Genomic DNA, 63119 nt, shown 5'->3' with positions numbered 1-63119 from the left:
TGCTAATATGTTAGAAATTAATGTTCCCTGACTAGATATTGCCTCACTTGCCCTTTAGTACAACTACTTTATGTTTCCATTCTGGTTAGAAAGTAGATCTAACTTTCAGAAAATGACACCGAACAAGAGGATGTGAGAATGCAAAGCAGACAGACGAAGAGCGTTCCAGTCTTAACAAGCATAATAATACATCAGTCAAAAGCAATCATTTTACAATTAATGAAATTCCAATTTGCCTTCAGTGCATTTTACGTTGACATTTTCCACATGGAAACAGTGCTTTGATAAAGTTTAAAAAATGCAAAAACGCATCTAAGAGGCTAAAGACCAGCCCGGGTGTCAACGTGCCTGGCAGAGGACTATGGTACTTAATTTTTATCGCCATGTGCCCGGGGCAATGGAAGCCTGAATGTTAACATTGGCTCCATTTTCATTATCACCATATGATTATGGATTTTACTGCATTTAGCTGATAATACAACTAGGAGCTCACCTTAAAAGAAGTTGCTGGAAGGTTTCATTTCTGCCCAAATGAAATTTTCATTTGACAAACAAGTATAATTAGGCTGTACTTCTTGTTCAGTGTCAGTCTGTTTTCTGATTGAACTTAGACCAATTTGCTGCCACTAAATGAGTTTGAATAATTTCCATTCGGAATGTCTCGAGGACGTTAGCTTTGGGAGAGCTAAGTGGCAGCATGCTTTTTGTAGTTGCTGAATATTTGATGCCATCCCCTCTCTACCTATATGCGTTTTTGAGCTACTTCAAAGTTAACTAGCAGAAAAAACTACATACCTTGGAGTACAATGGGAACTTAAAAGTATTTTGGCCAGGTCTGGGAGGCAGAGAGAAAATTACTTTAATATGTGTGTAATGCACTTCCTTGGCTTCAATGCTCTTTGCTTTTTCACTTTATTTCTTTCATGCAACCAGTTTTATTGTATTGAATGAGTGGATTTGTTTCTGTTGAAACTGTACTCCTAAAAACTATTAAAACAGTATCAGTTTCAATTAAGAGGTAATACCTGCTAATTACAAATTAATAAATTGTGAACCCGTTCATCACAAGAACTGGCGCAAATTCTGAGCCTTTTATTTAGAAAGTAGTATTTGTAAATGATAATTCAACCATGCCAAATAAATAACCTAGAAAAACCGGCAACAATTTGAATGGTAGGCTAGCCTACATGAGGACTTCATAATACATCCATAACACATTCATAAGCAGCAGCTCATAATTGTAGCAAGTTGATAAGGGACATTACTGTGACATAACCAATACATTAGTTGTTGACATAAGAATTATGCACTGCTTGGGAATGTGTTATTAATGAGTTGTGAAGTCTTCATCATATTCAGTATGCAGGGACACCATTTCTAGAATCCAATCCTAAACTTAGGGTATTTTCACAAAAGTTTCTATCCCTTCTCTGCTTATTTCAAATTCTTATTTCAAATCTAAAATATTAATAAATCCCTAAATACCATGCTATGTCATGGTTCTCCTCCATCAGATATCAGTCCCCATTCTGCCCTATTGACCTAATCTGTTATTGATCTATGGTCAACCATTTTCAAGAACACATGTGATTAGGTCATAAAATCACATCCTTTCTACATTTATTCATTAGGTATCCATAATTAGCATCCCAATAATAAGTTGTAGTTTTGCTATAAGTTAATTAAAGCATTATAGCATGCTTTTGATGAAAGGGTTGAGACACATTATTGTGTAATCACAAAACTAAGCCTTTCACTAGAATCCAGAATGTGAAGAATTGCATCACAGTATGTTTCCGCCATTACCCATTGCTTCCCCCTCCATTTGACATCTGTTTGTTGTCAGTCCTGTAGGTAATCATTCAACAACACTCGAGCTCTCACCCGCATAGGGTGCTTATTTTAGTCTAATACAATAATGTAAATATATTAGGGAAGAAATAGTGTTACAGATTACCTCCTAACAATGGGGCACTAAGCTCTTGGCTCAGCTCCACATGATGAGGAACTGTTGAAAAACAGGTCACTGTGGATGGGAGAGAAAAGTGGGGTTATTTGTATGTTTTTTCTAAATGGATTTGCTGTTGACCTCAAATCATAGTTACAGCTATTTCAGTAAGAGTAATCCATTCATTCTCTCAGAATTTGAACACCAACGCAAGGGAAACCGAGACAGTGAACAGGGGAGAGAGAGAAGGAGGGATCACAAAAACAGCAGCAGGGTGTGGGCTGGATGAAAGGCACAGAGGATTTTACAATGTGATTACTAAGTAATGGGCTCAAAATTCTACTGACGCATACCGGTACTGTAGAATAACAGTAATTCAATTTAGTAAATGTACTCAGAAAAGGTCACTCAGACCCATTTTAAATAAACAACTTATAAGGCTTAGATTTCACATCACAATCGTATCAACAAAGTATTTTTCAGCAAAGTGCTAGTAGTTATTTATTGTAACTTTTTGGTGGGGGGGGGGGAGAGAGTTATTTAAGATACTGTAACCTACCTCTTTGAAGAGTTTCGTCCGTTTTAGAAAAATGGGCAGGGAGGGACTCCACTCTCCTGGCTTTAGGGGGAAGAAGAAGAGCTTTGACTGGGCTGAGCGGGAGCTGCCCTCCCGTAGGGGTGGGAGAGCCATAAGACCAGAGATGGCGGAATGGAGTGCTCGGGTTGGGATGTCGGGTTTGAGCATAGCCTGAAGGTAAGGAAGGGCAGTTCCCTTTGCTGCGCCATAGGCAAGCACTAGGGTCTTGAAGATAACTTCCAGTGGAGTGTGCGGAGGAGCGGGGTTACATGGGAGAACTTAGGAAGGTTGAACAACCAGGCCGGCTGCAGCATTCTGGATAAGTTGCAGGGGTTTGATGGCACAAGCGGGGAGCCCAGCCAACAGAGAGTTGCAGTAGTCTAGACGGGAGATGACAAGTGCCTGGATTAGGACCTGCGCCGCTTCCTGTGTGAGGAAAGGTCGTACTCTACGGCTGTTTTAGAGCATGAACCTGCAGGATCGAGTCACTGCTTTGATGTTTGCAGAGAACGACAGGGTGTTGTCCAAGATCACATCAAGGTTCTTTACACTCTGGGAGGGGGACACCGTGTGTAGTGCTTATAATGTCTGCCAGGCACGCAATGAGACACAAACACCATGTATCACATTTTATTCTAAGAAAATTCATGGCAGTATTTCTATGTATTGTAGGCTACTTTTGTCATGGGTGCATTCAAGGTTATCCTTATAAAATATGCCTAGGGTACAAACTGGTAAGAAATAAACACCAATTTATTTCAAAGTTGCCTTTTGTCTGTTCAATAAAGGTATAAGCGAGGAAGCGCTAAAAACCAATAGAGAATTTACAAACGCATCTGTTTGTGCCCTAGGACTTCAAGGCCATGAGGAAAAACAAACAACTCTACCCAGCAAGACATTCAGTTAGGCTATAACAGTTCTGTTAGTCTGAATTCAAAGCAAGAGATGTTGCAAAGTTCCAAACTGAAAAATATATACTAGGGCGTTTGCTGTATACTGGAAACGAGGACCATTGTTTATGACTTATGGAATGTCTGAAACGACAATGAATGAATGGCATATCACAATTTTTAGTACAGTCCACATTCAGAAAGTTTTACATCTAATTAATGCAAGTTATGCTTGGTAGGCTCCCTTGGTAGGGATCTCAAAAGATAAAATATCTGCTAAACCATTCAATAAACAAAAGCTAAGTAATAAATCCGAAATCAGATTTCGGGTATCTACAATCCATAGTGTATGCATCCCCATCCAAAACAGAGCTGCTTGGTGCTGGCAGCGACCACACTTCATACATCGCTCAACTTGTAATGGTTTCCAATGCTGTAGAAATCTCTGCTCCGGGTCATTATACGGCAAAATACAAGGTCCAATGCAAGGTCCAACCCAATGCAGAGTCCAACACCCTGGAGTTGATGTCCGCACCCACGTGGAATTAGCATAATGAATCACTGTTTAATTCATCAAAATCCGTCAGTTAAACCTAGATACTTCCAGGTGTTTGCATTGGCTGCGTCTCAATCCACTGCATCCGCCGGTGTCGGCCATTCGGCTGTGCGGTCGAATGCAGCAGAGGGACAATGCTGTTTGGGAGACCAGGACACATCCCGGAAACAGGTATTTTCACCAAAACGTATGTGAAGTCCAAAGTGCTAGAAACTATTTGGACCCCGTTCTAAAAAGCTGAGACTCTCACGAACACGAACGCGTCGTCCGTTCTGCTCTACGATGCCCACAATTTTCACAGGACTAGTTAGATATTGGTCCCCTCGTCGTGTGAACTTTTTTCGTTTGTTTTTTTAAGAAACTTCTGTACAGTCTGAATGGTTTGAGCAAGCTTCACAAAACTCCTTAGAAGGTAACCTGGTACCGGGCGGTAAACATATATGAAAATTAATAGGCTTTTCTGGAAGCAGGGTTACACATGTAACCTTTCTTTTTGTCCTTGATGCTTTCCTATATCGCTCAGATGCATTTCAGACACCTCAAACCATACTCCTCAATTCCACCATTAGTAAAATTAAGTCGGCACTAAATGATAAAAAAATAAAAATACCCTTTGAAGAGAGAGATCATAATAACCCCTTTTGTTGCTGAGGGACGTGGGAATGAAGCTTTATGATGGTCATACCAGAAACATACCACTACTAAAATGTCTATAGGTCAACCAGTTATATCTTATAGTTCAACCCCTCCTTGCACCTTTGACCGTATGCTAGTAAGTGATTGACAGGTGCCACATGCCAGGCACCTTGCTGCTTAGAGAGAGTGTTTGTTGATATCACTATGTATTCGTTCTATGAGCAACTTATCTGTAAAGGTACACATAAAGGCCCTCCTTCAGCAGTGTACACAGAACACTTCTATTGGAGGACGTAAAAAATGTCCCCCTGCAACATTAAACAGCACGGAGGGGGAAGAGGGGGAATGTGGGAGAGTGGGGATGGAGGACAGGGGGGGACTCAAACAAACACTGGAGAGTGGCAAGTTTGCATTGCCCATACCAACAAGCTCCTATCTCATTAACAAACCGCTGAAATAAAAGAGTGCTTTTTTGGCTCACAGCTATAAAAAAAATTATCATAGTGATGATGTTCCTCAGCCGTCAACAGAGCTGCGATAACGTTGTTTGATGATGACTTTCCCATGAATGTTAAGCAGCCACCGCCGCGGCAGAGGAAAAGAGCTTATCAGTGCCTAATGCCCATCTCTAATTCCTGCCCTTCTTGAACCAGCCATTTTCTAACAGCGTTAACTGTCAAATTTACATCCCGTCTTAATGCCACTAAAGAGTACAGGGGATGAAGAGTAAATGACAGCAGTGTAATGAGGAAGGAAAGGCATTCCTCTCCCTCTCTCACTCTTACTCTAAAGGCAGGAGATTTTCCACAATCTGGGGGGGGGGGTTCTCTGAGAAAACATTTGAAAATGATGATACTGCTTCTGAGGTTCTGTCTCCATTCAAATGACAACAATGGATCTAACTAACAGCTACTACATGAATCCCCAGTTGAGAAATAATTCATGTTATGCTGAACAAAGGATGTTGCTAACAATGCTGGGATCCCTGAAAGATAAAGATATACAGTACATGTATAACATTTATCATACACGTTTGCACATTACAACCTTATTCCCAAAACTACTAGTTGTAATGGGGAAACTTGGGATCCCTAAACTCTGACCAAACTGGCCATCTCTGAGTACAGAATGAATGTCTTCCTTTTGTGGGTGGACTCCAAAATAAAAACTTTAAAATAGCAAATGCACAGCAAATGGCCAATAGCAAATTAAAATGTGTAAATAGGAAATTCTTAGAGAAAGACATTTGAGCATGCTACTATTTTACCATACCATAGGGGTAATACAGTGAGAATTGGTACCCCACTGGCCACAAACTGGTTGAATCAACACTGTTTCCACGTCATAAAAAATTCAATGTCAGGATTTTGAATCAATGTGGAAACTGATTGATGACTTTTGCAAATCCAATGTAAAGGAATTTGGGGAATTTGTCTTTTTTTCACCCAACTTAAAACCTAAATCCAATGACATGGCTGAAATGTTTGTGGATTTCACATTCAATTCATGTAAGTTGACAACTCAATCAAATCTAAATCAAAACTAGAAGTTCAACTGACGTCTTTGGCGAGTGGGACAATACTTTTGGCCATCAATACACTGTAGCAGGTTTTGCCATTTCAAGATGGACACCTGAGTGTCTGCTAACCCCTACACCGTTACAGTGATTTCCTATTTGAATGAATGTTCAGAAACATTGTTGCCATAGGTGCTTTTTCTATCAATAACTCATCTTAATGACATCAACATTTTCAATGACCAAAATTAAAGAGATGATATCAGTCAGCCGAACATTTTTTATTTCCACTCTAAATTGACATTCCCTCAATTTAGCCAATTAAAATGACTGTATTGAGTAATTTTCTAACAGAATGTAATCTCTGACATACATTTAATGAAAATGGAACAAGTTGTTGTACTAATACTTTCATTGGGAAAATAAATTAGGTTTTAATGAATAAGGTGAAGCCTTTGATGTATTATTTTGTGTAAACTGTGCAGGGGTTATTTCATTACAACACTAATGCTATTTAGTAGAACATTGTAAATATGTTAACTGAAAACAAGGAAGTTATTAGTAATCTATTGCAGGAATACAATTTAAGTGCAGTGTGCTTCACATTGTGATTTGGTGACCTAGCTACAGTGTGTGTATGACAATCACTATCAAGACTGGTACCAACTTGTACTCTTTTCACACAAGCAAGCCTAGCCAAGCTGTGTCATAGTCAAATGGTTCGACTCAATTGTGTGAAAAGATTCTAGCCATACTAGCTATATTTTATTTTGTTATTATTACCATAGGGCCCAATTTATTCTGGGTATATGTCTGAAACACTGTCCAAACACAATAACGCAACTCTTTTTACACTGGTATGCTTTTATGAAGTCATACTTTTTTTTTTTTTGTGACTTGTTGCACTTACTGTATAATCCACTTTTGAAAGGAGTATTTTCACCTGCCAGAGGTTATACAGAAAAAGAGGTGACAAACATAACCATTTATGATGATTGGTACACAATGATGAACTCTTTGTGATACAGTATGTGGACCAGTGCTACAGTTGGGTGCTAATGAGTAATAGCTTAATTGTTGGCAGTATATTTAAGTATGACTAAACAATAGAGAGGGATACATTCTGTCATGGAGAAAAAAGATTGTGGATAATGTTTTCTGCTCACTAATGATGTGATTTATTATTTATTACAATTATTTCATCAATTAGCCTTCTCCGGGAATGTGCCGGCCTCTCTGAGAAGCAAGGCTCCACTCAGTGCTCCTCTTATGCAAATGATACAAGTTGAAAGTTTTCCCAATGCCTGCATGTAATTTAAGATGGCATTTAAGCTACTTACCCCAGATGCTATCGCGTAAATTAATTAATCAGGTAATATTTCCCATTATTCAAAAGCATTATTTTATGTCTGGCAAGGTAATGGAATGATTACAAGGCCACGCACAGAAATTAGCAGCAAAACGCAACGTTCTCTCTGCTGTAAATGATACATTAAGCAGCTGGACATTTTATGAATAGGACTGCTTTATGCATTAACACATCAGAGAGGAGTAAACTAACTGAAGATCAGATGCTTTGTTCATATCCAGCCCAGCATCGTGTTTCTCCTCCATGCGAGATGGGTTCTCCTCCCTTTTGTTCTTATACTTCCAAACTCAATCAATGAGGGCCAACATCAATCTTCATTTTCACAGGAAATAGAAAAATGTATACATATCTCCGCTGTTATAATCAACCATGTAAGTGAACCTATGAATATGTAGTCAATTTCATCAGAGGGGACTCACTCCGGTAGGGTAGGCAGCCGATGATTAAATCTCAGCTCATCTGATTTGGAGCATGTAAAGATTCAAACTGAGCTTAATTTCATGCTGATCTGGCAACATCCAGTGAAACTATCCAAAAGGCAAAGGCTATAATGATTTGGAAAGAAATGAGACAACAGATAAATGGTGAAATAAAGTTGAAGGGCCCCCCTTACGGTACCTCCGAGGAGAAATATTTCAATTTAAATGTATCATTTTATCAGGGTATGATATACTGCTCCAGCTGTACAGCTCGGAGATTAAACTAATTAAAGATGAAATGTGTTAAAGTTTTTGCAAATCGACAAACATGTGTTTTACTGTACATGGCTTGCATTTTCAAGCCAGTTGGGGATGGCAGGGGATGTAACGTACTGTAATCTGCAAGTGGCAGCAGTTTGAATCCAATGGGGTTTTAGTTTTTACGTGGTTTAACCTTGAAACCTAACCCTTATCCCTCTCTAGCATGCATAAACGTAACCTTAACCACTTGCTAGCATGCAGGCCTAACCTATCGCACTTGGATGTCATAAGTATAGGTACTGTATTTGGTACAGTGCATTCGGAAAGTATTCAGACCCCTTGACTTTTTCCACATTTTGTTACGTTACAGCCTTATTCTAAAATATATTAAATCGTTTTGTTCCCTCATCAATCTACACACAATACCCCATAATGACAAAGCAAAAACAGGTTTTTATCAATTTTAGCAAATGTGAATAAAATGGAAATATTACATTTACATAAGTATTCAGACCCTTTACTCAGCACTTTGTTGAAGCACCTTTGGCAGCGATTACAGCCTCGAGTTTTCTTGGGTATGACACTACAAGCTTGGCACACCTGTATTTGGGGAGTTTCTCACATTCTTCTCTGCAGATCATCTCAAGCTCTGTCAGGTTGGATGGGGAGCATCGCTGCACAGCTATTGTCAGGTCTCTCCAGAGATGTTCGATCGGGTTCAAGTCCGGGCTCTGGCTGGGCCACTCAAGGACATTCAGAGACTTGTCCCGAAGCCACTCCTGCGTTGTCTTGGCTGTGTGCTAGTCTCCCAGTCCCTGCCGCTGAAAAATATCCCCACATCATGATGCTGCCACCACCATGCTTCACCGTAGGGATGGTGCCAGGTTTCCTCCAAACGTGACGCTTGGCATTCAGGCCCAAGAGTTCAATCTTGGTTTCATCAGACCAGAGAATCTTGTTTCTCATGGTCTCAGAGTCCTTTAGGCGCCTTTTGGCAAACTCCAAGCGGGCTGTCATGTGCCTTTTACTAAGGAGTGGCTTCCGTCTGGCCACTCTACCATAAAGGCCTGATTGGTGGAGTGCTGCAGAGATGGTTGTCCTTCTGGAAGGTTCTCCCATCTCCACAGAGGAACTATGGAGCTCTGTCAGAGTGACCATCGGGTTCTTGGTCACTTCCCTGACTAAGGCCCTTCTCCCCCGATTGCTCAGTTTGGCCGGGCGGCCAGCTCTAGGAAGAGTCTTGGTGATTCCAAACTTCTTCCATTTAAGAATGATGGAGGTCACTGTGTTCTTGGGGACCTTCAATGCTGCAGAATTTTTTTGGTACCCTTCCCCAGATCTGTGCCTTGACACAATCCTGTCTCGGAGCTCTACGGACAATCCCTTCAACCTCATGGCTTGGTTTTTGCTCTGACATGCACTGTCAACTGTGGGACCTTATATAGACAGGTGTGTCCCTTTCCAAATCATGTCCAATCAATTAAATTTACCACAGGTGGACTCCAATTAAGTTGTAGAAACATCTCAAGGATGATCAATGGAAACAGGATGCACCTGAGCTCAATTTTGAGTCTCATAGCAAAGGGTCTGAATACTTATGTAAATAAGGTATCTGTTTTGTATTTTTAATAAATGCGCTTTGTCATTATGGGGTATTGTGTTTAGATTGAGGAATTTTTTTTATTTCATCCATTTTAGAAAAAGGCTGTAGCGTAACAAAATGTGGAAAAAGTCAAGGGGTCTGAATACTTTCCGAATGCACTGTAAATAAAGATACTGCATAAACATCACTATTCCTAGTTTCGTTTGAATTGAAACCAGCCCCTCAGACTAAGTATTTAGATTTGCTAAAAGATTGCTTTTCATTCCTCTGTAATTTACCCAGACTTTAGTCTCAGCAGGTAATATTCATGTGACAATTGTAACTTCACATGCATTTGAAGGAATGTCTAGACTATCTTATGATGTCTTTATTCAGAAAGGCTGTCAATTGATGACCAAATATCTTAGGCCTATCTTTACTTATGACTTCAGTTTCTCCCCCTTGCTTTCTGCAGAATTGATGGCGGCTTGCCTGTGTGTTGAGGAGAGCCCTGTATCTGCAGTTGGCTGTTGTTGAGATTTGCCTGTGGGCATTATGGATATGACACGAGTGCTGATGAATCTCATCTGTTTAATGTGTTTATGCTGGCTAAGCCCTCAAAGCTTATTGCTGTTCAATGGAGTGCTGCAAAGTTACCTCATCTCCCCCTAGTCCTCTCTCACTCCTCTCCCTCTCTTGGCAAGCCGAGTTCCCTGCTTAAACAGACATTAACTGCAACCTGTTGAGAGAAAACACAGATTGACTGGTTAAGTCTGAATGACTTTAGTACATCACAGAATAAACTTTGACTGACAGACACAGACAGACATATATTGCTATTCTTTACACCTTAAATACAGTTCATCACTGTGTCTTTCCCATCTGCATTATCCCATTTTACTTGCTTTTCACACTAAGTGCTTTATTCTTACCTTCGTTGCTCCCCTCATCTCCCTCCTATGCAAACCAAAGGCATTGCCTACGATAGCTAACACCCGGTATTACTTCAAATGTCATGCCTCCAAATCAATATTGTAAAACAGTTCAAACACAACTCAACATAACTCCTGTGATAAGTGCTTTTGGGTGACAGGTGAGTTGAAAGAAAGAAGTATTGGAGAATGGCATGATGGAATTATCCAGTGAGAACATGTTTTATGACCCCCTATGTGTTACTTAATCTCTCACAATTGCAAATTATTCACACTGCCATGTACTCTGCTGTGCTCAACGGACATATACATAAGTCAGCAGTAACCGGCCAGGGAGCTAGGTGCAAGAAACGTTTAGCTTCACTTATTTAACTGCTGTCTGTGTGTAACATTGACTAGACACTCATTTGGAAAGGTGGCTGTCGGAGCGGAATAGATCAGAGTCCTTAAAATTGGATTTACCCATTTAGTCATGTGTGTTTTATATATTTATTATTGTTGTCAGTGTGAAGGCTACAGTAGTAAGCCATCTTCTCCTGGGTTTATAACATTATACATTTGTACCTCTAAACCCTGAGAATAAAAAAACACTGCACCAGTAGTTCCCATATGCCAAGGTCAACCCTCACCATGTCAGTGTTTCTCCTGTCCTTCCGCCTCTGGCTCCAGGAAATGCACCACCAGTTTGTATGAAACAGGTGGAGGTCATTGAGATTGTTAGAGGACTCAACATTCATATAAGCCGTTTTAGCATGGACATTGCCATTGAGAGCTTCCACCGTTTTAAAGTTGTCAACTGGGTAGGGAATACTATTGGGAGCGATCAGCCACTGATCAGAGCATTGTCTTCTTCAAATTGGGTGCTGTGGTTTGTAAATAGCTTTAAGCTATATCACCGCCATCTAGTGGCCACAATAAATGAATGACACACAAGATTTGGTTCAGGACTCCAGCACTGCAGGTGGCAGTAAATCCCTAATATTAGCTTTACACTTTTGTCAAATACAAAAGAAGATGAAAATTGACTACTTTAAAATGGAGATAGCCTTAATCAATCAAATGTATTTATAAAGCCCTTTTTACATCCACAGTTGTCACAAAGTGCTTATACAGAAACCGAGCCTAAAACCCCAGAGAGCAAGCAATGCAGATATAGAAGCACGTGGCTAGAAAAAAACGTCTTAGAAAAGCAGGAACCTAGGAAGAAACCTAGATAGGAACCAGGCTCTGAGGGGTGGCCAGTCCTCTTCTGACTGTGCCAGGTGGAGATTATAAGAGTACATTGCCATTAAGGCTAGATCGTTCTTCAAGATTTTCCAACATTCATAGCAGGGTCTTCTAGTAAATCAGGGTCAAATAGCCATGAGTCGTCAGGCCAGGTAGCGGGAGCATACCTAAGACAGGAGAATTACACCAGATATGACACTGACCTTAGCCCCTCGGCACATAGACTATTGCAGCATAAATGCTGGAGACTGAGACAGGGGGTTCGGGAGAAACTGTGGCCCCGTCCAACATTACCCCCGGACTGGGCCAACCAGGCAGCATATAACCCCAACCACTTTGCCAAAGCTCAGCCCCCACACCACTAAAGGGATATCAACAGACCACTAACTTTCTACCCTGAGACAAGGCTGAGTATAGCCCATGAAGATTTCCCCTAACGCACGAGCCCGAGGACAGGAAGAATGGGAGAGCGCGTGCAAGCCAGTGACTCAGCCCCCGGAAATGGGTTGGACGCAGAGAATCGCAGTGGAGAGAGGGGAGCCGGCCAGGCAGAGACAGCAAGGGTGGTTCATCACTCCAGTGCCTTGCCGTTCACCTTCGCACCCCTGGACCAGACTACTGAAGAGATGAGTCTTCAGTAAAGACTTAAAGGTTAAGACCGAGTCTGCGTCTCTCACATGGATCGGCAGACCATTCCATAAAAATGTAGCTCTATAGGAGAAAGTTTGCTTAGAAATTCTAGGAACAATAAGGCCTGTGCCTTGACTGTAGAGTACGTGTAGGTATGTACAGCAGGACCAAATCGGCGAGATAGGTAGGCGCAAGTCCATAAAATGCTTTGTAGGTTAGCAGTAAAACCTTGAAATCCGCCCTAGCCTTAACAGGAAGCCAGAGGTTAGCACTGGAGTAATATGATCAAATATTTTGGTTCTAGTCAAGATTCTAGCAGCCGTATTTAGCACTAGCTGAAGTTTATTTAGTAGCCGGAGAGTAGAGCATTACAGTAGTCTAATCTTGAAGTGACAAAAGCATGAATTAGCTTTTTTTGGACCAAAAGAGCAACAGCTTTTTCAACAAAATAAAAATCAGGATAGGCTTTATTACTGCCACTTTTAGTGAGTTTGGTACATATCCGGAGGATAGGGAGCCGTTTATTATGTTCAACATAGGAGGGCCAAGCACAGGAAGTAGCTCTTTCAGTAGTTTAGTTGGAATAGGGTCCAGTAGACAGCTGGAAGGTTTAGAGGCCATGACCATTTTCGTGAATGTTTCGAGAGATACAGGATTTAAACACTTGGGTGTCTCCATTGATCAGAGGTCCTGGCAGTTTTGAGCAGACTCAAGACAACTGAGTTTTGGAGAAATACACATATTCAAGGAAGAGTCCGTAATTAGTTTTCTTCATGAATCCATCACTTGGAGAATGCTGCTTTTTAGTTAGGTTTGTGACAGTATCAAAAATAAATGTTGTATTTTCATTCTCCTCAATCAGGTTGGAAATGTAGGCTGATTGAGCAGCAGTGAGGGCTTTTCGATATTGCACGGTACTGTCTTTCCAAGCTAGTTGGAAGAGCGCCTTTTCAGTTCCAATTTTCTGGAAGCTTGCTTCAAGGCTCGGGTATTTTCTGTATACCGGGAAGCTAGTTTCTTGTGACAAATTTTTTTGCATCTAGGGTATTACGCAAGGTTAAGTTAAGATCCTCGGTTAGGTGGTTAACTGATTTTTTTGTACTCTGACATCCTTGGGTAGGTGGAGGGAGTCTGGAAGGGCATCTAGAAATCTTTGGGTTGTCTGAGAATTTATAACGTGGCTTTTGATAATCCTTGTTTGGAGTCTAAGTTAATTATTTGTTTGCGATTGCAAATGTAATAAGATGGTGGTCCGATAGTCCAGGATTATGAAGAAAACATTTAGATCCACAATATCCACAACATCTATTCCACAGGACAAAACTAGATCCAGGGTATGATTGTGGCAACGCGTAGGTCCCAAGACATGTTGGACAAAACCCACTGAGTTGATGATGGCTCCGTAAGCCTTTTGGAGTGGGTCTGTGGACTTCTACATGTGAATATTGAAGTCACCAAAAATGTGTATATTATCTGCCGTGACTACGAGGTCCGATAGAAGTTCAGAGAACTCAGTTAGGAACACTGTATACGGCCCATAAGACCTGTAAATAGTAGCTATAAAAAGTGATTGAGTAGATTTCATGACTAGAACCTCAAAAGACAAAAACGCAGTCATATTTATTTTCATTAATTTAAATTTGCTGTCATAAATGTTAGCAACACCTCAATAGCGCTGCCCATGCTGTCATAGACGCCATAATGTCACAGATCCAAAGATGAGACCTCTTTCCATCTCTTTGGTGGAGGTGCATTCTCAGATTCATACCTGCAACCATTCAGAGCATTCAAACTATTAATTTAAATGGACAAATAAGCTCACAGTTCCAACTTACATTAATTCTGTAATTCACTTAATATTACTCTACCCTTGCAATGCCATCCTCTGTAAGATGCTGAGGCTTTGGCTTTTAAACGCCCACACCAGTAGAAATCCACTTTTTCGAGCTGAAAGACAATGGCCAGTGCTTACCCATGATGTAACCCAATATTGGACTATAAATTGTGCCTTCCTGTATTATACTTATGCTAAAATGTTTATTCTATTCTACTGAGCCATTTACTTTGTTTGTATTCTTATATTTTCTTATTTCTTATTGTTGTGGCATTGTCAAAGGAAGCTGCAAGTAAGCATTTCGTTGGATGGTGTATACCATGTGTATCCCATACAACTAATAAAACTAGAAAGATGTTGCACAACGATTTATGTAAATATGTCATTGTTTTAGTCAAAGAATTATATATTTGGGCATGAAGTGGCAAATCTGAACTGCCCACTTTGTGCAAATCCATATGAATGCGGTGTCTTTTCCTATGAAATGACATACAAATTATTTTCAGCCTATGTTACGTTTCAGGGCTGGATTTTATTTGAATGTTACCACCCACCAGCATGGCCTTGTTTATTAATCAGAAACCGCTGCAAAGTTATTCCTCTTCGCGACTGAGATGAGCCAAACAACCTTGTGTCCAATTGGCTGCCTGAGCCATGGACCAAATGAAAATAGTGGGTGCAAGCATATGTTTTTGCACCTCCACCTTTTCCCCCCAGAAAAGTATCATAATCCATTGGATAATTCATCAATTTTCACTTTTTTTTAGCTAGTCTGTATTATATACCATTTTATAAATGGTATAATTGCGTGATATGATAGCATTTTGCAAACACGTTATCCATATTACTGGAGATTCATCTTATTCTTTCTAACTATTTCTATGGTGGATTCACGGCCGCAATTTATGGAAAATGCCAAAACTTCGGAAATAACAATATGGTGAAGTCAAAGATAGGCCAGTGGTTTCCATCTGTGGCAAAGTTTTCCCTAAATCAATGCTTATGTCAAATCCTGCTCAAGAACCAACCATAGAGCCAGCTGGCTAAACTTTTGAATACGGTGTAGTAAAAAAACACTGCAACAACAGAGAACATTAGCTAGCTAGATAAGGTAGTATGCTAGCTATACTGACTGCTGTCAGTGCCCTTTTTGTTGATTTTTATCAACTCCACATGGAAATTCTCACACCCAATTCGTGAATATAAATAGCCTTTGTCATTCTTCGGAGGTGGAACCTAAACGTGCATTTCCGTTCTAGGACAGGAAATTACGTAAAAATAGTTGCGGCAACTTCCTCTGGGGGGGGGGTCCTTTAAATGTTATATTCAATGGTTGCCTCAGGTTTGAATGTGGTAGCCTTATCTGTATGTGCTTTTAGCCAACTTGTTCGACTATATCCTTGTCAATGATAGTCAGAGGAGTTTGGTAAAGCACATACAGATCTGAGACCAGGCTACAGTAACAGAAAACCATAACAATTATATTTTCTGAGGATGACTTTAGATTGCGCTTAGTTTTTCTCAACAGATTTACAAAAACACGATCCATTTCCTTGTTTATATATTTTAACAAGGCCATGCGTGAAACCTAATAAGATTAATTCAACACTTTGAGATTTTACTTGACTCATAAAAACATAAATGTTCAAAAGCTATGTTTGGGATATGGATGGAATGTAACAAATTCCGTCAGAGTAAATATGGTTTAATAAATGAATTAGCTTCATAAATAATGGCTGTAATGACATTTTAGGGGACAATAAGCCTGAGCGTTGTCAGGAAATAGTTGAGTTTCATGCCTCAGCGGTTCCTCAAAATGAATAGGCTTGGGAAGATAGCTGGAGCCTGCAACCAGCCTATTTCCTAGAATTATCTACTTGTTGTCAATTTGCACAGTGGAATTACACATGCAAATTGAACTGCCTGCACAAACACCACTTGGAGATGATAAAAACAAATTAACAAAGGCTATAGAAGGAGGATTTATTTCACTGGCTAACCCAGGTCAAGCAATACATGTATTTGACGATTGTGTGTACCCAATTTTGGTGTAATTATATCAGCAAATTATTCTTTGTAATCGTATTATTTTTCCCCAACCTTCTCCTTACACACATAATTAGCTTCCTCTGTATCCTTGCAGAAAACAAATCTTTCTATCCTGTCGGGTAACACTGCATAATCTGATTTGGACTTCATATTTTCCCCTTCCTTGCGGTCTTTTTAGATACAACCCAAAGTGGCTGACTGCTATGGGTGGAGGGTCAATGGTTCGGTGATAAAGTATAACTGACTGGCTAACAGCACACACTTCTATATAGTTAAAATATATATAATCGCCTGTTAACGTCATCCCTCATCTTCGGCAGGAAATTAAGAATCCCTGGACCTCCACGTTTGCTATTAGATATCTCATTTACTTTGTACACACAGTGCTAATCTGCACTAATGAATTCTGCCACCCCAAGCCAGATCGAGATGACTTAAAATTATTACCACTTCCACAGATATGCCTTTCCTCATTTGAGGCTCAATTTGGTGAGCTCGCAAAAAACAGTCTGTCACACTAAGATACTAATAATTAGGAGTTTAAGATGATTAGTTTATCTCTCTGCACTTACAGTACTGCTGCCTCTTATCCACCATGGCCAAAACTTAATAAGAGGCTCCAAGTTTTAAACAGCCAACTCCAAATTACCAAGAAATTACAGAAATAATGGGCTGGAGCACATGCCAAGGAGAGAGAGAACTCAGAGAGACAATAATTCAACTGTGAAATAGAACACAAAGTCTGGAAATCAATAAAACATTATTCAAGCTTCTAATGCTACCATATTGTTAAATAAGTATTTACACTGACATTGTGGTTCACTCATTTACCTTCAAAGTTCACTCTGCTTTTTTCCATCAAGTTGTCACATAAGTAATTAAAAGGGAATAATTCTGAGTGATAGCAGCTAATGGTAGCATATTTCAGGGGATAAGATAGAGATTTCACATTTTTGGGAATTAGATTTTAATATACAAGTCTAGCATAAGCCCTGTCACCCAGGTTTAATATGCATATTACATTTCTCATTAAAGTAGAGAACATTTCCCACAAAGGGCGCAGGGAGGTCAAGAAGAGTACTGGGTTATTCACCTTTGTTTTGATTGAGGGTCAATAATTATGTTTGCTGTCTTCCAATCAGTGTAGTCCAGAGAGAATATGCACACATTTCTTATTGTCGGTCACATCCTACCATACAGAAATAAACAGGAATATACACTACATCGTAGGCAGTATATACCTGTATAGACATAATTCATGTAGATTATTGGTTTGGCAATCCAATGCAACTAAAAAAGACTGTGATTTACTGAATTAGCAATTTAAGGGTAGAGGTTCCTTTGCCAATGCCAAGGGCTATACAAGATTTGCATGCTAATCATTCTAATGATAATGTAATGCCCTCAGCTGTTTGAATAAATTGTGAACCATTGGTCACAAAATAGAATGCTTATCTTCCTGAGAACATGGCATAAATAACATTGACAGATATTTTCATCATTGACTTGCCAGTTGTAACAAACCACTTCTCTACAATTACTAACATTGTAAAACTTCCTTGGCTTTACTTTTGGCTGAATCTAAATGAGTTTTGCCTGAATTTCTAGATTGGGGAAGCAAAATAGATATTAGGTATAGTTCGAAATGTACTACTCAGAATTAACTCAAAATAATGTTTACGACCACATAAAACAATAACTGTAGTGACCCTGTGTTTATAAACGTGGATATCGACATTGTCACTTCAGCATGCTTTTGTGGCACAGTCGATTCCATACAGGGCTACGGGCCAGAAGGTTGAGGATTTGCTGACCACCACTGACGAGCTAACTCTCCCTGCCTGTTTCATTACACTACGATAGAGCTGGCTGCAGACAATGATCAGCTAGGTAGAAATTTTCAACATTTTTATGCTATATTTATTAATTTATAAAATATATGCAACACATTTTCCATCAACTGGTTTCTGTGCCAATGCACCACACAACCAATAAGCAAAGCATACAGACTTCGGGCGCTTCAATATCATGGTTTGCGTTTGCAACACCACAATCAAATAGACTAGGTCAATCTCGACAAACAGAAAATAGGCCTACCCAACTGGGCACAGATGTCAATTCAACGTCTGGTTTGAATTTACATTTGGATGAGTTGTCAACTAACATGAAATCAACAAAATAATTCACCATGTCATTGGATTTAGGTTAAAAGTTTGGTGAAAAAAAGACAAAATGCCCTTATGTTGATAACTTTTTGAAAATTCAATCAGTTTTCCACGTTGATTCAACATCATCACATATTTTTTGGGTTGAAATGACATGGAAACAACGTTGATTCAACCAGATTTTGCCCAGTGGGACATCCCTCCCTACCTTGTAGGCCTACCCAGTATCGAAGGCTTGGCTTGACAATCTCCAAATATCATTACACTTTTTGTTTTTTGTAATAGATGTCTCTTTCCATTCATCAAATCTTCACAGTTTGGATGCTGGAATTATATTTTGGATGAACGTGCTCAGGTAGCCTACAGGAGACTTTTTAAGTAACCTAATCAGATTAAAACATTGTGACCAGTCACGAGGAATAGCCGTGCATGAGGAATAGCCACTCGGATCGGAGAGAAGGCACACCACGTAATTTATACATGGAAATGTGGGTAATATTTGGTTGAGACGATGATCAATGAGATTTCAACCTTTACTCACCCACTCAAAAAGACAGACAAAAATGTGTTGAATTCCTAAAGTGTTCTCACTATGCTTTCTATAAAAACAAATAAAGAGAGTCAAACACTCTATGTATAAACTCCCAGTAATTTATTGGGTAAGAAACCATCAACATTTTCGGCATCAATGTGCCTTCTTCAGGGTGCTTTCAACCATCTAAAAGCACAACCAAATTACAATGGAAAAACAATGTCTGATTATTGGTTTAGTTGTCATCTAAATGTATTATCACTGCGCTTTCAATCATTTAAAAGCACAACAAAGTTCAAATGGGAATGCAATGTCAGATATTTAGTATTTATACAACAACTTAATGTGTTATCACGGTATTTCTGTCTGTATTAAAGCCCTTTTGTGGGGAACAACTCATGCTGATTGGCTAGCTCCCCAGTGGGAGGGCCTATGCCCTCCCAGGCCCACCCATGGCTGTGCCCATAGATTAGGGCCTAATTAATTTATTTAAATTGACTGATTTCCTTATAATCAAATCAAATCAAATTTTATTGGCCACATGCGCCGAATACAACAGGTGCAGACATTACAGTGAAATGCTTACTTACAGCCCTTAACCAACAGTGCATTTATTTTTAACAAAAAAGTAAAAATAGAACAACAACAAAAAAAGTGTTGAGAAAAAAAGAGCAGAAGTAAAATAAAATAACAGTAGGGAGGCTATATATACAGGGGGGTACCGGTGCAGAGTCAATGTGCGGGGGCACCGGCTAGTTGAGGTAGTTGAAGTAATATTTACATGTGGGCAGAGTTAAAGTGACTATGCATAAATAATTAACAGAGTAGCAGCAGCGTAAAAGGATGGGGTGGGGGGGCAGTGCAAATAGTCCGGGTAGCCATGATTAGCTGTTCAGGAGTCTTATGGCTTGGGGGTAGAAGCTGTTGAGAAGTCTTTTGGACCTAGACTTGGCACTCCGGTACCGCTTGCCGTGCGGTAGCAGAGAGAACAGTCTATGACTAGGGTGGCTGGAGTCTTTGACAATTTTGAGGGCTTTCCTCTGACACCGCCTGGTATAGAGGTCCTGGATGGCAGGAAGCTTGGCCCAATGATGTACTGGGCCGTACACACTACCCTCTGTAGTGCCTTGCGGTCGGAGGCAAAGCAGTTGCCATACCAGGCGGTGATGCAACCAGTCAGGATGCTCTCGATGGTGCAGCTGTAGAATTTTTTGAGGATCTGAGGACCCATGCCAAATCTTTTCAGTCTCCTGAGGGGGAATAGGCTTTGTCGTGACCTCTTCACGACTGTCTTGGTGTGTTTGGACCATGATAGTTCGTTGGTGATGTGGACACCAAGGAACTTGAAGCTCTCAACCTGTTCCACTACAGCCCCTTCGATGAGAATGGGGGTGTGCTCAGTCCTCTTTTTTTTCCTGTAGTCCACAATCATCTCCTTTGTCTTGGTCACGTTGAGGGAGAGGTTGTTGTCCTGGCACCACACGGCCAGGTCTCTGACCTCCTCCCTATAGGCTGTCTCATCGTTGTCGGTGATCAGGCCTACCACTGTTGTGTCGTCGGCAAACTTAATGATGGTGTTGGAGTCATGCCTGGCCATGCAGTCATAGGTGAACAGGGAGTACAGGAGGAGACTGAGCACGCACCCCTGAGGGGCCCCCGTGTTGAGGATCAGTGTGGCAGATGTGTTGTTACCTACCCTTACCACTTGGGGGCGGCCCGTCAGGAAGTCCAGGATCCAGTTGCAGAGGGAGGTGTTTAGTCCCAGGATCCTTAGCTTAGTGATGAGCTTTGAGGGCACTATGGTGTTGAATGCTGAGCTGTAGTCAATGAATAGCATTCTCACGTAGGTGTTCCTCTTGTCCAGGTGGGAAAGGGCAGTGTGGAGTGCAATAGAGATTGCATCATCTGTGGATCTGTTGGGGCGGTATGCAAATTGGAGTGGGTCTAGGGTTTCTGGGATAACGCTGTTGATGTGAGCCATGACCAGCCTTTCAAAGCACTTCATGGCTACAGACGTCAGTGCTACGGGTCGGTAGTCATTTAGGCAGGTTATCTTAGAGTCCTTGGGCACAGGGACTATGGTGGTCTGCTTGAAACATGTTGGTATTACAGACTCAGTCAGGGACATGTTGAAAATGTCAGTGAAGACACTTGCCAGTTGGTCAGCACATGCTCGGAGTACACGTCCTGGTAATCCATCTGGCCCTGCGGCCTTGTGAATGTTGACCTGCTTAAAAGTCTTACTCACATCGGCTACGGAGAGCGTGATCACGTAGTCATCCGGAACAGCTGGTGCTCTCATGCATGCTACAGTGTTGCTTGCCTCGAAGCGAGCATAGAAGTGGTTTAGCTCGTCTGGAAGTCTTGTGTCACTGGGCAGCTCGCGGCTGTGCTTCCCTTTGTAGTCTGTAATAGTTTTCAAGCCCTGCCACATCCGACGAGCGTCAGAGCCAGTGTAGTACGATTCAATCTTAGTCCTGTATTGACTCTTTGCCTGTTTGATGGTTCGTCGGAGGGCATAGCGGGATTTCTTATAAGCGTCCGGGTTAGAGTCCCGCTCCTTGAAAGCGGCAGCTCTACCCTTTAGCTCAGTGCGGATGTTTCCTGTAATCCATGGCTTCTGGTTGGGGTATGTACGTACGGTCACTGTGGGGACGACATCATCGATGCACTTATTGATGAAGCTAGTGACTGATGTGGTGTACTCCTCAATGCTCTCTGAAGAATCCCGGAACATGTTCCAGTCTGTGCTAGCAAAACAGTCCTGTAGCTTAGCATCTGTGTCATCTGACCACTTTTTTATTAACCGAGTCACTGGTGCTTCCTGCTTTAGTTTTTGCTTATAAGCAGGAATCAGGAGGATAGAGTTATGGTCAGATTTGCCAAATGGAGGGCGAGGGAGAGCTTTGTATGCATCTCTGTGTGTGGAGTAAAGGTGGTCTAGAGTTTTTTTTCCTCTGGTTGCACATTTAACATGCTGGTAGAAATTAGATTTAAGTTTCCCTGCATTAAAGTCCCCGGCCACTAGGAGTGCTGCATCTGGATGAGCGTTTTCCTGTTGATTTATGGCCTTATACAGCTCATTCAGTGCAATCTTAATGCCAGCATTGGTTTGTGGTGGTAAATAGACAGCTATGAAAAAAATAGATGAAGGCTTTTATTGACAATTACATTAAGTTTATGCAAAGAGTCAATATTTGCAGTGTTGACCCTTCTTTTTCAAGACCTCTGCAATCCGCCCTGGCATGATGTCAATTAACTTCTGGGCCACATCTTGACTGATGGCAGCCCATTCTTGCATAATCGTTTTACATTTTAGTCATTTAGCAGGAGCAATTAGGGTTAAGTGCCTTGCTCAAGGGCACATCGACATATTTTTCACCTAGTCTGCTTGGGGATTAGAACCAGCAACCTTTCGGTTACTGGCACTACGCTCTTAACCACTAAGCTACCTGCCGCCAATGCTTGGAGTTTGCAGAAAGTATTCACACCCCTTGACTTTTTCCACATTTTGTAGAGTTACAGCCTTATTCAACAATTGATTAAATAAAATATGTTCCTCATCAATCTACACACAATATCCCATAAAGACAAAGTGAAACAGGTTTCTATTAATTTTAGCAAATTTATATAAAGTACCAGTCAAAAGTTTGGACACCTACTCATTCAAGGGTTTTTCTTAATTTTCTTAATTTTCTACATTGTAGAATAATAGTGAAGACATCAAAACTATGAAATAACACATATGGAATGATGTAGTAACAAAAAAAGTGTTAAACAAATCAACATTTATTTTAGATTTTAGATTCTTCAAAGTAGCCACCCTTCGCCTTGATGACAGCTTTGCACACTCTTAGCATTCTCTCAACCAGCTTCATGAGGAATGCTTTTCCAACAGTCTTGAAGGAGTTCCCACATATGCTGAGTACTTTTCGGCTGTGGGTTGAGGTCGGGTGATTTTGGAGGCCAGGTCATCTGATGCAGCACTCCATCACTCTCCTTCTTGGTCAAATAGCCCTTACACAGCCTGGAGGTGTGTTTTGGGTCATTGTCCTGTTGAAAAACAAATGATAGTCCCACTAAGTGCAAACCAGATGGGATGATGTATCGCTGCATAATGCTGTGGTAGCCATGCTGGTTAAGTGTGCCTTGAATTCTAAAGAAATCACAAACAGTGTCACCAGCAAAGGACACCCACACCATCACACCTCCTCCTCCATGCTTCACGGTGGGAACCATACATGCGGAGATCATTCGTTCACCTAATCTGCGTCTCACAAAGACACGGCGGTTTGAACCAAAAATCTCACATTTGGACTCATCAGACCAAAGGACAGATTTCCACCGGTCTAATGTCCATTGCTCGTGTTTCTTTGCCCAGGCAAGTCTCTTCTTCTTATTGGTGTCCTTTAGCAGTGGTTTCTTTGCAACAATTCGACCATGAAGACCTGATTCACGCAGTCTCCTCTGAACAGTTGATGTTGAGATGTGTCTGTTACTTGAACTCTGTGAAGCATTTATTTGGGCTGCAATTTCTGAGGCTGGTAACTCTAATGAACTTATCCTCTGCAGCAGAGGTAACTCTGGGTCTTCCTTTCCTGTGGCGGTCCTCATGAGAGCCAGTTTCATCATAGCGCTTGATGGTTTTTGCGACTGCACTTGAAGAAACTTTCAAAGTTCTTGAAATGTTCTGTTTTGACTGACCTTAATGTTTTAAAGTAATGATGTACTGGCGTTTCTCTTTGCTTATTTGAGCTGTTCTTGCCATAATTATCAGAACTCAGGATAAGACCCAAATGCAGACAATTCGAATTACAGATGTTTATTAACAACACCGGGGTGCAGGCAAGAGGCAGGTCGAGGACAGGCAGGAGTTCGTAAACCAGGTCAGAGTCAGGTAGGTACAGGACGGCAGGCAGGCTCGAGGTCAGGTCAGGCAGAATGGTAAGGCAGGCGGGCTCAGGGTCAGGGCAGGCAGAAATGGTCGGTACCGGGAAGACTAGAAAACAGGGACTGGAAAACCAGGAGCACAGAAAAACTGCTGGTAGGCTTGCCGAGACAAGACGAACTGACAACAGACAAACAGAGAACACAGGTATAAATACACAGGGGATAAGGGTGAAGATGGGCGACACCTGGAGGGTGAGGGGTGGGGGGTGGGGGGGAGACAAGCACAAAGACCGGTGAAACAGATCAGGGTGTGACAATAATATGGACTTGGTCTTTTACCAAATAAGGCTATCTTCTGTATACCACCTCTACCTTGTCGCAACACAACTGATTGGCTCAAACGCATTAAGAAGGAAATAAATTCCACAAATTAACTTTTAACAAGGCACACCTGTTAATTAAATTGCATTCCAGGTGACTACCTCATGAAGTTGGTTGAGAGAATGCCAAGAGTGTGCAAAGCTGTCATCAAGTTATAGGGTGGCTACTTTGAAGAATCTCAAATATAAAATATATTTTGATTTGTTTAACACTTTTTTGGTTACTTAATGATTCCATGTGTTATTTCAAAGTTTTGATGTCTTCACTATTATTCTACAATGTAGAAAATAGTCAAAATAAAGAAAACCCTGGAATAAGTAGGTTTGTCAACTTTTGACTGGTACTGTATATATTTGTTATGAAACTCGAAATTGAGCTCATGTGCGTCCTGTTTCCATTGATCATCCTTGAGATGTTTCTACAACTTGATTAGAGTCCACCTGTGGTAAATTCAATTGATTGGACATGATTTGGAAAGTCACACACCTGTATATGTAAGGTCCCACAGATGACAGTGCATGTCAGAGCAAAAACCAAGCCATGAGGTCGAAGGAATTGTCCGTAGAGCTCCGAGACAAATAAAATGTGATTTGATTTTGACTTCCATTCATGGGCAACATTAGCTAGTTAACATTAGCCTTCTACATCTAGCTACATATTGAACATCCATCCTCTCAGGCCAGGGGCACAACAATGTATGAATTAATGGTTGGATCAGAATCACTGTTATAATCATTGGCCAGTTATGGAGAATTAAGTAAAACCACAAGTTTTGAAGGAGTGATGCCAAATCCAAGCTGGCTTCCCTTGATACTTTTTTTTGGTGCGCCAGGACCATTCACAGTTGAGCTCGCTCAGTTTAGCTCAAAGCTGATTGGCACATGTATTTATACAGTTATTTGTTTAAAAATTATAAATGTGAAAAAATATCTAAAACTGTTTTTGCTTTGTTATTATGGGGTATTGTGTGGATTGATGAGAAAAATGAATTTAATCAATTTTAGAATAAGGCTGTAACGTAACAAAACGTGGAAAAAGTAAAGGGGTCTGAATACTTTCCGAATGCACTGTAGGGAAGGCGCATTCATGCAGATGAGGACATTTTGGCTAGAATGGAAGAAATGATATCGTAAAAACCTGCAAATGTAAACCCTCCATGTGCCCAATAAAAAAACAACACAACCCTCCCCAACGCAATTTTTTGGTGTGACAATTCTCCCCTTTATTGGGCAAGCTATCGCTCTACAAATTTGTTAATTCTGACAGGGACAAGTGTTCAACATCTCAGTAATAATATGAGATGTGCAGTGCAACTGTAGCCTAATAAAGACGACCTGGAACGCAACCATGGGGTATGGTAATAGCGATAGAAGCACAGTTGTCATTGGTAGAGGTGATATTGTTTTACCCAATCGGAGCGGTTGTTTCGCTAGAGTCATAGTGTCCAGCAGGAAGTGAAAAATGTTTACAATCTTTGATTTAGTAAAAAAAAAAAAAGTATAACAATTTGTTTTGGATTATGACTAACACGTTATAACCCGAGCATACATTGTTGTTGATTTGCCCTTCTCAACATGTATAGTGGACTTTTACCGAAATGTCTGACCGATGCAGAAACACGACCAAAGTGTTGCAAATCACTTTCGCAAATCACTTTCGCGTGGTCTTAAGCAAAATTGTGTTACACTTGTAGACACAAGTTATTATTGTATCCAGCCCTTCATAGAAAATGACCCGTGTTTGGACTCCTTACCCGGGATTTCCGAAGAGAATTGGCAAGTATGTGAAGTGTTATGCTTGCTAGCCAGGTTGCTACCTAACGTTAGGTAGCTAACGTTAGTTTTAATATTTCCTATGAACTATATGGAAGGCTGGTGCATTGCAGTCCCCTACTTTTGTACAGGCGGTCCATGAATAATGAAACCTGCATGAAGAAAAATAGTTTCTAACAAAGTAGCTGCATAGCCTGCATATTTTTTTTTTTTTTACAATTCCCAGCATCAGCACCACCTTTCAAAAGCAAGTCAAATGTGGATAGGCTACTCATCTTTGAAAAGCTACATTGTATGTTTTAAAGTTAATAAAGACACACACGTTATATACACATCACACAAACAATTTATTAACTGTTCAAAGGGAGGTTTTCATGATTTGGGTTAATGCTTTTATTGCATACATTGTTTTTGCTAAATGTGAATGGTTGCACTTCATGTTCTTTAGTAACTTAAAGAGCTACAGAAGAAAAAAGATGAGATCAACACAATGAAGCTCCTCAAAAAAAGACAGCAGCGAAGACGACATAGGAAAGGTCAATTGCACTTCTTTTTTAACCCATACCCACAATAGCCGGCAGGTAGCTTAGTGGTTAAGAGCGTAGTGCCAGTAACCGAAAGGTCGCTGGTTCTAATCCCCGAGCCGACTAGGTGAAAAATCTGTCGATGTGCCCTTGAACAAGGCACTTAACCCTAATTGCTCCTGTAAGTCGCTCTGGATAAGAGCGTCTGCTAAATGACTAAAATGTAAATGTAATAGCCACTGAAGATAAAGATCGAGGACATCTTTGCCCTGGTCAGATGTAAACCTACTTGACCTATTTATTACATAAATAATGGAACATGGAAAATCGAGAGCAGAAGGGTCATCCTGTGTCCAAATTCTAAAAGTCTCATGACCCTTACTTTTTTGTTAGTGCCGGTTCACTGACTTTCATTTGGCCTTGTTCAATTCTGAATGGTATTATAATTGAGTTAATAGTCTTCTGGCTATAAAAGTTGAACTTGAATGGATCCGAGGGAAACAGAATTCAATTATATGCAATTCCATCAAAAGTTGCTGAAAAAAATAGTCAACCAGTCTACCCCTTTTCATTGTTTTGAAGGGATATAACCACAGTGTAGTTTATATTTCTGAGGTCATGAGTCATGACACAATACGATGAAGGGTGATTTTGGAGTAAATTGGGTGATTTTGGAGTTTACTTGACAGTTCACAGAGAACCAAGATTAATTATTTGTGTTTCACGTCACTAAACATGAAAAATCAGCGACTAAGAACATGGAATCAAACAATGAAAGGTGATGTAGGCCTATCTGTTTTTGAAAATGTAATTGTATTACGTAGCTCTACTATAGAGTCTTCAATGCTGAGTCCTGATACTTCACCCACTACAGCTCGCACACTTTCTTGCATGGATTTTAGAATTGTGGAAACTCGCTCTAGCCAATGCTTAGGCTACACCAATCCTATGCTTTTAGTGCAGACTTCAGGAAAAGGGTGGAGAACTGGGACATTACTTTGTTGTTGGTGTAGGCCTACCTAATAGCCTATTCTACTAGGGCTTTCTAAAAATTGGATGGGTACTTAGCACCCATGTATATCCTAAACATATGCTGTAGTGTTGTACTGAACCGATAATGTTTTCTTCCTCAGCATAGAACGTCAAGCGGAGCATGAAAAGCATTGGGATGGGCTTACGCAGTACTTTGGCATCAATGATAGATTTCAACCCCCTGCCTGTAGCAAGCCTGCTTCCAAGGTAACAAAGATGTCTGCCACATTACTCGCCTGCCTGTCTGTGTTTAATGCCGTCAAGTTATGGTAAACGCATTGAACGAGTTCTGTCTTTCCATATCCATGCCTGTGTAACTTCTCATTGTTTTATCAAATATGACAGGTGGATTAAGAGGTTTCTAGACTCAAATCTGACATTGAGTAAAATATAAAAGATAGTGTTACATTTAATGATGAGATTACCTTAATCTTGACATTGGGATGATTCTCCACTGTCCTTTTTGGTTGAGATTAATGTAAGATGTAGATTTGCTTTAGAGAGAATTGTATGTACTGAATGTCTGTACAAAGACCTGACAGCTCCTGCACACCTTGTTACTGTTTGTGGAAAGCTCCGTATACAACAATAACATAGGCTACTCAAAGTGTGAGATGCTAATTGTCAGACCCATGAATCTAGCCTACATGGGCATGGATCTAGCCTACATAGCACTAGCTTAGGCTATATTTTTGGAAACAGGTGTATGGAAAATGGAATCACAGACAGTCTCCTGCTTTTGTTTTTGTGTCTCTCAGCCCTGCATCTGTGTGCAGGAAAGTGCTGGCGAATAGCCGTAGTGTTTGCGTGTGTGTGTATCATAAGAATACCCCTAATAAGCAACTCTTGGAAAAATTCATTTAGAATTCATTTAGAAATAAAGTTATGTACTTGATAAGTCTGGTGTAATAGAACAAAAAAGAGACATACATATCTTTATATGTAAATTGTTCTGTAAGCAAAGTGGTTGCAAATATAATAATTGTGTATAAGATGGGGAATTTGGCCTAATTCAATTGGAAGTTCACGTAATGCTTATTTGGAGTGTTATTTGAATTCAGTTTATCTCAAAGTACCATAAAATTGAGTTTTTGCTGCGTTTTTGCCTCATTTTCAAAAGAGGAGGCCTACATTGAATGGATAAGATATAATTAACAAGAAGCTGAATTAAACAGAACTTGTCAAGTCAACATAACGAGAAGGCCTTGCTCCTCCATTTTCAAACGTTCTCATTAGTGATCAATGTCATTTACACATTCATATTACATTAACAAATGTTAAGTCAATTACACACTAGGCATTTAGAATCCATTTACAAAATATTTTCTTTGGAACATGCACATTCAGTCTTTAATTCAGTCCACGTTGCCAGCAAAATGGCTACTGCAAAGTTGTGCTGGTAGTAGTAGAGGTAGTTTGTATATATGTAGTTATTACTATCTTGCATTTCAGTATTAGGCTCCGCTTGCTGTCTTTGTCCAAATTAATGGGTGTGCATCCATGGGTGTGCATCCATAAACAACTTGAGTCTTTATATATATGTTTATATATGCCATTTAGCAGACGCTTTTATCCAAAGCGACTTACAGTCATGTTTGCATACATTTTATATACGGGTGGGCCTGGGAATCGAACCCACAATCCTGGCATTGCGAACGCCATGCTCTACCAACTGAACCACACAGGGCCATGAGTTCTTATGAAGATGCTTCAGAGAGGTCTCCCCTAATATAGAAGTATAACATATTGCCTGTCGTGTTCTGTGAAAGATTTTTGGAGAAATGCTCTTTACTGTACTACTTCGGATAGCCTCCTTTTTTGGAGAACCACCCTGCCATCAGTAACCAGGGGCATCTTTGCCCCCTCCCCTGCTCCAGCCTGTAATGGAAATGTGTAATTAAAGAGTCACATTTATGTTTGGTAATCTCCTGTATTTTTTTTAATTTTTTTTACAAAAATAGATTTCCCCTCTAATATCCAATCAAAAAGGTTTTCACTTGTGAAGGAAAATCTACATATTTGTATTAATAGCAATCAGGCCCAGGGGAAGTTACTCTTAGATTTCCCCCCTTTCTATTTCTAAAATCACTACATTTTCCCCTTCTCTCCAGTCCAGCCTAGAAAAGAGCATGGTAAGCGCCATCGCTGAAGGGGACTTTGGGAAGGCGGAGAAGATGAGCGACAGACTCGCCACTCGAGAGGTACGTTGCACTGATAAGAGATCTTTGGGGCGCTCCCACTGTGACAAATCAAACTAATGGATCCGCGGCCATTTCATCCTGCAAAGACATAGGGAACAAAAACACACACTTGATTGAGAAGTCCTGCAGCCCTTTTCCATTGAGTTAATGGAAATCCCTCCCCCTTAGTTTTGAAGTGTGGCAGTGTCTAAAGGACTTTTGGCTCTGCTTTTTAATGAAGGGGTACATTGCCTTCAAGCCAACTTTTAAAACATTCTCAAGGTGCGAGTTTCATACCTTTGAAGTGCACACGTCCCTAAATGCACTGCCTACAGTTTTGAAACCACTCGTCTCAGCTGGCATCGGGGATCAAGCGGTTTGAAGCTAATTTAGCAGAAAATGTAGCCCACGCACCCATAATTGCGGTTAAAAAGACACAGCTACTACTTTTCATAGTTGGGGATTACAGTATGTTCAATTGTCACAACTTGAAGTGAGAGATGTGATGCTCTTATAGAAGCAGTGATATTAATCCATCAGTACAGCAAACACACTATTCAGTCTGTCAGCCATGTACCAAAACCTTAATTCAGATAAACATTTCAACTTCAACAAAGGTTAGGCAATGCACGCAAAATCGTGATACTCTTCGTACTCCATCAAACATTAAAATCTAGTTCTCTATTAAAAATGTTGAAGAGGGACACGCACGGTAAGTGATTTGATTTTACATGCCAGCAGACTGATGTTGAAGGCTGATTCTTGTACCCAGCATAAAATAAAACAGACGATAAAACACAATAATGCAAATAGCCAAAGAAAAGGTTAGAGAAATTAAATGACTTGCTTTGTGGCTGACAAAGTGGCACCTGTAGTTCCAGAAAGCCTCTTAGAGCACTAGTGGATTTGGGGAGACTTAGCTGAGGTTCTTTGCCTCTCTGTCACCTCCCTTGTAGCTTGCCAGGAACATGAAGGATGGGCTTGACAGCGGTCTGGCAGCCATAGCTTACTCTGTATCTGTGTTTACCTCATGCTCAGAACAGTGAATTTACTGAAGTTCTCAAGAAATTCTAACGTACAACAAAATAGGTGAGTAAGAAACTGTGTTAATTGTTCTGTAATGCCTGATAACATTTAGCCCAATATCAGCCTGACTGTAAAATTGTCTAAGTGACAATGAGAGCTAATGACAAGTGACCTACAAATAATAATAATAATAATAATAATATGCCATTTAGCAGACGCTTTTATCCAAAGCGACTTACAGTCATGTGTGCATACATTTTTACGTATGGGTGGTTCCACCGACTTCTTGTAAATAGATAGGAAAATACAGCAGCATACAGTACCATGAATGAGTAGGACATAGACATTTCACCATTTATTCTACTGTAGTATGTTAACTATGTTGCACAGAAGGGGATACTGATGTGTTACTGCTGCAATATCCTTTTTCAAATATGTTTTGCTCAGTCTCATTAGTGGATGTTGGACCACATATACTGTATATATACTGTATCTATGGTAGTGCATAAACTTGAGAGAAGTATAGTTTGCTACAGATGGCTCAAGTGGTGGCTGCTGGCAGCATCAAGGTTGCGGCTTCATTTCCTAGATAAATAAAAGCATGTGGTGTATGAAACATGCTCTGGGGAAATGTGTGTAGAAGTGGAGCGTTTTGCACCCACATGTCTAATCCTTACTGAGTTCAACATCATTGCACTTTGCAAATGATGATTGGGACACTAGTGTTGACTCTGGACAGTCCTATGGTTCAAACATTTAGAGGATCAATATTCCCAACTGTGACCAGAATACATTTCAAGGTTATTATTGAAGCGTCTCATTTGATACTGTATGTAATGGCTTATTTGTTTAATTTGTTTACGGTCATAACACTTGAGAGACATTATTGTGGCAGGCTTTTTAGTGGAGGAATAGTACCAGGTTTTCGTAATGGAAAGAACGGAAAAGGATTTAGACAGCTGTGAAGTACTAAAGGGCTGTGTCTGTCCCCCAAGGCATTGTTTGTAAAGGAAACCTGGTACACTGTGAACTATGTGTCACAGTATTTCCATCCTCAATCTACCTGCATTGCTTTTCGAACCAAAGTGAAATGGCTGAAGATAATAATAATAATAATAATAATAATAATAATAATAATAATAATATAATAATATGCCATTTAGCAGACGCTTTGAATCCAAAGCGACTTACAGTCATGCGTGCATAATTTTTTTGTGTATGGGTGGTCCCGGGGATCGAACCCACTACCTTGGCGTTACAAGCGCCGTGCTCTACCAGCTGAGCTACAGAGGACCACTCCAATAAAGATGTTCCTCCAATAAAGGAATTGTTTGTTTCTTTTCATCTGAATATTAAAACCCTTTGGTAAAACCCTTTTTGAAGGCTCCTTATAAATTATCTGATACATGTGCTTTCATCTGTCCTAGTTCTAAAACACACTGTGAGGATATTACAGGTTGCTTTGAGATTGTCTTCTCATTAAAGTGTATATTTAAATATTCTCCAGTCTGCAATTCTTTGTTTTAAATACTTTTTTTAAGCTAGGTTCTTCTTAAAAGTTAAAGTTAAGTATTAAGTCCACCAAAAGGTGATACAAAGCAATCACATTTTTTCTTAGGTATCTATTCATATTATTAACTGGTACTTTACTGAGACAGTGTTATTTCAAAGGAAGCCTTTAGTTTTCATCCCTAATACCTTTACATTTGAGAAAACCATTGTTTGCAGATAGGGTTGGCAGTGTTTCTGCTTCTTCACGTGCAGTTTGGTTTGTTGATCTTTTGCAGAGCCGTTCTTTTCTTGTTGTTTCTCAAAGGCGGGCGTAGAAGTCCCAAAATACTAGGAATAGCCTCTGGCCCCTAAAGTACTTCTTAATATTAGTTCAGTAGATTAAGTGGTGCAAGTCTTCCAATTAGGGCACTTGCGATCCTTTGATTATTGAACGTTATTTTACACAGCTGTACGTTGCATATGGAGTAATTAATTTCCTTAATTAGCATAATATTAAGTGCTATATATAACTCACTCACCCTCTGTCAGGAGAGTTGATAGGATCTGGCAGCTCATATTTAAAAGATGGATTCCAGAAAGCATTCCTGAAAATGAAACCAAGAAGGCTGTATTCAGTTAAAACTTATATCCAGTAGTACAGTAACTGTTATAAGCATTCATAACAGCTCATAGCTCCTTATAACTGCCTACACAAGTGCATAAATGCCTATTATTTATTAATAATACATTACACACATGTGGTTCATAGAGTTTAACAGCTAACTCTAACCCTAGGTAAAATAGCTAAGCACAACTTAACCCAATGGTTATTGTAATTGACGGCCGCTTCAGCGGACATCCATCCTGCAACAATTGATCACGTCCCTCTCCTCTACAAACCGAGCAATAAGCTCCCTTTTTTATATATTTTGTTTTACTCTGAGGCAGTACTTTATAGAATAAGTGAGAATAATACAAGACAAAAGAATGTCACACCGTGTTAGTGCTTCCACTTTCCCCTTAGCAGTGATCACAGCTATTAGCGTACATTACCACTTCAAAACAGAAACTCTGTATTCTGACACAATAGGGGGTGTCATGTCCTTTTCATGAGTTCCAGAAGCTAAAGAATATGGAAATTATGGAAAGAAAGAAACACCTGCATGGTTCATCATAAACACTTGGCTAACCACTGGTAGACTAAAGTACAGAACCCAGAGAAATGACACTCTTAAACACACCATAGATAGATGGTTAGGAGTGACATTTCTGAACACAGAAAGACACGCCAAATTATCCACAGGTGCTGCTTGTGGCAATCCAGATTCTTAGAGTAAGTCTGGAAATTTAAATAAGGTGTAAAGTACCAAATTAACAGTCACCTGACATTAGATCATTGTCGGTCTGAGATATAGGCCTAGAGTCATGTAAATGGTGGTTGCTTGAAGGACCAGCTATTCTGTGTCCACAGGCTAACTTGCATCTTGACTTCTCATACCACTCAAAATGGTATGATCTTATTATAAACCTCATTACTTCTACCATTTCAATGAAGCTAGAGATATATTAGGAAAGAAACCCTGTACCACCATGGCATGCATCGCTTTGGAAACCACTGTTTAAGTACTTTGAAACAAAGGTGGCACAACAGGCTTTGTTAGGCGAGACATGGCTAGTTAGGTGAGAAAAAGAGCTGAACATAGTGTTTCATGTTGTTTGTGTTATTTGGGTGTTTTCCCTTTTCAGTACCTTTCCCTGCGATGTCACCTATTTGTGATGAGCATTGCTTTTGTGGAAAACACTTGTTATCAGATTTAAGCTGTCCCCGCCCCACATCAGAAAATGAGGCTCTCTTCCTCTCTCCTGCAAGGCCCCCGGGCGACTGAGAAACAGTTAAGGAAAGTCTCTTCTTCGTTCCTTTTTCCTTCAGCATAAGCAATTTATCACAGAATGAACTCTTATTGTATGTATCTCTGGATGACTCACATACAATTTCTGCCCATTAATTTTGAAATGGATTTTGTGAAATGGGTACTAAGCTTTTATCAAATGCTTGGGAATCTCATTTGGATTATTGTATTTCATTAATTACTTGATAGGCAAGGCATACTTTTCAATGTAGATTTTTTGTGCTGTTTAATTAATTAGCATGTTTTCTCTTTTAATTAAAGCCATTTGTTTTATTAAAGCCCACAGCAAAACACATATATAATTTGTTTGTAATTAGGCCTTAATTGGTGGTAGTGGAAGCTTAGCACCCTCAGTTTCTTTTTTCATGATTGCCATTTTATTGCCAGTCAGTCATTCATTAAACTGTTTTTCTAATTAGCTTATAAAACTGTTGATGGCACATTATTGTAAGTGTGAGTTCAAAGCTTGCTAATAAGCCTTCCCTACTCAGAAGAGGCAAGATAATGGAATATGCACAAAGCGGGCAAACTTTCAGATTCTTTTTCAGTCCCTAAAGATGACAGTATCTAGCATCAGATTATTAGGCAACAGAAAAATAGAGACATGCATTATACCACTGGCTGTTCGGCAATATCTTCCCAGGAGTGGCTCTCTCTTTGCATGTCATGTAATGCTGTTTGTCAAATTGGCAGCAAGATTACATAAACCTCTTACACGACTGCCCCCTGAATGACAATAATGCTAATCTTTATTGAGAGAATATGGCAATGCATCCTGTATAGAAAATAATATGGGGAGGATATACAGCTCATGGCTTTCATTAGATAAGCAGTCAAATGGTCTCACCAGACAACCAATGGCAGTAATGCTTTGATGTATTTAGATGTTTTTGAACACCTACAGAATAAGGACTATTCGTCATCACAAAATATTTGACTGAAATTCTGTATTGACCAAGTTTCGCCCACTTCCACGACTCTAAACCGGTTCCAGCGACTGCCAACACAACACCTTAGCTGTTACACCATCTTGACGAGGTTGCTAGGTGTTGGGTTAAAGTTGCTTCACTACCCCTCTTCTACCCCTTCCTTCTCCATCTCAAGTTCCTAATGCCTGGGCACACCTTCGATGGCCTCACGGTAGCGCCATCACAGTTCTGACACCAATTCGCAAATTCGGCGGTAGCCCTGACTGGGACTCAAACTTGGGTCATGGGATTTTCAACCCAACTCCTTGTAGCCTTTATGCCAAGACAAACTCAGAACCTCTTGATGAGGTAGCTAGAGGTTGGGTTAAGGTAGCTACTTGCTACAACATATTGCATACAGTGTTTTCAACTTACATATTTAACACTTTGACATACTTGATTACATTGTGTATGTTTATTTATACAGTAATTATTATTTAAAATGTTCTCACCTGGGATTTCAACTCACAACCTCTTGATTCACGGCATTCCAATCTTCCTGCTATGTGTTAAAAACGTCCCCGGGACAAACCTGGAACTGGACAGCCGCCAGGGGACCATGACACAATGTCCAAAGAACGTCCTACAAACGTCCTAGGGATGTCCCCGGGACAAACCGGGAACTAGACAAAACCTCCAGGGGACAATGACACAACAGCCAAAGAACGTCCTAAAAACGTCCCTGGGACAAACCGGGAACTAGACAAAACCTCCAGGGGACGATGACACAATATCCCAAGAACGTTCAGGGGACCTTCAGGGGACCGGGAACTAGACAAAACCTCCAGGGGACAATGACACAACAGCCAAAGAACGTCCTAAAAACGTCCCTGGGACAAACCGGGAACTAGACAAAACCTCCAGGGGACGATGACACAATGTCCCAAGAACGTTCAGGGGACCTTCAGGGGACCATGACACAACGTCCTAAAAACGTACCCGGGACAAACCGGGAACTATAAAAAGGTCCCGTTGAGAACGTTCCCTTGGGACCGTTACGCGACATCCTAAGGAGTAGTAAAATGAAAGTCCTAAAAAGGTCTGTGACCTCCTGGGAACTTACAGAGAACTAGACAAAGGTCCCTCAGAGAACGTTCCCTTTGGACCATCACTTCGACGTCCTAAGGACTAGTAAAATGAAAGTCCTGAGAACATCCTAAAAAGGTACTGATATGGTCCTCAGTGACGTCCTGGTAACTTACAGGGAACTAGACAAAGGTCCCCCCAGAGAACTTTCCTTTGGGACCATCACGCAATGTTTTTAGAAAGTCAGTGGAATAATCATTGCCACGAAACCCTTAAGGGACCTAATGGGAATGTTGGCGCATGTCTTCAGGACGTCCCCTGTTTGCTGTGATTCACTCAAATCACTCTCAAGACTTGTTCTTATCAGCATAGTACTTTCTTTGTTTAACTTTAACCGATAGGACAACCAATAATTGGAAATAGATTGAATGACATCAAAGCAATTTAGTGGACAGACTGCCTTATGCTTCATTGTCACAGTAATGCTTTTACGTGGCATAAACAAGGTCAAGTTGAAGTATAACAATCTGACTTTTCAGACTAGAAACCCATTTTCCTTTTTTCCTCCCTACCTCGATTCTTCGAAATTAGTCTGAAATTACATATGAGCTGCCTAATCTGATATTTATTCCATTCTTATATAGCCCTTCTTTCCAAAGTTGACTAAGGCCACATTATTTAGGCATTAAGGTAGTGTGATAAGGGAATTAGGCTGGTCATTAATCGTTTACACGTCAAATGCAGCGGAGCAGCTCGGGGTGGTGATTTAGCGAGGGAAAGCCACATAGCCCCTGTTAATCCACCTCTCACATGTTTTAATTGGAAGAGGCTTCCCTGGATAGGACATTTATGAATGGGTTTAAGGCCATTTCTTCCTGCCATAATTTATTTCATATTAATACCAGCATGAACATTTGCGTTGTTAAGTTGAATCTTCTCTCCCTACCATTGTCTTTTGAAGCTGCTGTTTTTTGTAATGTGTATCTTGGAATATCCAAGGATTCAGAGAAATGCCCAGAGAGACTGCATATTTATCAGTATGTAATTGTGAAGACTATGAACTCATGTTGGTAAACTGGTAGAAATACCTGCATAAACCCCAATGTCCTGCATACTTTGGAAGGGATGCCATTTGTGTCACTGACAGAAGCCACATCCATGCTGTCCATGCAGTAGGCTGTGCCGCAGCATGGAAGTCAGCTCAAAGGGGACTATGACCAATACCTTGCATTATCTCAATACTATATTGTGTCTATACAATGGACATGCCTTATCACGGCCTTATCTTTAACATGGCCTGTGCTGAAGTGACATATAGTATAGCGAGGCCACATATTTGGGAGTCCACTTGAATCTCTATGACGACCCAAACATGAGTGACAACAGAAAGCGGTACTATTGACTTAACCTTCCTAGTGGTCCTAAGCTGCTGCAGCAGCGGCAGTATAATGCAGCATAAATCCGCTGCCTGCAAACCTTCCAAAGGTCACAGTATTAATCCTTTGAATAAACCTTGTGTTAAACAGAGGCTGTGCTCAGGACAGAATTTAAAGAAAAGACAATGGTTTGGGGCATTTTTTTTTGAAGGTATCGGACACTAAATCTTCATTTAATATGGGTCTTACGGAAACATGGAATAGGCTTGTATGACTGCCTTAAACAAAGAACACATGAGGTTTTTGTGTCGTATAGGCCTATTTCTTTTCTAGCTTTGTATTTTTATTCTGGCAGCAAATGTTTTCATTTCTGCTGGCTTGTGATTTGAAAGGATTTGGCACTAAGACGCACACAAGGGGAGGGGGAGAAAAAAATCCTGAAAAGTGGATCAAAAAAGTAAATGAAAAATAATGTCATATTACTGAAAATATGAGAGGCTAATTTGTGCAGACTTTTTGCTAATTTTGTTCTCGCCACAGAAAGAGGAGCCGTCACCTGCTCGGCGCCACAGCGCTGACAGTGCCAGTGATCCATGAAATAAGCTGCCGCTGGCTTTGTTCAGATAAGAATGAACAAATCTGCACAATGTACTGCTCTCGGAATCTCATTTTCATACTTGCATGCAGGCTAAAAGAAATAAGCTGTTTGCAGGCTTGATTAATCAGACATTTGAGGGCTTTTTTGTCTCTTTGATCTGTTCTGTCGCCTAGGTAACTTGGTTGACATTAATGTTGAGCTCCAGTAAAGACAATCAGGGATGTAGACTGAATTGATAATAAAAAATAAAAAATGAAGACCTTTAACGCTTTAACCGCTCAGTGGCTGCATTCAAAAGAGAAGAGGTGGGTATGTGAGAGGGTTTTAATTATGTCAAAGTGTCAATGTATGTCAGTGTCTTTTAATTTGTTTTTGGGGGGGGGGGAATGTTTAGGAAGGCGTGGTTTCTAGACCTTTTGAATTTCAAATGCTCCCCACAGGAGAGCAGGTTAATGTGGTTAATCCTTGTGTTTAAAAAAAGATACATCTCTGGTTGCAAAGCTCAAGGACCCATTTAGCATCTTCCAATTTTATTTTATTTTCTCTCAAAACGATGCCTTTTACCCAATTACTTTATTTTTGGCAAATGTGTGAACGCAGGAGCCGTTGGGAGAATTTTCAACAATTTAATAAACCTTCAGATATATGATCCCAGCCTGCGCCACAGCCAAGCAAAAGCATTTAGCACCTACACCACTTAAACATGGTGCTCAAAACATCCTGGTGAGCATTATCTGCTGGCAAATCTACTCCCAACATGAGAATGATCACCCATTGTAACTTTCCCTTTCTCCAGCGTTCTGACTAGAAAACATGATTTATGGGCTTTAAAACCTCTAAAAAATGGCAAGGAATTAGAAAACTGTCATAGTATGTTAGCTTCAGGTTATGCAGACGCTTTTACAAATCTTCCAAGTGACTGTATAGATGAATGCCTCGAGGGCCCAGCCCAGTACTTGCAGCCAGCTGAAGCCCTTATCTTAAATCCAAGCAAAGTACCATTAATCTTTTTGAAAGACCTTTATGGCTTTTAATGTATCCCAAATTAGAACATTTTACACCCTTGGTTCCTGAAATATGGTGATAAAAAGCCTTTAGAGTTAAATGTTTCCTGGCTGCTCGCACTGACCTGCTTAATCCCATATGCATTAGGAGAATTTTAGTTTCAGTCTTTCTAATAAAGTTTATCCCGCTTAATTATAATTTTTTTTTAAATTCACTAGCAGGTTATTTTTTATTTTTTGAGAAATGGTGGCACATTTCTTCACTACCTTTTTTTTATTGTACTCTATGAATGTTAGAAATAATTACCAAAAGGTTTGGAGATTTGTTCCAAGTGTTTCCAAATTTTTCCTTCGGTCGAATAATAAACCTATCTCAGGAGTGACAGGATTTTTCCTTTTGTTTCCCATTCTTCTGTGTGACTGGGGTTATTGGGATTATTCTTCTCTACAATACATGCACTTCCTCCCTGGGATTTGAACAAAATGTGTTTGCCACTTGCAGTCACGGTCATTCCTTTAACTTCTGATTTAAAGAACTGCACATGTTCCAAATAAAAGGTCTCCTTTACTGTACGTTCAAATGATTAAGTAAATATTATGACATTCATGGTAAATGGTTGACTGTCTTTTTTTCGATTACTGTTAAGCAGTTTAATGTTTTTTTTCTTCACAACCCACAGTCTAGGTGCCATCATGGCAGTCATTGCATCATGGTCAGGGTGAGACAAACGGGAACCGGAGGCACTCATGGGAAGCCACCCTGACATATCAGTTGGAAGAGCTCTGCTTGCCAGAGAGACTGATTTACATTCTCTAATGGGCCTTGTCTCTGTCTCCCTTTCAATAGTTGGCCGTGAAAATCGTGCAAGCCACCAATTGCCGTGACTTTGTGCAAAGCAAACAGGAAGTGGAGGCTTCGCGGGCAGCCCAGAAAAGGAAGAAGCAAATCGCTTCGGGGTTTGTTGTCTTTTTGCTCTCCTCCCCACAATTATCTCCTTCATTTACATTAAATCACAGCTTGTTGGCGACATACATTTGTTATGCATATTTGAATAGCTTGCCAGCTTCTTTCTCAATTATTTAATGCACAGGTATGAATACATGCTAGGGTTTGACTATACAGAGGAAGTGTGTACTGTAGCCGTCGCTTAACATTAGATGGACACTTTTGAACTGTCACAGTGGATGTCATGGTTAGAATATGTGTAAAATGTGTTATGCTAATGTTTAAGAACAACACACAACTTACTGTTATTTCAAGCTCTCAAGAACATGGAAATGTGTATATTTCACACAGATTCATTTTTGTCATTATAAGAAGTTTTGCTAAATCAGTATTTTAACATTGATTCAGGTTTGTAGCCAAGCAAAGATGGGAAACCAAAAGCAACGTGGGCTATATGTGACTTTACGTCTTAACTGAAGAGAAAGAAAATGGAAGATTTGTGTAATTTCTCAGTTAATTTAATGAGGTTTGTGTTAGATAACATTTTAGTTTATGCATAAAAAAAAATATTCACATTTGTACCATCATGTTTGTGAGAAATTGTAAAGATACTGTACACAACTAACAATAAAAAAAACATCAAATCTGTAAAAAATGAGAATTATGGAATGTTCAAATTAATTCTCTGAGCACTCCATGGTGGCTGCTTTATGTGCTATTTTCAATTACATTTCTGTGATTTTAGCATTTCGGGGACTTTTTCCTTCAAATTAAATCTGGTGTACATTACTCGATGATGCGTTTATTTATTGCTGTAAAGTGGGCTAATCATGAAGGCACTCCTTTCTTCTGAGGAGGTAGAGAAAGAAAAGATTAGGGTCCTAATGCAATGTACAGGATAATGTGCAATAGGATTTGCCAGTGCAAAATGAAATTTGGCTGCTGTAAACTGTTCTGAGCAGTCGTAAACTGTAAACTGTGTGAACAGAGAGACATGAAACAGAGGCTTTGCTGTTGGCCTTCACCCATGCTGAGAGAGATGCCATTGTTCCTCAGCTTAAACAAGAAGCACAGGATATTTCTAAGAAGCCTACTCTATATCTGTAAAGATTATGAGCGATGATTAACGTTGTTGTGTATCCAGATTATTTGATGCTCCTCTTTACAGTTCATTTCACTGTAATCTTCTTTTGATCTGCAACGACCTCCTCTCCAACTGGCCCATCCCAAATGCTTCCCCCAATGCAGATTGTGATTAATTGTTGTTATTTCAAATTGCATGCGGAAAAAGTGCACGGCTGGTAATTGCCATTATTCATAAACCTATATTATTTTGTTAACAATGGAAAATTATTGCTTTGCTCCAAGGCAATCTGGATTAACCCACCTCAGTTGTTTGCTCTTCACACATTTTTGCACCCACTCCCAAACACTGTATCCTATTCTCATAGTCTTGCTGTGTATGCTGAATCAGTCTAGCACTGCAAGAAAAATAGGCAGAACATCAGCATAAAAAGTTTACTTGACCGAAGCGGCTTAAAACTGTGAACATCTGAAAAGGGTTGAGAACTATAATGAATTCCACATAAAAAGATAACCTGGCTCTGCTTAATTAAGCAAATAACATCCCATCATGCTTAGGGTCATGTATAAAAAATGCTGGGCAAGCCATTATTATGCCATTAATTTGGCTACAATGGCTATACCCCCATAAGATGGCAATGCCCCCATCCACAGGGCACGAGTGGATACTGAATGTTTTGATGAGCATGAAAACGATGTTAACCATATGCCCTGGCCGTCTCAGTCACCAGATCTCAATCCAATTGAACACTTATGAGAGATTCTGGAGTGGTGCCTGAGAGCATTTGTCAACCTCCATCAACAAAATATATTGTTGAAGAATAGTGTTCCGCGTAGCTCAGTTGGTAGAGCATGGTGCTTGCAACGCCAGGGTTGTGGGATCGATTCCCATGGGGGGCCAGTAAGAAAATGTATGCACTCACTACTGTAAGTCGCTCTGGATAAGAGCGTCTGCTAAATGACTAAAATGTAAATGTGTCGGATCCTTCCGATAGAGTTCCATACACTTGTACAATCTATGCCAAGGTGCATTGAAGCTGTTCTGGCTCGTGGTGGCCCAATGACCTATTAAGACACTTTTATGTTGGTGTTTCCTATATTTTGGCAGTTACCTGTATGTTTTCATTGAGTTTCTGAGACCACCAGGTGACGATTGTTTGAATGAGTGAAGACTTGCTAATAATTTCCACACTTGAGCATACAGTATAGGACTCCATGTGTGTGAGAGAGAGAATGCTACGTGAGAATGCTGTTCATTGACTATAGCTCAGTGTTCAACACCATAGTGCCCTCCAAGCTCAGGACCCTGGGACTGAACTCCTCCCTCTACAACTGGATCGTGGAATTCCTGACGAGCCGCCCCCAGGTGGTGAGGGTAGGCAACAACACATCCGACACGCTGACCCTCAGCACAGGGGCCCCTCAGGTGCATTCTTAGTCCCCTCCTGTACTCCCTGTTCACCCACATCATTAAGTTTGCTGATGACACGACAGTGGTTGGCCTGATCACCGATGATGATGATGAGACAGCCTATAGGGTGGAGGTCAGTGACCTGGCAGTGTGGTGCCAGGACAACAACCTCTCCCTCAACGTCAGAAAGAAAAAAGGAGCTGATCGCGGATTACAGGAAACGGAAGGCCAAGCATGCCCCCATCCACATCGACAGGGCTGTAGTGGAGAGGGTCGAGAGCGTCAAGTTCCTTGGTGTCCACATCACTAAGGAATTATCATGGTCCACCAACACAGTCATGAAGAACGCACGACAAGCCTCTTCCCCTTCAAGAGTCTGAAAAGATTTGGCGTGGGCCCTCAGATCCTCTAAATGTTCTACAGCTGCACCATTGAGAGCATCTTGACTGGCTGCATCACCGCTTGGTATGGCAACTGCTTGGCATCCGACCGCAAGGTGTTACAGAAGGTAGTGCGTACGGCTCAGTACATCACTGGGGCCAAGCTTCCTTCCATCCTGGACCTCTATACCAGGCGGTGTTAGAGGAAGGCCCTAAAAATTGTCAAAGACTCCAGCCACCAAAGTCATAGACTGTTCTCTCTTCTAGCGCATGACAAGCGGTACCGATGCACTAAGTCTGGAACCAACTGGACCCTGAATAGCTTCTACCCCCAAGCCATAAGTCTGCTAAATAGTTAGATAAATAGTTAACCAATAGCTACCCGGAAATATCTGCATTGACCCTTTTTGACTCATCACATACGCTGCTGCTACTGTTTATTTTCTATGCTGTTGCCCAGTCACTTTATCCCTACATGTACATATCTACTTCAATTACCTCGTACCCCAACATCGGCTCGGTACTGTTACCCCGTGTATATAGCCAAGTTATCGTTACTCATTCTGTATTTATTCCTTGTGTTATTATCTTTCTATTTCTCTTCTTTCTCTCTGCATTGTTGAGAACGGCCCGTAAGTAAGCATTTCACTGTTAGTTTACATCTGTTGTTTACAAAGCATGTGACACATTTCTTATTTGATTTTAAACTGATATTTTAAAAGGAACAGTCATTCAATCAAGAACGCTTGACAGTGTTAAGCTCACAACATTGTGTGTTGGAAATACTTTCTTAAAGCAAGTCATTCAATCAAGTTAACTGTAGTGTTAGGTGCCTAACACTGTGGGCGTTGGTGACAAATGACAACACATAGTGTTACCAAAGGAGTGGCATCTAAACACTGTCTGGATGATCATAACTCAAAAACGTCCTGTAATTTAAATGGTGCCACCATGGTATATCTCTATGGGTGTCACAATGAACTTACACTGCTAGCACTGTGTGGTTATTGTAGTTCATTTCATAAACATTGCAGCTCTCAGAGAAAATAACTGCTTTTCACATGGGTAATATTCCATTTGACCTGTTCTCAGATTATGTTTACCTTCTCGTGGAAAGGCCCTTTTATATGTATATCATCTCATCCAGTGTCCTTGGCATAATTCTGTTGCACCAATGGACTCAGAACAATGGCCAGAAGCAATACGCATCTGTGAATATGCTTTTGATATATGTAATAAAAAAAGAGAGCCATATAGCCATTTAAATGTTAGCAAGACGAGGGTTTTCATTGAAAATGGCCAGCATACAGCCAAGAGCGGTGCAGCCACCGTATCAATAGCATCTCAGTTTATTAATCTCTTTGAACACTGCATAATGCCTTGAGCAAAGAAGAGCTGCTTTTTAAGCAGCAGTAAAATCCTGTTTCCTTCTCTCCATGTTAAGGATCAATTTTCAATGGGTTTTTACTGCAGGCCAGGCTTGGCCCCTGACCTATGTTGATTTGTTCTGAAATGCATAGACAAACTCCTTGGGCACATGTTGAAACACTTTATGGGGGAAAGTGGTTGTTCTCAGCAGTGGAATGAAAACAACAACAATCCTATTAAATGGTTGAAAAAAAGTTGTTGTTCATTGTTGTGTAGGTTCTGCCGTGAAAAGGGACACGTACCTTGGAATAACATATCGATAGGATCACTAGCTGGTATCACTAGATTAAAAGCAAACAAATATAAAAACAGACATAACTCCAGAAGCTCTAGGATATGGGAAATATTCAAAATAGCTGACACAATAGACTGGTCTCTAAGAAGAGGGATGTCTCATAGGCTCATGTACATCCATAGATAGATATGCAGTACATTTGTTTAGAATTTGTATTATTTCAAATTGTAGTCAAATAAAAAATAATTTTGTTGCATTTTGTGTCACTGCTGATGCTTCGTTATTGAAGGAGTTCAGTTGTGTTTCATATTCATTCTCCTGATGAATGTAAACTAGTCTCAGAGCGACAGGCGGTGTGGATGTTGACATTTTCCTCCGCTGATTTAATGACCTGTTTAATTCTGGCACATCCACAGCCCTCACAGATGTTATGCAGTTTTAATTAGCGTAATCATCACTGTTGAAAAAGGCCACAGGGTTATTTAGTGGGTCTTGTTTGTCAAGATGTGCAGAATTATAACACTAAATACATGCCATTTATTCTAATGCAACAATCATTAAATGATTATGGGTCTGTCACAATTAATCACACCAAAATAGATTAATCTCCGAACCAAATTAACCCCATGTCCTTTGAAAAGATTTGTTTGACAGTGTTTGGGTGTTCATACTTTTTCAGTCCAACGGAGTGGTCTTTCTTAAAGCCTGTAGGTATAAATCTTTATAATGTGTTATAAGCATGTATGAGCCTTTATACTCTGTTATAATAAGGCTTATAATAATATAATATGCCATTTAGCAGACGCTTTTATCCAAAGCGACTTACAGTCATGATTATATGTCTCTTTCGCTGCACGGGAATAGTAATCTCAGAACTGTATTGAACGTCAGTGTGCAGCAGTCAATAGCTTACTTTCAAAGAATCAAGAGAATTCTCAAAGAATTGAACACCATTGCAGGCTGCATCAGAGAGCGTGAAAGACAATGGACCTAGTAAGTGTAAATATGGTCTATACAGTGTTTATAGAGACCATTTTATCACTTGCTGTGTCTATTGTCTATATCAGGGGTGTCAAACATATGGCCCACGGGCCGGGGTCCAAATCGGCACGCGGGTGGTTTGATTTAAAAAATGCGGCCCCCAGGGCAAAATGAGTTTGACACCCCTGGTCTATATAATAGGGATGTGGAAGGAAAATGAAGTAATTAATGAGGACCTGAGATTCATGTGACTGTTTTCATATAAAATCCAGAACAAGAACTCTTGGGTGACCACAAAGCTTCACATCAAATTATGAATGTATGTTATTCAAATTTCTTTCACTAATTGAAATTTGGAACTCATGATAAATTCCAATACCCAAGCTGCCAAGTACCAAGCAAGAAATATTCCCACTGTATCATACTTCGATTAGCTGAGTTTAATGCTCTCCTAATTTTTCTAAAACTACAACTTGTTTGAAGCTATGGGAGTGAGGTCAAGTAGACATAACCTTTATAAAATCTGATAAAAAAGGATTGTTTAAATACAATTCCACAATAATAAAACAGAGTGTGTGGGTTACTTATATTAATTATATGAGCTGCAAATTGAAAAATCATTTGAAATAATGTATTATAATTTTACATAACTTAAAGAACACTAAATGAAAATGAACTTTTAATTAAAAAATATTGCTATCTGGAAAAATAATAAAATGTTCCCAAGAACAAATATGCTGAGCACGCAGTCATTATGCATTCATCTTCACTAAGCAAACTGCATATTGCATTTTATCTGTATGAATTATTAACTAACTTAATTCATATTAAATTTTTTCTTTATAGAACTATTTAACAATGCCCACAAAGGTAATGACATCTTAAGAAACACCAGAGCAATACCTGGTTAAGGAGACATAAAAAAAGATATATATATTTATCTCCCTGCATGCTTTGTTTTACAGTCAGTAGTATACAATGCAATGTTTTACTCATTGGTTCTGTTAAGTACCTTTACTGAAAACATGTTCTTAAATATGCCACTTTTAGAAAAACTGTAGTCCAAGAACATGTAACATGACTTTTATTGTAAAAAGCTGTGACCAGAAATGGGAGAGTAGAGTGACCTCAGCAACAATAGTTTGGTGCATTCAGGAAATTGGTACAGAGTTATTACTGAGTAGAATAAATTGCTTTGAAACAGCCACTTACAGTAAAAACAAACCTGCATCAAATGATTCACCATAACCTTGAGGTCAATACAGCACTGACAGACCAAAAATTATTCCTTTGTCTTACAAATGAACACAAAGTGATCAGAAATCGCCTCAGGGGATGAACTTAATGAACTTAAGTGTGTGTGCATAGAGTCAGTGCAACAAAGGGTCAATGCAGGTAGTCCGGGTAGCCATTTCATTAGCTGTAGCAGTCTTATGGCTTTGGGGGGTCCTGTTGATTGATGTAATGTACACACAAGTAAATGTTCATATTATGGTAGTCTTGAACTGCTTGGAGAGAATACATTTGTGTAAAATGTAGTGCTTCTTTGAACCATTCATCAGTTTCGTCTGCAGCTTTGTGACACTCCTGTCTTTGCTGTTGTAGCCGAGGCAGAAGGATGTGATGTTTAAGGATCATCTGACTGTTAGGGAAGGCCTGATGAGCATGGAACCAATTTGTCTTCAAACCCCAAGGAACTTCTTGAAACTCTCCAAAGTAATTCCCTAAATTCTGACTTCGACACAAACAATAGCAACGCTTTGTAAAAGCCATTCTAAAACCTCTTCCAAGCACAATTTATCATTTGAATGAGAATAGGCCACTTAACACTGCTTAAATAATTTCTGTGCACTACCAGCTACTTGACTGGCTTTGTGTTGTAACAACAGACTATCATTAACTGCATGGGTTATGTGGTAGTCCCTTATCAGAGGCTGAGTCCTGTGAGTTTGGTTAGGAAACAGCTGCTGTACCGTGACAGAATGCACTTTTTTCAAAGGAACACAAAGTACTACAAGTAATATCTTTAACTTAATAATTTTTGTTAGATTTTCTTGGATGTTTTTATGCAAAACATTCAATGGAAATAAAAAAAAAGATTGATTTGAACTCTCCATCATAAGGCTGTCTTGTAAGACTATGTAACATGATTTCTGTTTATGGCAAGTGCCATTGGCATAGTAAACTTGGTAGGGTTAATGTACAGGACCGACAAGTTGTTAATGAAGACAAGAACCCACATTAGATTCTAAAATAGTTAAAGTTACGTTGGCTAGATTGATTTATGGTGCCTGGTATGTCCTGCATGAACAAGATTTATCTGAAAATCATTCATTTTGAAGAAGTTGTGTTATAGCCATTTTAATCACATTTATAGAAATGTTTTCTTTTCTTCCTTAAATGGTGTAGAGACCTGCATCCCATCTCTCTTGCTTTTGTGACATTTCAGGGTTTGCTGCTTGAAGATGCAGTGCAGAAACAAAGAGAGAGAGAAGATGAATCATCTTCAAAAGGATGAGATAATGCTGTCCTGGGTGGTCTTAGAGTTTCTGAACATGTTTGATGTCCACATCACACCCATCTATGATGGTGAGTGCAGATACTAACACATGCATTAGCTAAAGGAAGTATTTTTGAAAATAGCAAGAATTCCAGCTAACTTATTGGTATGGGTACAAGCAAGCGCCTCTATGAAAATGGGAAATTTGTATTTTGCATGGATCAATATTGACTGACAGCTGAGACACTGTTTTGTTTTACTTATGGAAAGCGTGACGTTAGTGTAATGAGCAGTCCTAGTATGTCCTATCAAGTTTAATGCAATGCTTACGGCTGTGTAAGGCTTTCTGGCAGATCATTGAAGTCATGTCCACAATGTTCAGCTGGCAAAACTCTTCTAATAAGATTTGCCATTCAGAATGAGTGAAAAAGACTGATCCTTTCTAGAGTTTGGATTGTTAGAATACTGAACTGAATACTAAGAAGCTGACCTAAGCTTTAAAGGCATTATACCTCCTTTGTAGGACCAGTGACCAGAGGTGTCTTCACCCTATACCTATTTCAAAAGGCTGCAATTGAATGAGTTCTCATATGTTGAAAAATTCATGAATTTCTCCCCGACTACCCCCTTCCCTTGTTTGGAAGTGACTTAAGCAGTGGTGTGAGGCTTTCAGGCAGTTTTGGCAAAATAGGCCCCAACAAAAAAGAAACAACTGTTTATGTAAATAGAGACTGCGTGTTTACTCGGTGTAAGAAAGAGCGGGCCCCGAACGCAGCGCTAAGCTTAGCCAGGCCCCGCCAAAGGGGACCTCTCACCATCAACTTCAGACTTATTAAACTGATTACCAACTCCAGCTAATTAATCAGAGACAGTGCCCTTTCTTGTCATGCAGGGAGGGAGCTGTGTGTGTCTCACATAGTTTCCCTCTTTCAGCAACACCCCACTCCCATCTGCTTTCTTCTGTTCCCCTTTCTCCCTTTTCTTTTCTCAGCGTTGATTGAAGTAGGCGAACGGTAATTTTCATGCATCATCTGGGCTGGCAGGATGGGAGGACAAGTAGTAATTACCTTAAACAAACAAGGCCAAGATTGCTTGAAAAGCTACCTCTTTATTTAAGCTGGTGAAAAAATTAAACGGAGCGAGAGCATAATGATTTCAAAACAAACTAAATATTCTTGTTTTTAGCTCTGTTCTTTACAATTTTTCAATTTGAAAAGGAACTAAAAGATTCATCAACAGACATCACTAAGCCATCTAGAGTTTGAAGCTTGGCCAGGTGGTGGGGGAAAGCGGCCCCAAAGATGGTTTAGTATGAAGATATCTACAAACTGCTTCTCCAATAGAAATCCCTAATCACGCTTGTAGGCGATGTCATGGCGACGTTAGCTAGCTAAGGTCATGCACAGAAACACGTCATCGGGTCTAACGGCCGTGTCGCGCCGAACTGCGCATGTGGTAAAAAAGGTGGGTTAATGTTGAATGCGGGTGGAAGGGTGGCTCAATAGGTGCGTAAATGCGATATACGTTAATATATCGCGATATACCATATATAGTCATATACAGTATATGATATTCAATCAGGATATACGATGAAGATGATATTAACATTCTTCTGAATTTCAGAGGTGTTCATGATCACTCTCACATGTTTTTTGAGTATAAGTTGCTAATAGGAGCACATGTACAATGATTTAAGTATACAGTGCATTCGGAAAGGATTCAGACCCCTTGACTTTCCACATTTTATTACGTTACAGCCTTATTCTAAAAATGGATTAAATTGTTTTTTCCCCTTATCAATCTACACACAATACCCCATAATGACAAAGCAAAACTGTTTTTTAGAAATGTTCCATAATATTTTTATTTTTAAACAACAACATTTACATAAGTATTCAGACCCTTTACTCAGTACTTTGTTGAAGCACCTTTGGCAGCGATTACAGCCTCGAGTCTTCTTGGGTATGACGCTACAAGCTTGGCACACCTGTATTTGGGGAGTTTCTCCCATTCTTCTCTGCAGATCCTCTCAAGCTCTGTTAGGTTGGATGGGGAGCGTCACTGCACAGCTATTTTCAGATCTCTCAAGAGATGCTCGATCGGGTTCAAGTCCGGGCTCTGGCTGGGCCACTCAAGGACATTCAGAGACTTGTCCCGAAGCCACTCCTGTGTTGTCTTGGCTGTGTGCTTAGGGTCGTTGTCCTGTTGGGAGGTGAACCTTCGCCCCCAGTCTAAGGTCCTGAGCGCTCTGGAGCAGGTTTTCATCAAGGATCTCTCTGTACTTTGCTCCGTTCATCTTTCCCTCGATCCTGACTAGTCTCCCAGTCCCTGCCGTTGAAAAACATCCCCACAGCAGGATGCTGCCACCACCATGCTTCACCGTAGGGATGGCGCCAGGTTTCCTCCAGACGTGACGCTTGGCAATCAGGCCAATGAGCTCAATCTTGGTTTCATCAGACCAGAGAATCTTGTTTCTCATGGTCTGATAGTCCTTTAGGTTACTTTTGGCAAACTCCAAGCGGGCTATCATGTGCCTTTTACTGAGGAGTGGCTTACGTCTGGCCACTACCATAAAGGCCTGATTGGTGGAGTGCTACAGAGATGGTTGTCCTTCTGGAAGGTTCTCCCATCTCCACAGAGGAACTCTGGAGGTCTGTCAGAGTGACCATCAGGTTTTTGGTCACCTCCCTGACCAAGGCCCTTCTCCCCCAATTGCTCAGTTTGGCCGGGTGGCCAGTTCTAGGAAGACTGTTGGTGGTTCCAAACTTCTTCCATTTAAGAATGATGGAGGCCACTGTGTTCTTGGCGACCTTCAATGCTGCACACATTTCTTGGTACCCTTCCCCAGATGTGTGCCTCAACACAATCCTGTCTCTGAGCTCTACGGACAATTCCTTCGACCTCATGGCTTGGTTTTTGCTCTGACATGCACTGTCAACTGTGGGACCTTATATAGACAGGTGTGTGCCTTTCCAAATCATGTCCTATCAATTGAATTTACCACAGGTGGACTCCAATGAAGTTGTAGAAACATCTCAAGGATGATCAGTGAAAACAGGATGCACCTGAGCTCAATTTTGAGTCTCATAGCATAGCAGAAAACACTATATGTTTCTTAATGAGGCCCAAGTTAAAGACAGTGAAGGGAACAAGAAAACATAACGTACACTCCTGCACCAGACATAACAATTTCAGCAAACATTTCACTAATCAGTGACTTGGTAATCAATGAATTGATTAAGTCAGTGATTCATCAGTCAATACATTTAATGTAATGGCCATAATATACACAATTACATCGTTATTTTTAACGCAACCTCCAAGGCAAATGGAGACATTTGCCAAAACTGCAGGCAAAAGAGATTACGGAGTGTATTGCCATATTAATTAAGGAATGTTTTGCCGTCTGTTAGCTGTCAGTCAAACTGCGCAAAAGTTAAACCGAAACTTAAGCTTAAGCATTCATTCCGAGTGGTGAAGTTTAGGTTAAGGGTTTGGGATAGGGTTAAAACAGAAAATCAAAAACTACAAAACAATGCCTAGCACTGGGATTGAACCTGCGATGCTCAGAGCGTGTAGTTCACAGTTTAAGCCCATCCTCAACCCCATCCCCAACACCCTGAATGGTAACAGGCACTTGCATTGTCCCTAGTGGACGGTTGGAAATTGGCCTGGAAAACAATTCTAAGTCATGCCGTACCTTTTCCATTCGAATAATGTCTAGACAGCACATCATCCAATTTTTTAATAGAACAATGTTCTAGGCTGTGCCAGTGTGGGTTTCCAGTGTGGCTCTGCATTAAGGAAATATCAGCATTGTGTGGGACTTTCATGAGCCCAGATCCTCTTTTCCACAACCCTCACTTCCTGCTGTTCTGTATGATTGTGGAGCTTTTGTTTTAGCCTGATGTGTTTGCCTGTTCCTCTGAAGAGGCTAATGGAGGCTTTTTTCTCCCCCAATCTTCCAAAATGCCAAGTGTAACTGGTGCCCCTATTGCTCCTAATTAATGTGTGATTAAAGAGTGAAATAAGGGATTCTACCCATGATTTGTTTTTTCAAGGAGTGAGAAATTAATCCCCTTTGGATCTTGCGGAATCATTTAAGGATTCTTCTTGTTATGTTTATCAAATAAACCAAGTAATTAGAGACTTTAGATAAGTAGGCTAAATTGATGCCCGCCCTATGTCTTCTGAGGCTGTTCCCTGATAGACTGCAGTGTTGCTCTGGTAATATCTGGCATTATACTTGTCCAATAACAATGCCTTTGTGTTTGCGGTATTAGTAATTACGCTTGGGAGCTTCCTTGACCTTGGTAAGCACTGTCTATCTTATTCCTGGTTCAATGTACTGTATTATATTGTTAATGCAAGGGGTTATCACCAGGGAGATTATTGGTAAAATTATGTTTGTAGTGTGGCTAGCCACTGAATGGTTCTGAATTCACTGTCAGCATGCAGTCAAAGCTACAACCACTTTTGGAGCAAACTAGTGCTCTCAAATCGTATCCTGATGTTGACAGCAGGTGGGAGTTACATTTTTACATTTTAGTCATTTAGTTGTATTAATAACATGGCTAACTTAGCTAGCTAACATACACTTTGAGAAAACAAGTTATATTAAGTGGCTAGCTAGTGTTAGCAGCTTTTGGTGGTCAATGAGACTGAGAGCTAGCTAACCAACTGAGCTAGCAAACAATGTAACAAAAGTATAATTTTGGATTAGAAAAATACTCCATCATTTCAGGAATCACAGTAGCAAGTACCCCTGGTGCACTGTTCAATTATTTTGCCATTTAAACAATTACATTTTTGAAGAAAACTCTCAAATGTTCCACTTCCCTCACTGGCTTCATGTGTTTCAAACGTGAGCTTGTCCGAGGTGTTGGACTCGTCGACAGTTGCTATCCATTGGAGCGCTGCGATTGGTTGCCCATAATGCATAGCGAAGGGTCAATTGCTCAGAGAAATAGATTTTTGGGCCACCAATTGCAGCGCTCCAATGGATAACAACTGTCGTCCACATTTTGTTACGTTACAGCCTTGTTCTAAAATTGATTAAATCGTTTTTTCTCCTCATCAATCTACATGCAATACCCCATAATGATAAAAGCAAAAACAGGTTTTTAGAAATGTTTGCAAATGTATAAAAAAATTAAAACTGAAATATCATGTTTACATAAGTATTCAGACCCTTTACTAAGTACTTTGTTGAAGCACCTTTGGCAGCGATTACAGCCTCGAGTCTTCTTGGGGATGCCGCTACGAGCTTGGCACACCTGTATTTGGGAAGTTTCTCCCATTCTTCTCTGCAGATCCTCTCAAGCTCTGTCAGGTTGGATGGGGAGCGTTGCTCCACAGCTATTTTCAGGTCTCTCCAGAGATGTTCGATCGGGTTCAAGTCCGGAGGAGTGGCTTCCGTCTGGCCACTCTACCATAAAGGCCTGATTGGTGGAGTGCTGCAGAGATGGTTGTCCTTCTGGAATGTTCTCCCATCTACACAGAGGAACCTGAGCTCAATTTCATGTCTCATAGCAAAGGGCCTGAATACTTATGTAAATAAGGTATTTCAGTTTTTTATTTTGAATACATTTGCTAACATTTCTAAAAACCAGTTTTCGCTTTGTCATTATATGGTATTGTGTGTAGATTGATGAGGGGAAAAAATAATTGAATCAAGTCAAGGGGTCTGAATACTTTATGAATGCACTGTACATGAAAGCCAGTGAGGGCATGGGAAAAACATGTTTCTTTCTCGAAAAGGTAGGAGACATTTTTTTTGACACCCCTGTTTTCAATACCTTTCAATACTTCAGCTTGTGAGGATAACAGCACTGACCCTTTTTCTAAAATGTGTTATGAGTTGGAGAACACATTGGGAGGGATCTTAGACCATTCCTCCATACAGAATCCTTCCAGATCCTTGATATCCTTCGTCTGCGCTTATGGACTGCCCTCTTAAAATCAAACCACCGGTTTTCAATGGATTTCAAGTCCGGAGACTGAGATTCCCATTGCAAAATGTTGATTTTGTGGCCAGTTAACCATTTCTTTGTGGATTTTGATGTGTGCTTGGGGTTATTGTCTTGCTGGAAGATTCACTTGCGGCCAAGTTTCAGCCTCCTGGCAGAGGCAACCAGGCTCTTGGCAAAAAGGTCCTGGTACTGGGTAAAGTTCATGATGCCTTTGACCTTAACAAGGGCCCCAGGACCAGTGGAAGCAAAATAGCCCCATAACATCAAAGATCCAACACCATATTTTACAGTAGATATACTCATGCATTCTCATTTTGACGCCAAACCCACCACTGGTGTGCGTGGCCACAGAGCTCTATTTTCATGTCATCCAACAAATGTAAACGCCTGGAGTTTGCGAAACGTCATTGGCACTTGAATTGGAACCGGTGCTTTGGTCAGATGGAATGGAAAAAGAGCTCTTTGGCCACACATACCAGTGGTGGGTTTGGTGTCGAAATGAGAATGCATTAGCAGAAATCCCCACTATAGAATACTACAGTACTTACTATAGAATACTGTAGTAAACTGTAGTATACTGTAGAACACTGTAGAACAGTGGTTCCCAAACTGTGTGGTCGGCATTGCGGGTGCGGGGTCCTCCCCCCGAAAAAGGAACTCAGTTCGGCTTTCAACTTACTCTTGAAAGTTCTAATAGAACATTTTACATTTTATTCATTTAGCAGATGCTCTTATCCAGAGCGACTTACAGTTAGTGAGTGCATACATTTTTCATACTGGTCCTCCGTGGGAATCGAACCCACAACCCTGGCGTTGCAAGCGCCATGCTCTACCAACTGAGCTACAGAATGCACAAGGTGCAATTTCAGAATTGGGTAGTGCATAATCAGTTTTTCTCTTGTCATGTCAGTCATTGCATACCTTAGAGAGCTATTTACTGTATAACTTGTCAGTTAAAGTTTTTTTTTGATAGGTGTTTTAGCCCATAGATTTTGTTCTAATGTTTGAGTCACTTAAATATCACATGAATACATGACAAAATGTGTACAATTGCAGGAAATAAGCTTTAAACCTGCTAAATGTGGGGTGTGAGATGTTCCCCAATGCTGGAAGTGGGGCCTGAGTGAAAAAGTTTGGGAACCCCTGCGGTAGAATACTATACTACACACTCTAGTCTCCCACTAACATGTGTAGTACTTACTATAGAATGTTGTAGTATACTGTAGAATACTATAGGAAATACTACAGTAATGTCCGCAAAAACACTACCGTTCGCAAAAACACTACACTTTTTTAACTACAGTATTTCATTTGCATATACCCTGCCCATTCCCCTCCCCATATCCCAATTTGTGCCACCCATAAGTGAGAATCCTACATGCCAAGTATAGACCATATATTGTATCCCTACAGGTTATAGAAAAGAGCGGAAGCTCTTAACTATCTGTTCAGACCCTAGTCCTGCCTGCCTGCCTGCCTGCCTGCCTGCCTGCCTGCCTGCCTGCCTGCCTGCCGGTTATGGAACAGTTGCTCTAGTATTTCTCCTTGAGGAAACCTACTGGAGAAAGCCTCCACTTCTATGTCAAAGGGAATAAAACAAAAACACTATATATAATAAATACTACATTAATGTCTGCAAAAACACTACAGTAAATACTACAGTATACTATACAACCTCATAATCTAGACTCTTTCTTCCTTAGACTACACCTTATGGCTATAAAATACCTCTCTATAGAAATGTACTAAGCCTCATCCTATGCTGCATTGACTCTGGACATTCCAACATAGCAAGTGCCCCTGTCTGATCTTTTTTAGTAGACAGGCACTTTGAAGCCAAGAAAGTCTGTTTAATAGAATTTGCATTACATAGATCTGAAAGGATGAGCTGCCATCTCTTAGTATGAAATACTAGAATAGAGCTATGGATAGCTTCTTAGACCTTCCATTTACCTCTTCTATTATATGTACTGTATGTGCCTTATTCGAAGGAGAAAAATCTATGAAGGTGAGCCACAGTGGAATTATAAATCAATATACATTATTCTAATTGATAACTTAATTTAATCTGGTAAATTACATTGCTTTAGATGAGGTTTTATTTTCTGAAGAAATCCAATGTAAAACTGTAAATGCGAGAACGTTGCACTGCTTAGTGATTTATTCAGTCATTTAATTTTCCATTGTTTTGTCGTTGCATCATTGGGGAAGCATGTTTGTCTTATTTTTGCCTTTGTTCAGATGCTATTCAACCATAAATAGACTAAAGACTCTCAATCTAGTCAATTGAATGGATTTAAACTGATCTAAATCGAAAGGATCTAGACTTGCGCCATGTGGTGTTATCGATATAGTGGGCTTTGCAGAATGTTAATGATGTAAACATTTCAAATAATGAATTAGTTCTTCTTTATAAAGTACCCATAAGTTACAGGACTCGAGAGCTAAGTAGGTCATAATATGATTACGCCCTGGTGAAGTGATTTATGATTATTCAATAATCCTGTTTTTCCAGATGTTCTTTATTCCAGCAGCACTGTCTTTGTATTACTGTATGTTAATTATTGGATTGATAGGCCTCCAATCTTGCATCTATTGCATCACTGTAAGGTAAAAATGCTTGTTGAATATGCACTGTTTTGTTGTCTATTTCCTTTGCCTTCCATAGCTTTTGTGCTGTCTGATAAAATCTTCTGAAACTTACTTGTACAGTATATGATAAGCTCCATAGCAGTAGATGGTACAGGCAATTTGGTGTCAAGAGACTACATGGTGGCACTACAGAGGCTGATTGAAATCAGGTTTCATGTCCACCAGCTGTCCACTGAGTGGAAGTTGCAGTGAGATGAGATGAATCATGATGATCTCTCATGGTAAAAATGATAGGTCAACGTAGCAGCCGCTGAGCTTGTCCGCAGCGATGGTTTGCAAGGCCTTGACACAGCCATGTTTTCCTCAACTGCACCCCCCTCTCTTCTTTTCCTTCTTTCCCTCCTCCTCTCTCACAATCCATTCCTCCTGTGTTTTTGCGGCAGCCTAGCTAGCGCAAAGCCTCCCTCTAATTAGATAAGGAGTTACGGTATGGATTAGGTGATGGAGGGGGATGCCAGTTCTTCTGACCACGGTGGCTATTTCAAGTCACCATTTCAAAGTTGTACGCTCGTCACTTTTTTTCCCCTCTTCCCTCCTTGTTTTGCATTATAATACAGCAGCAGGAAGAATGACAAACACTGTTAATCTCCTTGCTCGCTGGCAATACATTACAAAGGGGGTAAAGCAGGATTTTTCACCAGCACTGTAAACACTCAAAATTCAGCATTGTCCATTACCTCTTAAACACAGCTGATAACAAGCATCATTAATTAAACTGTGGGAGTAAGTGGGGTTACATAAATTGAAATTAATAATCATCTGCAGACATAAATAGAATGCACATTTCTGAATTGTTTTGCTCCCCCCCAATGTAGATTAAAAGGTTTGGCTTCCATATACTGTAAATGCGATGTTTTAACCCAATCCTAGGGATAGGTTTAGTCATGGAGTGCTCTTTTAATTTGTTTGCCACATTCTCATATTTTCCCAGAAAAATGATCAAGTAGGCATTTAATTGCTTTAAGAAAATAAATCACTTCCCATAGCTATTGTATTGATGCCAAGTCTATTGCGCATGAGCTGCAAAGAACATGAAATATTTTGCCACTTGTTTTTGAAATACCCACTGTTGAAGGAACAACATAGACAATGCTTTGACTTACTGATCATATTATTATTTCATATAATATATTTAGTCAAACTAGTTTTCTTCTTTCTAACCTCTTGCTCCACTTCATGGTACCTCCGTTTAATCTGTTTGATGTTTCCTTACGACTCTACTACCCCCTATATTACAATAATTGTAATGATCTGATCCATGATTTAAATCATGTATAGCATGTTTTGGCTAGAATGTTGACATTACATTAGACACTCCTGAATTCTCTAAAGGCTTTAGCATGCCTGAAAGACTATAACAACCATTAGCTGTGTTGTCAGGGAGAATCAAGTTTGGACATGCCCACCATCATCTGGCAAGGAGGAGAGAGATATATTCTAGTTTGAAATGCTTTGTAATTTAATTAGCTCTTTCCTCTGGAAATGACCATTTTAGAGGATGGTGAAGATGATGATAATATGGAAGGGGCTTGTGTTACTATGTGAGCTCATATGTGCACTGCAGCCTATAACTGTTCATGTCTTGCCTTCAGTTCTTGATGAGTGTGTTTATTGTTTTTGACAGGGACTTCCAGGTGAATCTCTTCAGCAAAAGTCACAGACTATTACTATTGATAAAAACCTATACATAGAAGGGGCCTGTTGTATGATAGGTCTAATACTATGGTAACAGGGACATGGAAACTGCTTGAGAGATGCAATATCCACAGTAGTTCATTATTTGATCATTTACAAGATATGTAGTTAACACTAATTGTGACTTACTGTATGTATTTGCACATTTTAAATGAATAACATTTGACCACAAGCATTTCATGCTGGTAAAATACTGACTCATCAGAGAGAGTGTAGTATAGATTTTACATTCCCATCGTCACTTCAAAATCCCTCTGAAATACAGACAAATATAAGAGGGCTTTGACAAACATCTGCCATAAGTCACAGGTCACATCCAAAGATGATTAGGAGATAATTGGTCTGCACACATGAAGACATGAGGATGGATACATAACTGCCTTATTGGCTATGTGGGTGGGCAAAGGTGGCTCGGGTTGGAGGGTTCCTTTTTCAAGTCATTTCACATGGGTATCCATACGCCTACGCCTGGGGAGTTTTCTTATTGGTCTAGGAGATGGGATTTCTCACTGTACTTCCTGTATATGGCATATTAAATGTCTCAGTACTATTGATGACATCTGCTCTGTTCATATTTCCTAATAATGAACATACATAAATAGCAGCATTTGACGGCAATGGACAAATTAGTATCTTTGTTTTGTCATTTACACAAATCTTGACATGACCGTGATAATGTCATAGGTTGAAATCAGATCCCTGGTTAGCTGGTGGTTTATGCTGATGCCTCAGTGATAGAAAATCATAATGTTTTCCCAGGTCTTCCACTCATTTGTGGTCCCTGATTTATTAGGAAGGCAGGTCTCAGTGGAAAGTATTCTGGGTCCCCTCAGCAACAGACTGATGCTGTAACTCACAGCAGTCATAGGAAAGATCTGCCAAAATTAGCCTCCAGCTCGCTAGGACACTGCACCCTAAACAATAGGGCTAAAACAATGACTTGAATGGCATAATTGATGTTTTTTTTTTACAACACTCTTCTCTCAGTTACTAATGAGAAAGCCGACAACACATTGTCATTCCACCTTGCTCATATGCCGCCATGGGAATTTCCATTAAAGGCGTTTGAGTTGGAATCAACGAATAAATAAAGGATGTCCTCGTGGGAAATCAATGTAACAAGCAGATACATGTTAAAACTCTGGAGAGACTTGCCGTGGAAGCTGAAGTGGGCTTCACAAAATGCAGATGTGATGGAACCACAGACGGTGCTCAACGGGGCTCAGGCCTTAAAATAAGTAATGAAGCAATTAGTCAGACAATTATGAACACCTGTGACGCTGATTGGCACAATGCTGCTCCATCTGTTTTCCTGACTCTAAAGATGCCTTAACCTCTAACAAGGTTTGTAATGATGAGGAGGGCCAAACACACCATATATATATATATATATATATATATATATATATATATATATATACACACTACCGTTCAAAGGTTTGGGGGCACTTAGAAATGTCCTTCCTTTCGAAAGAAAAGTCATTTTTTTGTCCATTAAAATAACATCAAATTGATCAGAAATACAGTGTAGACATTGTTGTAAATGGCTATCGTAGCTGGAAACGGCTGATTTTTAATGGCATATCTACATAGGTGTACAGAGGCCCATTATCAGCAACCATCAGTCCTGTGTTCCAATGGCACGTTGTGTTTGCTAATCCAAGTTTATCATTTTAAAAGGCTAATTGATCATTAGAAAACCCTTTTGCAATTATGTTAGCACAGCTGAAAAATGTTGTGCTGATTAAAGAAGCAATAAAACTGGCCTTCTTGAGACTAGTTGAGTATCTGGAGCATCAGCAATTGTGGGTTCGATTACAGGCTCAAAATGGCCAGAAACAAATAACTTTCTTCTGAAACTCGTCAGTCTATTCTTGTTCTGAGAAATGAAGGCTATTCTATGCGAGAAATTGCCAAGAAACTGAAGATCTCGTACAACGCTGTGTACTACTCCCTTCACAGAACAGCGCAAACTGGCTCTATCCAGAATAGAAAGAGGAGTGGGAGGCCCCGGTGCACAACTGAGCAAGAGGACAAATACATTAGAGTGTCTAGTTTGAGAAACAGGTGCCTCACAGGTCCTCAACTGGAAGCTTCATTAAATAGTACCTGCAAAACACCAGTCTCAACGTCAACAGTGAAGAGGCGACTCCGAGATGCTAACCTTCTAGCCAGACTTGCAAAGAAAAAGCCATATCTCAGACTGCCCATCTTAATCTTTTATTTTTATTGGCCAGTCTGAGATATGGCTTTTTCTTTGCAACTCTGCTTGGCTTGGCTGATTTCTTTTGATTTTCCCATGATGTCAAGCAAAGAGGCCTTGAAATACATCCACAGGTACACCTCAAATTGACTCAAATTATGTCAATTAGCCTATCAGAAGCTTCTAAAGCCATGACATAATTTTCTGGAATTTTCCAAGCTGTTTAAAGGCACAGTCAACTTAGTGTATGTAAACTTCTGACCCACTGGAATTGTGATACAGTGAATTATAAGTGAAATAATCTGTCTGTAAACAATTGTTGGAAAAATTACTTGTGTCTTGCACAAAGTAGATGTCCTAACCAAAAAAATAAAAAAGAACATAATTGTTTCAATGTCATGCTATCAACCTAAATAAAGACGTATATTGAAATGTGAAGCCACAGTCCAACAATTTCTACCGGAACAGTGACTCCTACTGGTATATAAGGGATAATGCACTTAAGTGAGAACAAGTCTACCATCCTGCCTAGCTTTGGAAACAAGCTATTGTTTGTTTCAGCTGAGCTATCATGTCAACATATTTAGACATTGATCAGCTTCCATTCTCATCTGCGTAGTCTACCTAAATAACATTGGACAGTTGAAAGTAACTCCTCTAACTTTTCTTACTGCTGTGTGAGGTTTGGTTTATGTAGGCTACATTATATATCTAATTTTCCCAACAAAGGTAACCATAATTTCAATGTTTTAGCTAGGTATACTATCATTCATCCATGGTTGATTGGATCTTTGGAAATGTAGTAGTAGTAGTTACCATTAGCCCTATAAATAGGATGCCAAATTCAACGCAATTTAAACGTATACATAGTTCTGATGATTATGTTGAAATTAGATTGATGTAACAACCTATTAGTCAGGTTAAGTCCAACCTAAGTGTATGTAAACTTCCAACTTCAACTGTATATGTATGTATGTATGTATGTATGTATGTATGTATGTATGTATGTATGTATGTATGTATGTATACACACATACATACACACACACACTCATTCAGAGACACACACACACACATTCAGAGACACACACAGGAGGTTCACATTAGGAAGAGGAGTTCATGCCCAAAGAGCAGGTTGCGTCATGTATTATTGAAGCCAGCTCTTGTATAAACACCAATAAATTGGGGTCTCAATTCTTCCGATTCATTAAGGTTAATGCAGTTTTAATTAGTACTTGATTTGAAGCCTATTAGATGTAATTTATAAGTATTTTCTAAGACCTGCAAACTGCATTGCATGGGATTAATAAGATAAAAGGCACAACTTGGAATTAGTCACTGTTGGTTCATGCGTGGACGCAGGGATTCCTTTCTTTCCACTGTAACTGGCTGTTTATTTGCACAAGTGCTTTCAGTCACATTAAAACAATCTAATGAATGGAGGGCTTTGGACTGCAGGGATTGCATCACCAGTCAGATGAACAAATGGAATGGAGGTTCCGGACTGATTAAAATAAATCCTTTGAAAAAAGGCTTTAAGTACTGAGTTCTCTTTTTCTCTGCTATACAATGAGGTGTCTTGTGACACCTTTTTATTTCACACTGAGAGAAGGGTTTCACTCTCTCCTTGTTGTCCTGGTTGATTCCCAGGCATGGCTATTGATTATAACTGTAGAGCAAAACCCTAATGTAAAATTGAACTATAGACCAATACGTCACCTTATATGCCATAAAATGTGAATATGTTTGTGTTCAAATTATATTGTTGGAAGAGAGTGCATCCTCTGTAGTTCTTATATGTAAGAACTGTAATGTAGAGTTATCAGAGTGGTTTCTGTTCTCCTATAAAAGTATTTTTGTTCTCCTACAAAAGTACATCCATAAACTCTATAAAGCTACTGTTACAAACACCATAGATTTTCCCCTCCCTGGTTTGACTTAAATTATTATACACAAGTTTTTGAAAGCACATCATAACAGTGAAGATGGGTGGAAATTACAGGAAGAGAGCACAGAGCTGAGCCGTTGACAGCAGGAGTCACAATCCATTAGGAGATCCAACAAGTGGGGGCTCTTTTACCATGACATGCTTACTGTACAGGGATGAATCGTTAACATACCCTGTTTGACATTGTCACACCAAGACATTTTCTTCCAGAGAAGAGAAGTCAGACAAAATGGTGCTCCAGCTTCAACAAGGTTATGAAACAGGTGGAACACTTCTGGCTCACAGGTTCTCTTTGCAAGAGCTCTGTTTTTCAGTGTGTAAATTGCCACCAGAGGTTAGTAAAATGGTCCAATCTGTAACTCAAACTCCACAGCCTCCACTTTT

General features: G+C 40.1%; 1 protein-coding gene across 2 annotated transcripts; it reads left to right on the top strand.

The window, feature by feature from the left end:
* Nucleotides 1–25833: 25833 nt before the first annotated feature.
* On the top strand, nucleotides 25834–41035 carry LOC311126937 (protein FAM204A-like). Of its 2 annotated transcripts, XM_084158654.1 has the most exons (5): nucleotides 25834–26173; nucleotides 27824–27929; nucleotides 29834–29923; nucleotides 40149–40258; nucleotides 40656–41035. In XM_084158654.1, the coding sequence occupies exons 1-5, from the start codon at nucleotides 26124–26126 to the stop codon at nucleotides 40705–40707; spliced, it is 408 nt and encodes a 135-aa protein (XP_084014780.1). In that variant the 5' UTR covers nucleotides 25834–26123; the 3' UTR covers nucleotides 40708–41035. The 2 variants fall into 2 exon arrangements, with proteins under 2 accessions (XP_084014780.1, XP_084014779.1); XM_084158653.1 differs by lacking the exon at nucleotides 40656–41035 and having other exon boundaries at nucleotides 26025–26173; nucleotides 40149–40470.
* The last annotated feature ends 22084 nt before the right edge of the window (nucleotides 41036–63119 follow it).

Source organism: Coregonus lavaretus (genome assembly GCF_964263955.1).
Source record: "Coregonus lavaretus genome assembly, chromosome: 1".
Classification (NCBI taxonomy): Eukaryota; Metazoa; Chordata; class Actinopteri; order Salmoniformes; family Salmonidae; genus Coregonus; species Coregonus lavaretus.
The sequence above is the reverse complement of the archived record's forward strand: the minus strand, read 5'-3'. Positions and strand labels throughout refer to the sequence as shown.

Bases quoted from the DNA above. Each gene is read 5' to 3' on its own strand.
- LOC311126937 (XM_084158653.1), top strand. From the start codon at position 26,124: ATGACCCGTGTTTGGACTCCTTACCCGGGATTTCCGAAGAGAATTGGC. The intron at 26,174-27,823 runs GTATGTGAAGTG...TTTCTTCCTCAG, and splicing joins TTTCCGAAGAGAATTGGCAA to CATAGAACGTCAAGCGGAGC. The intron at 29,924-40,148 runs GTACGTTGCACT...CCCTTTCAATAG, and splicing joins ACAGACTCGCCACTCGAGAG to TTGGCCGTGAAAATCGTGCA.